This window comes from Talpa occidentalis, unplaced genomic scaffold, assembly GCF_014898055.3.
Source record: "Talpa occidentalis isolate TD23 unplaced genomic scaffold, MPIMG_talOcc4v2.1 talOcc4.13, whole genome shotgun sequence".
NCBI lineage: Eukaryota > Metazoa > Chordata > Mammalia > Eulipotyphla > Talpidae > Talpa > Talpa occidentalis.
In genome coordinates this window covers 60,605,697-60,674,913 of record NW_023601322.1, presented here as the reverse complement: position 1 = coordinate 60,674,913, position 69,217 = coordinate 60,605,697, and the positions used below count along the sequence as shown (strand labels likewise).

The following is a 69,217-nucleotide window of genomic DNA, read 5'->3' as shown; positions in this document are numbered from 1 at the left end:
GTCCATCATGGTTCAGGTTGTTCTCAGCTGCAGAAAAAATGTGCCACATGGCAGGCCTCCTTGGTGTGGCAAGGTAATTTATAATTTTTCCTCTGCTTTTTTTTTTCTCTTAGGAATGTTATCACTAGGCCCATTGTGCAGGATTTTGTCCCCTCTGTCCTTTGTAACTGAGTGAAAATAAATCACGCCCTATGATGTGTTTTTTTTTTTCTCCATGTTATTATTTAGACAAGAGAAAGAAAGAAGGTTTGTGAATAGTCCTCAAGCATGAAAATACAGGGTCACTTCAAGGAGAAAAAAAGTGAGAAAACAGTGTTGTTATCTTCTTAAGCAACTCCAGGATGTGCTGAAAGGTTTCAGAGATTCTGTAATATGAGTTTGTATCTCCTTGGTCATTTCTAGGATATCCAGAAACTTCTATATTCTGATGAAGACGTGATTTTTTTGAGTAGTTGCATTTTGAACATTTTATTGAGATTTAAGCAGCATACCAACTACACTTCTCTCACTATCATTTTAATTGTGATTATGATTTTAAGGTAATAGGCACAAAGGGCTTTGTTATTCTAACCTTAAGATTTAACCAACTCTTTGTAATCATACCACGCACCTAAAGAATGTGCTTTTTTGGGCCTCCCTGGTGGCTCAAGGGGTTAAGCACAGCATTATGAAGGAATCCGCAGCCACTGCAGCACGAGTTCAATCCCCGACCAGGTAGCTACCCACATGGTGCTGCAGACCTCTCCTGGCTCATCCTCTGCTCCCCTCAGCAATGTGTTTCAGTAGATCTGCCTGTTCTGCTCCCCACTCTGTCTCTGGTGAATCCTTTAACCCCCCGCACCTCTGGCCTGTACCCCAGTTCTTGTATGCATAAATAAATCAATCTATTTTTTTTTTTTAAAAAAAGAATGTACTAATTAGTCTTTTTCCTTGTCCCTTATTTAGGTTTTCTAAATTCCTGCTATGAGTGAGACCATTCGGTATTTTTCTTTTTCTTTCTTATTTCGCAGAGCATGATCCCTTCTAGCTTCATCCATGTTGAAAATAAAAATCAAAATCAACAAGCAACTATAAACCAGAGACACAATACGGAGTGGGGGCGGAGGGGCAGGGTGAGGAAGGATTAGGGTCAAAATAAGGGGGGATGCAATTGTATGGGGAATATAACCAAAATGAAAATGCATACATTGTGCAAAAATGAAAAATGATGTAAGAATTATATAAAATAAAATATATTTTTTTAAAAAATGCTTTTTAAGAATGGGGTGGGATGGAGTGGGGTGAGACATGGGATAAGTTCAGAGACCTAGTGAAGGTCGAAGGTAAAGAAGGGAATGCAAAAATCAGAAATGGGGTGAGGAACAAAGAAAACAGGATGGACTGCAGTCCCGGGGTAGGGGTAAAGAGTATGGATGAATGCATTGAACACATTTACATGAGATTCTTTTTTAAAGCTAAAAGTTAAAAATTTTTGGCTACAAACAAGGGGTGAATATAAAATGTTATCTATATCAAAATGGCCACAACAAAATAACTGCATTAAACATCAAGTAAACTAATGATTGAGTTTTTTCTTGAGTTCTATCATGAGGGATGAGAGGCAGAGGAAAACTAGACCCATCTCACTGAGGTGGAACAAAAGAAAGGAAAACTATTTCTGTCCTCTTCCTAGTCCCTACCTCAGGCTTACCCATTTCTCTATAACTGGTATTTCATATTCTGCTTTCGTAATAAGAATTTCCATGGATCGACTGCAGTCAAACTCCATATATTTTCTTTTATTCTTAACCATTTTCACTCATTAGTTTATTTTTATTTTTATTTTATTTTCTTATATCATTGCTCATTTTGGGGCAGTATTTGATCCCCCCCTCAGGTGTAGTCCCTATAGTTCTGCCCCCACCTCAGCACCCGTAATCCATCACCACAGTCCCTTGTGCTCTTCCCTTCCATGTTTTTTTTAAGATTTATTTATCTATGCATACAAGAACTGGGGTACAGGCCAGAGGTGGGGGGGCCATGAGAGGATTCACCAGAGACAGAGTGGGGTGTAGAACAGGCAGACTCACTGAAATACACTGCTGAGGGGAGCAGTGGACGAGTGAGGAGAGGTCTGCTGTGCTGTGTGGGTAGCTCCCTGGTCAGAGATCAAACTCGTGTTGCAGTAGCTGCAAATAGCTACATTGTGCTGACACTTAACCCCTTGCACCACCAGGGAGGCCCCCCTCACCTGTATTGACACCTCTCCTGACCCCTCCCCTGCTGTAGGCCTCAGATCTATGGTCAACTTGCCAGTTTTGAAATTTTCCTGACCCTTTGTTCGGTTTCTCTATATCCCTCATATAAGTGAAACCATCTCATAGTTGTCTTTTTCCTTCTGACTTACTTCGCTTAGCATCACCCCTTCCAGCTCCATCCATGTTGCCACAAACGGCATGAAACTCCTTATGTTTTCATTCAAGGAGACTGCCTGAAGGCTTCTTATCTCTTTCAAGATTTGAGAAGCACCCAAAGAGAGCACTTGTCTATATGGATAGTGAACATTTTTTTATAAAGTGCCAGATAGAAAATATTTAGGCTTTAAGGACATAGTTTCTCTGTCACAATCAACCAATGTTTTGTGAAACAAATGAATGTACATTATGTAAATAAATATATACAACTCTGTACCAATAAAGTTGTTTACCAGGAAATAGGTAGTGGTCTGGGTGTAACAGGTGCACTGTCATTCAGTAATGGGTATGAATCTGTCGCTTGTCCCTCTTTGTGACTCAGTTGTCTTTGCTGTTTTCTATATTCTAAAACACCCCATCACTCATTCTACAATTACGACACCAGAAATTCATAAATGTTGACATTTCTGAATATTTTTATGCATGCTTGAAATGGAGAAAAGCACCTGGCAAGACTCACATTTATATCCCAATCTAATTCTTTGTAATTGTAACTCTTGGTGATTGACAGAGGAAGGCCAGTCTCATATATTACACAGCATTTGGTAAATGAAATGAGTGTATTCTCAAATAACACTTCCTGTGGCCTTGGCCACCAAGGACTGATACCTGCTTCCCTCAGAGAGAAATCATACAGGACATGTTGTTCTTTCCCTGACACCATCCTGGCTCGCAGAGCTCTTTTTCTTTCCAGTGCTGAAATTAAAGTTCTATCTAAATAATAAGTGACTGTAGATCATTCTTCAAGCATGAAGAAAGAACAGAGAAAAGCTGTCAACTGAAGTTCAGTCCCTGGAAAACAACCAGACATTTGTCATCCTAGATGGAATTTCCATTTGATCATCTAATTCCTTCCAGATTATTTGGAAGGGTGATGTGCAGTCTTCTTTCAGGTCATTCTATACACTCTATCCTAAACTGTAACAGTACTTGTAACTACTCTTTTAAACTGATAGGCATCTTGCATTTTACCTTTTTGGTTTTCTTGAACTTTATTTCCTCTTTTTTTTCTCAGTGGACTTTTCCATGGACTTCCAAGAGATCTTCTTGCCTCATCCTTTACAGGTCTCTCTTTTTATAAATTTCCAAATGACCTCTTCAAAAAAAAGATCTTTTTAATTCCCTAGTTTAATTTCTTTGGAAACTACTAAGCAGTCACATTGCAAAAATTAGAAACTAGACAAACCTGAAATGCTGGTATTGTCTTCTCTCTCTTTTATCCTTCAGAGTTAATGACCAAATTGGATCAATGGTCTGGTTCAAACCATCTCTATCCTTTTACAACAGCTTTGTAAGTGATCTTCCGGGGCCTCCCTGGTGGTGAAGGGATTAAGTCTCAGCACTATGTAGCTATCTGATGCCATGGAGCTAACCCACATGGCACAGCAGACCTCTCCTGCCTTGCCTGCTGCTCCCCTCAGCAGTGTATTTCAGTCCATCTGCCTGTTCTGCTCCCCACTCTGTCTCTGGTGAATCCTCTTACCTCCCACCCCCCACACCTCTGGCCTGTACCCCACTTCTTGCATGCATAAATAAATACTAAAAAAATAAATATGTGCTCTTCTGGCTTTAGTCTTTACCCTTCCGTTGCATTCTCCACTGTAAGCAGAGTAATGAGCTAAAATCCAAAGTTGGTGGTATTAGCATAAACCTTTATGTGACTTTTCTAGGCATAAGATGAACCCCAAACTCCTCCTGATATCTAAGGCCTCTGTTCACCCCTCTACCCCTCAACTCCTGCATTGTCCTCTTTCCCTTCTAGCCTTGAGTAATTTTCTTGAACTTGTTCCTGCCTGTCCGTGCCTCTTAATATGGCCTCTCCACCCACGCCTGGCCTTGCCACTTTTCCTTCCATTTTACAAAGTCCATGTCTCCAAACTCTACACTAATTTATTCTCACCATATTACATGTGCAACCTTTTTCTAGAAGTTGTCCATGACCTTTGCCCTAGGAATGTGAGTTACTGTTTCCTTTGTTATGCTCCCAGATCAGCTGGTTTTTACACTGATTTTGCACAAATGGCCGTCACTATTTGTAGTTGCTTAGTTGCAAGTCCACTTCTCTCGCTAGATTGTGACTTATTTTTATTTTTTTAAAGATTTATTTTATTTGTTTATGCATACAAGAGCTGAGGTGCAGGCTAGGAGGGCAGGAGAGTGAAAGGATTCACCAGAGACAAAATGGGGAGCAGAACAGGCAGATCAACTGCAATACACTGCTGAGGGGAACAGCAGGCAAGACAGGAGAGGTCTGCTGCACCATGTGGGTGAGCTCCCTGACCAGGCATCAAACCCATGCTGCCCAGTGGTCGCGGATAGCTTCATAATGCTGTGACTTAACCCCTCGTGCCACTAGCGAAACCCCTAGACTGTGACTTCTGACTTCTTCTTCTTCTTCTTTTTTTTTTTTTTAAAGATTTACTTATTTATACAAGAACTGGGGCATAGGCCAGAAGCATGCGAGGGTGAGAGGATTCACCAGAGACAGAGTGGGTAACAGAACAGGCAGACGACCAAAAACACTGCTGAGGGGAGCAGTGGGCGAGACAGGAGAGGCCTGTCCCACCATGTGGGTATCTCCCTGGCCGGCTGGGAATGGAACCCACGCTGCAGAGGCTGCGGACAGCTCACAGCACTGCGCTCAACCTGCTGCACAACCGGGGAGGCCCTAGACGGTGACTTCTTAAGAGAACTTTAATATTCTTATTTATATTCCCAGAGTCTAGTAAGTCTAACATATTTCCTGGCATGTAATTGTTCATTGAGAGATGCTGAGTAAATCTATACCCTAAAATGAAAGTTTTTAAAAGGAGTCTAGACACCCGCACTCTGGCCAGTGATATAATCTTCAGGGATAGGGAAGGAACATTATTTTTTGAAGAGATTCTGTGTTCCCTTCCTGGCTCAGATTAATTATTGCTGGCACTGATCTTTGGGAACAAGTTAGTTACATGAAAATGTGAACTTATGAAATGTTACCTCCCCACTCCTCCCAGGCAGCTAGACTCATGAGGTATTTCTCAGACACATTAGCAAAAGCTGCTGCTAAAAGAAGGATGCAAAGAGCAGTATGAACCCAGAAAAATAGGCCATGAAATGCAGTGCTATGATTGTAACAGGTTCATCCTAACTTTCACTAATTGCTTTTATCTACTAAATCTGTGCTATGGAGTGGTAAATAAGATCTAAAGTAGGAAAAGTTTATTTTATTTCAGATTGCAGATTGACAGGGCAAGAAGAGAATTAGAGATGATTTACCCATGATGATTTCCCGAGTTTAATATAAGGAATCTTGAAGCCATGATAGGAATATGCTTCTCTGAACTTATTCTGAGTGGGTATAAACCAGAAACACAAGTTCAAGTAATGTAATTTAATCTCACATCCTTTTTTTTTTTTTTTTAGGGTTAAGATTTTTTTAATTTGTTTTAATTGATTATTATTTTTTATGTTTTACATTATTGTTCATTTTTAAACAATATTTGCTCCCCCCACCCCCTCAGGTGTAGTCCCCATAGAGTTTCCTTCACCAATGCATAGGGTTAGGATTTTTAAAAAATAATTAATTAATTAATTAATATATATTTTACAACTTATTTCATTTTTTTTTACAACGTTTGCTTTCTTTTGTCAGGTGTAATCCGCATAGAATTCCCACCACCAGTTCACATGTGCACCATCACCAGAGTCCCTTGTGCTCTTTCCTCCCTCGTTTTGATCCTTTTCCCTTCCCCTCCCCTGCAGAATGTCTCCGAGTTATACTTGTCTGTTGTTTTTGTTTTGTTATTTTTTATTGTTTTTGTTTTTCTCACATACATTACACCAGTCCCTATGGCCTCATGAACCCCAGTCCATGCTTTTCCTGCAAATAATATTATCTGTTTACATATTCAGGCAAAAAGAATAGATTTTGTATCTGTGATCCTCAAAAATTGTTCTTCATCTGCAGAAGTGGTAATTTTTGTTTATTTGTGCAATATATTTCCGTTTCATCTATAGATCATGTAGTAGGAAAAAGTACATGCAGATTTCTTAACATATACAATAGATTTAGCGATGAAAATGAATTCCCAATGGCTTGTTTTAAATGAAAGATATCTCGGGGGCAATAACAAAGTGAAAGGTTACCAGCTGTTCTTATTTCCAGATCCATTTTGCTTCTAGAAATTTAAGTGAAAAAGTTGCCAGAACTTCTATTACTAAGGTCTCCAGAAGTGAGTTATGGACAAGTCATGGCCACAGAGGGGATAAGCTTAGGTTCTGGACTCTGATCATAGAAGAGACTGGTGAATCAAGCAGGAAATGTCATGTCCTTTTCTTTCCCCCGCGGGCGGGGTTCTTACATTCTCAGAAGTGGTGTAGGAAGCTGGGGGAGCCCCTGGTCTCAGTGTCTGCTGAAGGGTTGCTGGTGAAACTGCACTTCCGGAAGCAAAAGACAAAATTCATTTTAATGTCAATATGTTTTACAGACATGATAACACAACATCAACTATGAAAAAATAGTTAAAAGCTATTGGCTAATTTTCTTTGACTCTTACCCTCCCTCCCAGCCTCCTAGCAGAAAAGTATGTGTCTTTTTCTTTTTTTTACCTTAGAGAATGAGTGAGTCAAATTGGACAAAAGCATAAATAATGAGCAAGAAATTCCTCTTAGTGCCTCGAATACTTTGGAAAGGAGCCAAACAGAAGGAATAAAATTTTTAAGAAAAATGAAGGAGACAGAAGTCCTCCACTGACTGCAATTGCTGCTGGGCAGAGTCCAAAAAAGTCAGAAGACTGCCGAGCATCTAGTAGAACAACTGCTACTTCCCCGAGTTTGGGGATTCTCAATCTCAGTCAAAATTGCCCTCTCCTGAAATCATGAAATGCAAGTCAAAACCACAATGAGATATCACCTCACACCTGTGAGGAAGGCTATGATTCAAAAGACAAGAAATACAAAAGTACTGAAGATGTGGAGAGAAGGAATCTTGGTACAAAGTGGTGCAGTCACTTTGGAAAGCAGTATGGAGATTACACAAACAATTAAGACCAGAGATTCTATAAGATCCAGTTATCCCACTTCTGGGTATTTATTCAAAGAATAAGAAAACACTAAATTGAAGAGCTACCTGTACCCCATGTTCAGTGCAGCATTATTGGTAATTGCCAAGAGCTGAAAACAACCTAAGTCCCACTGAGAAGGTGAGAGGAATACTACTCAGCTATAAAAAATAAAACAAATACAGATGCAATCCTGCCATTTTCCAAAACATGAGTCTATCTAATGGGTATAATGCTAAGTTAAATAATTTGGACATAGAAAGACAAACACCATATGATTTCACTCAGATGTGGAAAATAAAGAAACAAAGCTAATGAAAAATAAAAGCTGAAAAACGAAACAAATAAAAATAACAAAAACAAACCAACCAAACTAATGGTTACCAGAAGCAACAGGGGAAGGAAGGTGGGTTAAGCAGGTCAAAGGGCTCAATTGTATGGCTGAAAGATGGAAAGTAGACTTTCAGGGTGATTGAATATAGTATATACAGATAGCGATGCGTAAGTACACACAGCCATTGATTTATAAAACCTCCATGTTACAAACCAGTGTTACTTCAACAGCAGGCAGCACCCAGCACTGCCCAGGGACAAGAGGGCCTGCTCTCCTCTGTGCATAAGGATTCTGAGTCTTTAACATTCATTTATTCTCACTTTAATGATTTTATTTGTCCTCAAATAGACCCATGGCATTGTGTTTGCTGAGAGATCAAAGGCTCCTTCTACCTTAGGTAGATGAATTTCAAGGGATAATTGTTCAAATGCCTATAAATAAAGGTAATAAGGAAGTTTTCCTTGACAAATGAAATAAATATCCTAGAGCCAGTTGACAGCCAATCATCATTAAAAGTGTCAGTTTCTGATGTGGGTGGGACTGTGCCGAGTCTCTGTGTATATATATATATAGGCATGAGTGCATTTGGTGACTACTTTCTCTCTCTCTGGTCTTCTAGCCTGGGAACAGTGTATCCCCACCACCCTCGTTCACTGTCATTATGAAGACCATCACTGTTTTTGCCCTCTTTGCTCTGACAGCCTCTGCCTGGGCTGTCTCTCCACCTGGTGAGTAAGAAGCCTTTGCTACACCTACACCATGTATTTATTCACAGATACCGAGTATAGTGCAATACGGTCGGCCTTCTATGGACTATTTAAGCCAGGAGAAAAAGTAGAGGGTATCTATTTAGATTGGCCCGATTAACAAAGTAGGGTGGGTGAGACCTTCAGGAAGGAAGATGAATGAAAGGATTGTGGGCTATCTGCTCAGCTCCTGATCCAGATCCCTCAGGCCTATCACTTGCCCTTTTAGAAACAAGTTGGAGGGGCCTCCCTAGTGGCACAGGGGTTGAAAATCTCAACACTATGAAGCTATCGGCGGCCACTGCAGCACCAGTTTGATCCCCGGCCAGGGAGCTACCCAAATGGCGCAGCAGACCTCTCCTGACTCACCCGCTGCTCCCCTCAGCAGTGTATTTCATTTAATTCTCCTGTTCTGTTCCCTGCTCTGTCTTTGGTGAAACCTCTCACCCCCTGCCCCTCTGGCCTGTACCCTAGCTCTTATATGCATAAATAAATAAAATAAATTGTTAAAAAAATAGAAGAAGCAAGTTGGAGACTATGACCCAGCCCACCCCTGGCAGCCCACAGGGACTCAGGGACACATGTGGCCACCCCTTTCTTCAACCACCACGTTGAATTCCCTCCTGTTTTCTTTAGTTTTAAATGAGGGTCACTTACATGCCCGTCTTCATCTGAGCTGGCCCTGAATAAAGCAGCGCCCTCTCTTAGAGCCAGGCTGGGCAAGGAGGTTGGGAAATGAGTTCCAGGTGCTGAGGACAGTGACATCTGCTGTGCACTTGTAACTGTGCTGTTTGCTCTCTTTCTCCAACTCTTCTCGCCAATGGCATCGCATTCCACTCTCTTCCGATGATCAAGCCGTTGGGACCGCGGTGAGTGCAACTTTCTCTGAGGTTTTTTTGTAAAAATGGATTGAGAACTCGTGTGAAAGATACTGTAGAAGCGGAGTGGCTCTCATGAGGTGAAACGGTGGCGTTCCTTTCTGCCCTTTGTTTTCTTGTGTTGTTTCTCATTGAGGAGATGTTACATTTTATGTAAAGTGGAGGCACAGAGTCACACCGCTTTCCATGGGATGTCTTCAAAAGCTGCCAAAGAAGCCTCCTCACAAAAGGAGAGCAGCTAATAAACTTTTATCTTGGAGAAGCATTTTAAAATTTCTGTTTGTTTTTCACATTCATGATTCCATCGGACTCTCCTTATGGCCCTAAAGGAGCTTAACATTTCCTTCTCAGATAACTAATTTTCATTTCATCGAGGGCCTGTTTTAGGTTTGAAATATTTGTGTAGCAAACACAGCACCTGGTCCGTAGATGGTCGCCCAGTCATAGTTGCTAAAAGGGCAGGGAGGCGAGCCTTCTCTCCACTCTCTTGTCTTTCTTCACTCTTCTTGATTTGAGAATGACTGCAGAATTGAAATAAGAGAATGAAGGGTGCTGGGTTTTGTTGCATTGCAGGTGGACTGCTCCCGATACACCAGCAATGGTGCGATCGCGTGCACAAGGCAGTGGACACCCCTATGTGGCTCAGACGAGCAAACTTATAGTAATGAATGCATGTTATGCTCCCTAAACAAGTAAGTATAGCACTTATTATAGAGCTACTCCCCTTTTTGGAGGTCACAAATGTATTATTGCAAAGTCCACAGGGCCAACATCTGCTTGGTTTTAACATGGTTTCACAAGTTCTGCCTCTCATCATGCTTGTCTAATACTCTCAAAACAGTGGTTTGTTAAAATAAAAATAATAATGTTTAGCTAGAGATATATATCTCTATGTAATATATATCCCTCAAGCTATATCTCTCAATATATGTACATATTCATTTCTTTGTTATCCAGTCAAATATTCATATTCACTGTGTGAATATTCATGCTCACTATCCCTAGGGCCTTGGTTATTATATGCAAACATTTTGATGCCCATGTCACATTTAAGGAAACTGTTGTCAGGCAGGGATCTTGGTCAAAGTTACATAAATCTCTAATGTTATATTCATTGTGTTGCATCATGGGAGCTTAGAAGACAGCTCTATTTCAACTATTAGCCATGGACACTATGGCAAGACTTTGATCTAGCCTCATGCCCCAGAAGAAATTCATGCTGCTTCCAATGTAGAGTTGGAATTAATTGGACTCCCAGCCACCAAAAGCCTCACAAATAACATATAAACTCATAGAAACAACATCTCAACTTCTAGGAGAAAGAATGGTGATTACCAGACATTTTGGCAGTTTGAACACACTATTTTGTGGTTAGTGGTTAACATCATGGGCTTTGATATCGAGACATCTGGATTAGAACCCGGATGGCCCTTGGTAGGTCTGGACATTAGACACATACCCAGCCCATTCTCACACACACAATAACACAGTGAAGCCTCAACACTATAAACTGTTATTTGAATATCCTGAGTAACTATATTCTGGGTAACACTTGCTATTACACTTGACTGTGGATTTTCAGATGGGCTGGAAATAATGGAAAAGGAGAAGGAAATCATGGGAAGGAAGAAGAATCCCTCGCTGTGACTATTCACTCTGGGCCGGAGACGTAGTTAACATTTGACATGTTTTACCACTGATATTCTTGGCCTATTTTTTAAATAATTCAGTCTCCTTTTATTTTTCATCTTCTTTAATTATGCATTAATTCATCTGTAAAATGATCATCCATCCAAGATGTTAATGGTCAACACTAGCCAAACCATTGAGAATACTAAACAGAATTCCTCATTCTCAAAGCAGGTCAGAGATCACACAACATTATATGACTGTATTTTACTCTGTAGATTATGAAATATCAAGTAACTGCATTACCCATTCGATAAAATCTTCTTTTCCAGAGCTAGAGGATATAGTATCAGAAAGCTTCATGATGGCGAATGTGTAAGTATACACAGAAATTTTATTTAGTCTCATTATAAAATGTTACAATAATTCCACAATTTGTAGAGAAAAACTATTTTCACATATGTATTCTAGAAGTGATCTGTGACTATAGAGAGCCTCCGCCCGGCCTATACAGAAGACTGAAGGATACTTAATTTATTTACCCAGAGGGAGAGTCCCACAAACTTTACTCAGAACCCCTTCCTTAACTGAGGGAGCTCTGGTTTACATGCTATTTTCTAACACTGCAACTAATTAGCAGGTTAAGAAGAGGATTTCCAGGGTAATCAGAAACTCAAGGACAATTACAGTAGAGGGAGTTATATTTCTGAAGCATGAAAATAACTCAAGAACAAACTAGAGACATTCAGGGCTAAAGAGCTATGTGGGTGGAATGTTAATAATTTTAATAGAATTTGAAAGGGGCTATAAGAGAATTGTGAACATGGGGTCACAGTATCATCTAAGGAGGGGCACCCAAACCAGTTTGATAGGTGAGGGAGGGAAATGTCATCATGAAACTGTTATAACAGTAGTTACACTCATAATAACTTTCCTTTTCAATATTTTTTTAATTGATTTACCATTGGTTTACAATAGTATACAAGTTTCAGGATACAGCTTCATACTTCTGTATTTGCATAAGACTCACCTCAGCTACCACCAAAGTTCTAGTGCCACGCCCCCTGGACATTGGCCCCTCTACCCAGTCCTGCCCATCCCCGTTGGTCATCGCCATATTTTTCTGAGTCCCCGGGTTATTTTTGTTGTCTTTTGTCAGTTCATTTGCTTTGTTCATTTATACTTCCCACAAGAAATCCCCATTTAGAAATGTTCACTTTCTGACTTATTTCCATTATGCTGACATTTAGATGAGGAGAAAGGTCACGCACGGTATGAAAGACACACACACAGGGATGCACAGGAGCAGGAACCAATCTAGGAATTCAGTCCTTGGTTTAGCTCAAGAAAGAAGTAGAGCAGATGACAGTGGAAAAGTTAGCCTGGGGTCTGTGTGTCTGTGGGGATGTTCTGTTGATGAGGAGGGAGTCAGTTAATTATTTACATCTGATGTGGTTTTTAAGCGATGACTCTGGCAACAGTGTGGAATGTGACTGAAATCTCAGGTAGGGAGGTTGGGCAATGAATGGGCAGACGATTGCAACTGCATAGGCAAGACATGTTGAGGGCCCGAATGACGTGGCTGACAGGGTGGCAAGGACAAGGCTAATGAAGCACACGATGGAATCTACAGGATGTATCTTCTCTTAGATGTGCAGAGTGAGCTGTGGGGAAGGTGTAGTCATGGGCAGAGCCTCCCTTGCTGCGGCCAGGTTCCCCCATTGTTGGTTCAGATTATATCAACTACACAGGATATAAATATCCCTTTTTATGTCTGGTATTTTGGATTAAATGATCTCTCAAGGCCTTCAGAAAGCTCATTTCCTGTGATTTATTGATTTGAAACATTGTTTTTTTTTCCTGTTTTCCCTATATTTGAACAGCGTCAGATTGAATGCACACAGAGTTCTAGCATATGTACCATGGACTACATGCCTATCTGCGGATCCGATGGAGCAGTATATTCTAACAAGTGCATGTTTTGCAATGCTGTTATGTAAGTATTGAATTCAATATGTTATTTAAAGAAATATCCTCTCGCACAGAGCCAGAAACCAAGTATTCTTCCCAAGTTAAGTAGATAATTAAAAAAAAAAAAGAAAGAAAAAAAAAAGGCCTCCCGGGTGGCCTAGGGTTAAGTCTCAGTGCTATCACTGCTACTACCTGAGTTCGATCTCTGGCCAGGGAGCTGACCCACATGGCGCAGCAGACCTCCCCCGTCTTGCCCATTGCTCCCCTCAGCAGTGTATTTCAGTAGATCTGCCTGTTCTGCTCCCCACTCTGTCTCTGGTGGATCCTCTCACCCTTGCATCTGTAGTCTATGCCCAGTTCTTCTCTGCTAAATGAATAAATAAATCTTAAAAAAAAAAAGATTTAAAAAAATGAATAGTGGAACAAACTAAACTGAAGCTAGAAAAACTAAGCTAGAGACTTGATTAAAATTATATTATTAACTGGAAGATAAAAGATATTTACAGATCTTTTGACTCCTAACCTTGTCTTTTACTAGCACATTGAATCTAGAAGTCCTGAAGTTCCACGGTTAATCGCTCAACTTCTGTGTCACCTACTCATATGGCTGACTTGAGCTGAGAATATCAAACTTTTTAGCTAAGGTCTCCAAAGTCTTCCTTCTAAATAATGTTTGGGTTTTTTTTTGGTAGGGCTAAGAGAGCTGGAGAACTATATTTCCTGAACTATGGACAGTGTGAATCTCCTGATACTCAACAGAAGCAAGTTCCTCTCTCAAGCAAGAGCTAATTTCTTTAGGATGGCTGCAGTGCGAACACATTAAATTGATTCTTCAATAAAAGATTCTCAGCAGAAAACTCTCAGGCTTGTCTCTCTGGATGTGATTCTTCTTTGGAGGACAATGTATATAATCATTTCCCCTAAAATTATTTCCTAAATAAGTAATATGAAAGATTTCCTTTATTTCTGTCGAGGTGGAAAGTGGGACCTTATAAACTGAATGAGGAAGGAAGAATGTATTCACGACATCTGTTTTTAGAAGAACTCAAAATTTTTTTAAGTAAACTTAGGCCAAAGAGTGGCACACCCTAAAGTGATTAATTTCATATCAATTAACAATTCCACAAAGAGGCCTCCTGGTGGCACAAGGGGGTGAGCACAGTACTGTGAGGCTATCTGCAGCCACTACAGCACGAGTTCGATCCCTGGCCAGGGAGCTACCCACATGGCACAGCAGACCTCTCCTGTCTTGCCCACTGCTCCCCTCAGCAGTATATTTCAGTCTGTCCACATGTTCTGCTCCCCACTCTGTCTCTGGTGAATCCTCTCACCCCCCACTCCTCTGACCTGTACCCCAGTTCTTGTATGCATAAATAAATAAATCTTAAAAAAATTCCACAAAGGTATGGACCTCTCCCCCAAAAGAACGCTGTATCAGTGCAGTTTCTGCACTGTCAAAGGTAGTTCTCCTGTGCGCTGTGACTATGCAGGTATCTGTTATCACCAACCTTCTCCCTTTGCAAAACAGCAGCGGCAGTTCTGTCTGCTTCGTCTGTGCAAGCATCTTCTCCTTTCCTTTTTTTATGTAATAAATACATGCCCATTTGAATATAACCAAAAGTCTGCCTCATGGGGAAATTGTCCATGTGCTGCTGAAAGGGGAACTCTGGTGAAACTTTTCTCAGCAATACCCCAAGACCCTGCTCACTGAACCCCACATCATCAAAACAATATCATCAGGAGTAGCAAAATTTGTAGAGCCGGCCTTTTGACTCATACCCTAAAAAACTGAACTTTTCTACACAGAGCAGAAAAATACAAGTTTCAGAGGATTATTCAGAGAAGCTTCACAAATAACTGTGTTACTGGGGACCAGGTGGCCACTTCATCAAGGCTTTACCAGCTATAAAAACTAGGAAGGTAACCCCAAAAGAACAAATAATACATGGCGATGATAGGGGCTAAGAAGGGGGATGAAATGGGCACCGTGCTTAGTTAGGGAATCTACGCATACACGCAGTGTTTGGCCTGTGACCTGTTTGCTCTGAGTTAACTTCCCAGTCCAGGAGGCGTCTGGAAGGGTGATGGCCATTGCTGTCAGAGACTAAGTCATCCCAGAAGGAGTGATGTGCTCTAAATCCAGATGCCAGTGGAGGAGACGGAGCACCAAAAAGTCCCAGAAGTTAATCGCCTAGAGTGAAGGCCTTCTTATTGATAATTAACTGTCTTTCTTTAACTCACTATAAAAAGCCAGTTAGACATGAGGTGTTAGAAGGGTTTCTAAAATACCCTTTGCATTTTGGTTTTTACCACTGTGACAGGCAGCCAAGAATCCAGTATTCCCTGGCAACAGCAACATACAGGGGGTGTGAGGAGTCTGGGGTGGCGGGAGAGTGGTTGCAGGTGGGCCTGGCGAGACTGAAATGCAAACACAGAACAAAATACATACGGAGGTTCTCTTACTCAAATGAATAGCTCCAAGGTCAGATCAGATGTGATGGAGGAGTTGAAGACCTCTTAGGGGGGACTGGGTTGGCAAGTGAAAGCAGGAGGCAGGAGCTGAGAGCTGCAGAGGAAGGTGCTTCCGTCTTCTTTTAGGTCACAGGGTCTCCATCTCACCTCCATCGCCCTGAGATGTAGACCTCTTATGAACATGTAAGCATCAGCGACTGTTTTGCAGGGGGTGGCAGGAAGCTCGTGGTTAGCCTTAGGGATGAACTCAGTTTCAGTGATGATAATTTATTGTAACTTATCACCCACAACCTCCAGGTTTTGTGCCAGATTCTTGGAAGACAGTGAGGCCCGAGACAACTTCTGTGTTCACAGCTATTAGTTTTCTTAGAGTTCAGTGACACAGAGAAATCCAAGCAAATAGGGAGATTGTTGGGAGAGAAGGAAATGTAGAATCTCATTTAGGGTAGTGCCAACAGGAGGAAAAAGAAACAGAACAAAAAAAGAACTTAAGTGTTTGGGAAGACAGGAAGCGATACGAAGACAGGAAGAGAATCCGCTTTTCATTCTTCAGTGTGTGGCCTCGGGAGGTTAAGGGTTCTTATCTAAGACTTAATCAAATACATTAATCATATAATCAATAGACCAGTCCATGGAGAGAGATTTAGTTCTGTTAACTTAATGACAGGCCACACAGTATAGAAGGGGGAAAAAAAATTTATTCTCAGGAGTCTAATGGGTAGAAAAGGGCACCAAGGCCAGTTGCTTCTTCAGCTCCCACTGGTGGGAACTGATATGCGGAGGGTGTGAGATAGGCAGATTTTTTTTTCTTTTTTTAGGAAAGGAGGGTACATAGATGCAAGCACCTGGCAGAAACAAAGCGCTCATTTTTGCTGGAATCGTTTTAGGTCCACATCATTTTCTCAGGTATAAATTCCCAGACAGGGCACGGCACAGGTAATGTGTGCAGGAAAATGGTAAGAATTTAGGAGATAAAAGATTTTATTATAGGGAAACTGGGAAAATCCCTACCCTTTTTTTTAAAAAACATTTTTTAACTTCTTTTGTAAATTGCTTATTTATCCACCCTTCTCTGCTATTCTGAGCTCCTCTGCTATTCTGAGGGCCACCCCAGGGGAGAGCCTTTTAAGCTGCTGGCTGCTGCTGAGGATGGGTGATTGCAGGAATCTCCCAGTAGGATTTCATCTGCTGCCTCTGCCTCTGGTGCCTCTTGCCCATGTTTTGTTCATATTTTCTTTTGTTTCTTTTCACAGTGCCTTTCTCATTCGGGCGGGCCTGAAAGGGTTTCTTCTGAAAACTTTAAAGAAAATAAGCTTTTCTCCTTTCAAGAGGCACACAACTTACCAAATAGCAGATTTGTGTTTTCTTTCTTATAAGTTTATTCTATGGTCTTTGAAACTGTCTTGATGTAAGAAATATATTTCACTCACCACCTGGAAACACGTAGGTGTATGTGTGTGCGTGCACACACACAATCACACATGCACGCGCACACACACGATTTGAGCTGTGTTGTAAGTTTACTTTTCTCTGCTTCATTGTGTTTTATTTTAAACTAGTGGTGGTAACAAAACAAATTCCACAACCTACTCAAGGGTCACAATATGCCATTTGAAAATTTAGGGTGCACGTCCCTGTTCCGGAAATGACGGCTTAGTCTCGGCTAGCGGGTACGGGCCTGTGGGCTGGGGCCAGTGGCTGCTGAGAACCTCGTAGGAAGTGGAGACCCAGAGGGTCCACAAGTTACCGGGCCCTCATCAAGATTAAGTTTGCCAAAGCCCCACCTCCCAGGTACCTGCTAAGATTTGGTGGGCAGAATTTGTCATCCCTGAGTATAGCAGAAGGAAGCACATTGCTCTTGGAAAAGGGCCATAAACCTGAGGGAGTGTTACTGCATTTTCCCAGAGATCTCAGGCGGCACTCAATGAGATGGAGAGAGAGAGAGTTATTTGTCACACCGGTGGGCCCAGTAGAGTAGCTCCCAAAAGTCTGAGACCCAAACAGCAAAAATGGCGGGATTTTATAGTTTGTACACGGAAGCTTGTCACCCCATCCATCACAGACTTTAGGTAGCCGTGGCTACTACTGTGGGTAAGCAGCACACCCTGCAACTTTCTGCTCTAGCAAGCAGCAGAATACAAGCAGCAGACTCCAAGTAGCAGACTTAGATAATTTCCTGCTTCAAGAGGAGGAATCAGATGGAATACTGAGTGAGCTGGTGTGTCAGGGACTCCCCTTAGGGATTTTCTGTTCACTTCTCATCTCTGAGGAAACTCAACTTCTACACTACAGCACGTTACCTTCTCCCCTTCTCACTAATTCTCTTTAATTTTTCCCTTAATTTTCTTATCATAAATATTTAGGTAAGGAAAATCATACACACTTCTACAGCCAGAGGCAGGTTTTTGGGAGAATGAAGGATTAAGGCAGTACGGGCAAGAGTCGGCCTTCTCCATTCCACCGCTTGCTTACTCTAGGAGACAGGCTGTGGGAGAGTTAGTGAGGGGGTGGTTTGGGGAGTAGCTCAGAATAGCAGAGGAGGGTGAATAAATAAGCAATTTACAAAAGAAGAAATGTTTTTTAAAATAGTGTTTCCTTGTTATGGTTGAAGAATTGCTTCTCTCTGAAAGGAAGGCTGGAGTTCAATGAAACAAGGTTGAACACTGATCTTAAAAGGAGTTCTAGGAAACAGCAAAAATAGCAGGGATTCTGCCCCAGGAGAAGAGATGAGAAAACTTATCATTTGGCATGTCAGATGGTTCTATCAAAAGGTTGATCTGAGGTGATGCTGGAACATGCAATGCGTTATTGCATGCTGTGATTACACTGGACAGAGTTAAATAGACAAGAAGGACTTTGTTCAAAGGTGTTGCAATTCGGTGAGAGAGGCCGGGAAAGAAGGAGGAGGGAGATTCTAAGGTCTGGAGTGAGCTGGCGGAACCAGGGCTTTGTGAAACCATCAGCCACTTGTGTTTGTTAATTGGCTTTACCGAAAGGAAAAGATGAGCTTCCCATATCTTTATGACAGGAGGTAGTTATGGAACAAGGCACTTAGGGAAAAAAACAAAAAAAAACCAAAAAAACAAAACAACCACACACACAACAGTTCGATTCCAGGAAGCTGAAGAGACTGCCTGTGCTTCTTCCTTGGTGGTTACAGTTCAAAAGCATAACTCCCAGGTCCTTGGGAACAGATCTTTCTGATCATAAAACTGGAAAGAGGCTTCTAAAGGGATTTATATCTTAAAGAAACAGAAAAAAATGTTAGCTACAAATTTTCTGAAGTAAATGTTCTAAGATCAAGGGCCAGGAGTCAACAGACACACCTGCCTCAAGTTTAGTCAAACCAAGGGGAGCGTGGAAGCCATCATGGTCAGTCCAAGGACCGAGCAGGAGAGGCAAAGACTTGCTCTCACAGTCTTGGGTAGTACTGGCCTTTTGTGTGGTGACTTTTCTGTGAGGGAGAGACAGCTTTTGAAAAGGAAGGCAGCTGAGTACTGTGGTGGAATTACATTTGCTTACAGGATGGGATAGATTATGAAAGTTCTATAGTTTGGGCTGTGGAGTTGAGACTTTCCTTTCTGCAGGAGCACAATGGAGTGTCACACTGAATCTTGTGATTCTAGAGGGGTGTCCACATCCCTGAAAGGTAAAAAAACTGCTTTGGACTAGAGGGTGAAGAGTTTGTTTTGGAAAATGTTGATCTGAGGTGACACTGAAACAGACAATGAGTATTGCATGTTGTGACAGGAAGTTTGTTGCCTCTTCGTGGCAGGAATGCAATGAGGGACACAACAGTCATGGGGCAGGTTTGCAAGGCAAGACTCTGCTACTTGAGCAGAAATTCTTGTGCCATTTATTGAAATCATACAGGCTAGTAAAAGCTGATCATGCGACAATGGTATGAGGAATAAGGTCTAGAGAATAAGATTGGAATGTGGGACAAAGTTTTACAAGGGACAGGGAAAGGGACATCATGACCATGCATCAAGAGACATTTGCATCAGCAAAGTATTTGATGTTATCACAGGCAGAGTTATCTCGGGACCACCATGGAGACAGTCACGTAATCAGGTCAACAGTGGCTTAGGTGTTCCCAGGCCTGCCTCATGATACGGGCTATACTCTGTAGATAGCCAAGGAATGCTCTGCTGTGATTTGTAGATAGCAAATAGGTCACAGTTGCCCATGAGTGACCAGCTAGTAGCCAGCTCATAGGAACCCACAACTGCATAGGAAGGAACAGAAAGAAGAAAGCCCCAAGCTGGAGTTTTTGAATGAATTCATGGGAATGATAGATAATGGATGAGGGAACCATGGATAAGGATTCTCTGAGGGAAATGTGATCCCTTAGTCTTACTCTCCTCTCCCAACAGTAATTCAGCTGAAATTTGAAGGCGTTTGGTAAACCTAAAGATATTTTGAAATTTATTTCTTTTTAATGACATTTTCTTTTTCCTCTGTACTTTAGGATTAAATAATGTTTAATGTATGGATTACTAATTTTAACTATTAGGATTAAATAATATTCATAGGCATTTCTTATTTATCTTATTTTACATCTATTTAAAAGACCCACAGGATGATAATATCAATTCCTTGCATGGTGACATATTTTGCTTCATTTTTACCTATTCAACATATATGATTTTGTGGAATTTACTATTTGATTTCTCATTGCTGTTACAGATGAGAAACCCAAGGGTCATGATTAGTTCCTGAATGTCACAAGATTCGGAAAACTCAAATATTAGAAATTGTGTCCTCAGGCTCCCTTCCATGAGTAATTATTTGTTCAATGATTTTCCCCTGCTATGTGATAAGCTCCATTAAGGCAAGGAAGAGGACAGACTTTTCAAGGCTGTCTTTACCATTCCCCCATGCTACGCCTTGCAAATCAGAGTCCCTGAGAATAGAAGATTTACAGCCAATTTGAAAGAAATGCAAATTATGCATACCCAGGTGGGTAGTATTTTCACCCTCATATTTATCTTTGCATATTTCTGCAATTAAATCTGTTGTTCTGAACCTAAAAGACCCTAAGAGAAAGTCAAAATAAAGTGGTATCAATTGGGGCTAACCTAGGTCAGGCAGTTTTCCAAGCTGTTTAAATTTGTCTCTGCTATCCCTCCAAAAAGTCTCTTAGGAAAGATTTTATTACCCCATTGTGCAAATGGGCAAATTCTTCCCTCTTCTTTCCAAAGAGAAGAAATTACTTTCCAAGTTTACAGAATGTTTTAATGATATTTTCTGGTTTTATGTACAGAATCCTTTCTAAACAATGGAGTGTCTCTACCTCTCTGAACTGTGGGACAAATGATCCACTTAACACAGTGACAGGGTGACAGGGTAGATGACAAGCACAGAGCCTACAAACTGGATGAAAACCACCTCCTTCATAGTCGAGATGACCGTATTCTTTCTGGAATTTTCCAGTAATTTTTTTGAGGACATTTATTAAAATGAAATAAGATGGGGCCTCCCCGGTGGCGCGGTGGTTGAGCGCTGGGTTGCGAAGCTGCCCGCAGCCTCTGCAGCGCTGGTTCAATCCCCGGCTGCTCCCCGGCCACCAGAGGAGGGTCCCACATGGCGCGCAGACCTCTCCTGCCGCCCGCTGCTCCCCTCAGCAGTGTACTTCAGTCCTTCTGCCTGCTCTGCTCCCCGCTCTGGCTCTGGTGAATTCTCTCACCTCCCGCGCTTCTGACTGTACCCAGTGCTTGTATAAACAAACAAACAAACAAACGAACAAATAAATAAATAAAAACATGCCTCTATAAAAATAAATAAATAAATGAAATAAGATGATATAAATCAATCTAGGTACACAAAAATGTCTATCCCAGCATAATGAGCAATCTCACCGAAGTGAGCAATAATGAATGAATATTAATATGATAAATATTAATATGATAAAAATCCGCATATATTGAAATGTGACATAAGGCATCTAAATTCATGTTCTATATGACTATATTTAAAGATCAAGGAAATACAATGTATTTCTAGTGAAAAGCAGAAAACAATGCAGATTATAAAAATGTGATTGAATAGCCTAATAAGACCATATCCATGCGTATAAATATATGTTAAAACTGGAACTATACATATATATATTTAACAATTATCTCTGAGTTTTGAGATTTTGTCTTTTTTTTTATTTCTAGTTTTCAAATTTTCCAAAATGAACACACAATGTATTTCCCTGATCTCAGAGCAATTGCTCCTTACAAGAAGGAAGATAGAGGCAGGGAAGTTCAGATAACAGGAGGGAACTCAGTTGTGATAAGTTATTTTCCCAGTTGTAAAACTTCCAAGGTTCTGGATTGCCGTGGGAACAAGGCTGGAGCCACTGCTAGTGGAATCCAGGGACTCATCCTCCTTTTCTGTCCCAGTCCTTTCCATATTTTGCATCCGGCTGACAGTACTAGTGATTACTATGGATTATGCTTCCCTTTCCCTGCTGTGCTCTATCCTGCTGCTCCATCCTGGAGCAGATGCCTTTCTCAGGCAACCTGCCAAGGACTGCCTGGCCCAGTGACCCGTTCCTACCCACCAAGTTTTCCAGGCGGCTCCCACTGCCTCCTGCTGAGGTTTGACTTTAATTCGACCAGGATGCTGGACCACCCAGGGCTTGCTCAGCCCAGCACAAAATGCCTAGGTGCTTTCTCTCTCCTACCTGGTGATTCTCCTCCTCCCCAGGCCCCAACGCGGGTGACAGGTACAGTGCGGTAAAAAAAAGGAGAGCCAGGCTAAATTTCTCAAAGGAAGGGAAAATTTATTGGGCCCCAGGCGGACCTCACGGACCCAAGCTGGGGGTCAGTGAAGCCCCGCACGGTTGTCAGGGGGAAGCAGGCTTTTATAGGGTGAGGAGAGGTCAGGTGGGAGACTGGGTTGTATGGGGGGGGGGGGGGGGGGTTTGTTTGGCGGGGCGCGGGGGCGGGGGTGGGGGGGAGTTTCTTTGTCTGAATCCTCCAGGCAGGCCTCCGCATTCCTGTTCCCAGGTGGGCTACCTGGTGGGTTTTTGCGTTCCTGCCTCCTGCATGGACCTCTCAGCGGGCTCCTTAAAGGAGAGGCACCAGCTGCACAGGAGCCTGTTGTATTTCTCTTCCTGTTCTCTTCTCTTTGAGGGGTGTCAACTGGGGCATCAAAGGTAGGGAGAGTGGGCACCTGGTGGTGTGCGTAAGCACACGTGGCTCTCCCTTGTTCCTGCTGCGTTCCTGAAGCAACCCACGGAAGATGTTATGAAGAGATGAGGTGTGCTAGCAAAATCAGGGTGTCTTGGAGAGTCTCAGGAGCAGGCAGAGTTGGCAGCCTGGGCAAACCTCCAGCCATCCTGGAAGTGGGTAATCCAGAGACACCTTAATTTCTCAGATAAGGCAGGTCACACCTCGGTTTATCAGCAGAGTTTAGGTAGATTGCTTACTGACAGATGTGCTGTAGAGCAGAGATGATAAAGACCTAGAGGATTTAGGGACTACCAGGTTACCCCAGAGACCACATGAGTCCTTAATGCAGGATGAAGAAGACAAGGACGGTAAAATGTGGCCCTTTGGGGGCCCTGGAAAATGCAGGCACTGCTACAGTATTTATAGTAGGTTGCATTTTGACCACTCACTGATTTCCCCCTCCTTGTTCACATTAGAATAGCTTTGGGATATTGTTTTGTAAATAGCTACAATTTTTTCTTTAAACATTTATTTATTTATTTATTTATTTATTTATTTATTTATTTATTTATTTATTTATTTATACAAGCACTGGGTACAGTCAGAAGCGTGGGAGGGTGAGAGAATTCACCAGAGCCAGAGCAGGGAGCAGAACAGGCAGAAGGACCGAATTACACTGCTGAGGGGAGCAGCGGGCGGCAGGAGAGGTCTGCGTGCCATTTGGGACCCTCGCTGGTGGCTGGGGATCGAACCGGCGCTGCAGAGGCTGCGGGCAGCTTCGTAGCCCAGCGCTCAACAGCTGCGCCACCAGGTAGGCCAGCTACAATTTTTTTAAGACACTTTTTTTTAAAAGATTTATTTATTTATATAAGAACCGGGGTACAGGCCAGATACATGGGAGGGTGAGAGGATTCACCAGAGACAGAGTGGGGAACAGAACAGGCAGACTGATGATATACACTGCTGAGGGGAGCAGTGGGCGAACCAGGAGAGGTCTGCTGTGCCATGTGGATTCTCGCTGGCCAGCGGGGATCGAATCCGCACTGCAGAGGCTGCGGACAACCTCACAGTGAGGCTTTCAACCGCCTGTGCCACCAGGGAGGCCCATAAATCGCTACAATTTTACTAAAAAACAGCTCTGGCATCTCAAGATGGCACAGAATGATGTCTTTCCCTATGCACTTTCTCAGAATGCCCCAAGAGAGCCTGGCATTGAAAGTCAGGAGATTCTCAGCATAGCCAAGAATATATGAAATGTTAGAAATTTTGATTTTAATCTAAGAGATATCTCTGCTTCATGAGCAAATTCAACAACAGGCTTATGTCCTCCGTTGAGAAACTCTGGTCTGGAAATTTCTAATGACTTCATCATTTGTATTCATTTTTTTTTTTAGATTTATTTATTTATTTATACAAGCACTGGGTACAGTCAGAAGCGTGGGAGGGTGAGAGAATTCACCAGAGCCAGAGCGGGGAACAGAACAGGCAGACTGCCGAAGAACACTGATGAGGGGAGCAGTGGGCGGCAGGAGAGGTCTGCGCACCAGACCCTCATCCGGTGGGCGGGGATCGAACAGGCGCTGCAGAAGCTGCGGGCAGCTTCGCAACCCAGTGCTCAACCGCTGCGCCACTGGGAGGCCCCATTTGTATTCTTACAAAGAAAAAATATTGGGTGCCGGGGTCCAGCTCTGACCTGGGCTGGCGGAATGGAGGGGGAGGGGGAGATGAGGTAGATGAGGTAGGGAGGAGACGCTGATACTTGATCAGGGTGCAGACATCTCCCACTGAGGGTCTCAGCGGAGCTTTATTAATACATCAGAAATTGTTATTTGATCATTGCATCATGCAATCATGATTGATTCTATTTTTACATTGTTTTGGAAATTATTAATGATCATTAACAGTGCACAGTCCTTTTTATAAATTTTCCCAGTCTATGATTATTGTGGTCACTTGGTTACATTAACTTGGTTACATTATTTCCCTAGGTGATGTATGTTATTCAGAAAATAGAAACAGGTGCTACACCCAACGTGATTTATGCAGTCAAGCTAGGTAACTAAAACTAGCAGGGATTGTAAAATCAAGGGTGGCCTTCTATTTCCTATATAGAACCAAGGGGTCCCAGTGCCATGGGAACAATATGTGGTGTGTTTCTCCAGGACCATTTCACCTCCCGGGGTGCTTCAGGGCTCAGTTCCATCAGTTCTATCAAGCATGGTTTATTAAAGAACTCAATGTTACTCATGGTAACTGAATTACAAATTGGAGGACATAGAGAATTATTGGGAATCGTTTCATTATCAATCACGTTAGAAGGTACTTTTCTCAAACTACTGAAGTGTGCATTACCGAAACTGGCATTGATGCCAACACTCATTGTGTTATTCTAAAGTTTATAGAAAATTTCCATGGTTTCAATAACTGCCACAAACAAATGAAAGGAAGTAGCAGGAACCAGCTGTGGAGTTTTCTGACTTTTCAGAAACTTTCCTCATGCCCAGACCTTGTCAGACAGCATGAGTAGCATGGCCTGTGCCAATTGGGGTAATTCTTCATGTAAGGAGTTGCCTTTTAAAGATACTTAATGTATCGCCACAGTAAAATAATACAATACGCCAAAAAAAAAAAATAACCTCTGACTTACTTCTATCTTCTGAGTAATCACAGACCTGTGAGTAAGGTCATTTTATTTATGGTTAATCCAGCTTTCTTGAGCCTTTGTTCTTGGTGAAGGTTGGGATAGCCATTCTAAGTGTGCTCTACAGAAGTTACAATGGGCAGACCAGAGGTGGACATTCAGGCCAAAAATGTCTTACTATCCTTATTCTATCTGCATTAGTAATGCATCAGAGGGTACCATCCTGAGGTGATACCCACAGCATCATTCTAAGGACACTCCAGGAGGAAAATGGCCCGCTCTTTCCCAGTATTCTGCTCACTTTTGTTCTTCATTTCTTTGACATTACCTGCAGGTGAGTAATTGGCTGGTTCTTGTAAGCCTGTAAGATTCATTTGTGGGAGCTGACATTTTAATGTGAGAATGTTTTGAGATTCTTTTTCTTACTTTTAAAAATATAATGTTTTACTCTATCTATATAGTATATCTATATCTGTATCTATAGGAAGATAATAGAGTATGGTCTGAAAGGTTTTATGTCATTGGGAAGGGTCAGAGTTTGCCATCTGCTACAGTAAGTGTGGATTTCAAGACTGAACTCATGGGTCTTGGGGCTAGGGGACTTGGGTGATTCATGAAGGAATATGTGAAAGTCTAGTTATGTCCACCTAGACCACCACACATCTCACAACTGCAGAGCTTTTGAAAATTTTTGCCATCTATTTGAGTGGGTCATTCTCTTTTGTGTCTTGTGTAGGGAGTATAAGAAATCTAGTCTCAAGAACTGGAGACCTTGACTTCTCACATTTCTCCTATGAATTCTTGGGTATTTCATACAAGTGTCTTTCTTCTTTAGGCTAAAAGATCTCTTTAAAGTTCTCACTTTTCCTCATTTCTTTCATATGTTGGCTGCCAACTTGGAATGTTTTCAAACCCAGGATAATTACTGTTAACCAAATAAGTATCTGGTACACTGAAGTGGCAACATTTATGAAAAGAGTGATGCATCTGTTATAGTCCTCTGCTTATTATCTTCCAGGATAGGAAAGTTAGTCTACATATTTAGAATACATGTATAAATAAAATTTTTGGATTTATTTAATAAATATATAATAATGTGATTATTATCTATTTTCTTGCAATAAATTGAACTTCTTTTAGTCTACTAGCAGATTAAGCCATGATTTATCAGACATTAGATCATATAACTATCTTTATTTATGTTATAGTTTCAAAACTTCAAGAGTGGTGGCCACCAAAGGGAAAAATTAAGGTAATTTACTAGCTTTCCCAGCACTGAGCTTCTAAACTGAGTTTTTGGTTTCCTTTAAATTGCTATTTTAGAATCTTACTGCAGCAAGGTCACCTGGGAGATCATTCAAGGCCACTCACATGAGTGTGGCAGGTATAGGGGCCCAGAGTAGAGAGGACCCAAACCAAGGGACCCAAACAGGGACCCAAACCAAGAATTCATCATATGGATTCTATCCACGTGTTTGGGAAATGTTTATGGGCACCAACAATTGCCAGGGTCTGGCAGTTCTTAAGAGTCCATAAGTATGTCATGGGTATGGCATGGCTTCTGGTCCCAGTGAGCTCGCAGTTGGGTGACCCCAATGCTCCCCAATGCCCTGAGCTGTGCAGTGGATGTCTATGTGAGCTTTGAGTAGGGAAAGCATCCTCTGAGGAGAAGGTGAGGGAATAGGAAATCTCTGAACAGTGTCTCAAATTACATTTGCAACGTTGACAAGAAGGAAACACCTTTTTCATTGTCATCTCGTTCTCTAAACATGAAATATATTGTGAGGTCAATAAATGCTTGATAAATGAAGAAAAGAGTGAAATAATATTACTTTGATTTCTCTGTGTAGATTTGTATCACTGCACTCCTTGACTTTAGGAATATTTGAACTTTAAGGTTTTTGTCTCATTCATAAATTTTAAGTTTTACTTCTTTAAAAAATTCAAATAAGGGGGGTGGGAATTGTATGGGGAATATAACTAAAATGAAAATGCATACATTGTGCAAAAATGAAAAATGATGTAAGAATTATATAAAATTTAAAAAAAAATTCAACCCTGAGTTGAATGGTGGAAAAAATATCTTGAAGGCAGCTTGGCCTTCAGAGGACCCATAGATCAGAATGTAGAATCTGTCAGATGCTCTGAATCCAGCAAGAGAATTGGCAGAACTTGTCCAATTTTTCTACTCTGGTTAGAGTTCAGTTCTAGAATTTTCCTCTCCAGAAGGCTGTCTACATAAGGAGTCCCCCCTTGCCTGTCAATCCATAAATAAAAATAATCTTACTCATTTGTACTTCTTCCTTTTTGAAAATAAAAAGATTTATTTATATTTATTTATGCATACGTGAACTGGGGTACAGGCCAGAGGTGCAGGGGGTGAGAGGATTCACCAGAAAGAGTGGGGAGCAGAACAGGTAGATCTACTGAAATACATTGCTGAGGGGAGCAGCAGGCAAGACAGGAGAGGTCTGCTGCGCCATGTGGGTCAGCTCCCTGGCCAGCAGTGCTGCAGTGGTTAGTGATAACTTGATAGTGCTGAGACTTTAACCCATGCGCCACCAGGGGGGCCCCGTACTTAACTTTCTTTAAGGAATATTTATTTATCACCTATGCTGTGCCCTAGGATAAAATAGTAAAGCTTAGAAAAAGGGAGGGTGGAGGAAGGAAAGAAATGACTATTATTTTGGTAAATTCTGTAAGTAAAAGAAGTAGGATGGTATGAGAGATACTATCCATTGGGAGCCATGGACTGTGTGACCAGTGACGCCTCTCTGGCACGTAAGAGCTGCAGAGCAAAAGGAATCACCCAGATGAGAGCGGTGAGACTTTATCTGCCTGAGTCACTGGTGGAAGACCTGCTTGACGGGGGCGCAGGCGGGGAGAGGGCACGGCGGATGTTGGTCCCAACGACGTTTAGATTTCCTAATAAAACACACAGGTGACCAACCTGTTTGTGAGCATGATTCTAATCACCTCTTTCTTTTCAACTCAATTTCAGCTGAAATGTCCTTATAAGAGAGTAGATTTAAGTTGGTACAGAAGTACAGTGAACCCCTGCCCAGGGCTCTACCAACCCATCTGTGGCACCAATTTCATGACCTATGACAACCCCTGCATCTTGTGCATTGAGAGCATGTGAGTATCTCTGGGGGGAAAAGGACAACACTGGACAAGCTTAGTCACAGCAATTATCATCTGCCTCGTCTTCCACTTAGTACACCAGCCCTGAAGCCAGGAATTTGCTCCTGTTTGCACAGATAATAATCAACCCCTACTCAGAAGATAATGTAATAATATGAAGCTCACTGGAGTAGAAAGTGAACTCATTGTACTCAGTGGTGACCCTGAGGTCCCTGAGTCCCCTCCTTCCCACATGCCAACGGGCGGACTTTCCTCTGAAGCCCCCAAACATCCAACCGTGAATTCTTTTATTTTAAAACAAATGGTGATTCTGCCTTCTCTCAGATATCCCTGACCTCTTATGTGTACAGCACGATGAATAAGGCTGAGGTGACTGCAAAGTTTGGGTCTCTTAGATAAGAATTCCAGTTAAGATGCTTGAAATTATGTGACAAGATTATCAGTGATTGGACTTGCAGATCTCTCAAATCCTTTGGATTTGATCCTCATATAAGCCAAGGAAGTTCATAAGGAGAAAAGTTCTCCCCATGGCATGAAACTGGAGCCCTCCGTCCCAACAGCCATTCTGTAATTTTGTACCAGGAGTAATGACAGGAGCGTACACACCCCAAATCATCCCCACTAATGAGTAAATGCTCCAAAGTAGGAGCATGTACAGAAAAACATGAGGATAGACAGGCCTCACATTTTGCAAGCTCAAGCCAATTAAATAACTTATTTTCAGAAAAAAAGTAGCACAGGTCATAACAGCCTCAATGGTATCTTAAAATCATGGCAGAGTAATTGGGAAGAAAACCCAGTCACCTGATGTTTGTCTTCAGACAATGCCCTCTATAATCTGGCTGCCACTGTCTTCAGGTGTAAGGGTGGTAGATCATGATTTTTCAGGGTTTTTGTATCTCTGACATTTTATTATTAAAATGTGTATTTTGACACTTCCTTTAGGAAATCTCGTGGAAAAATTAGATTTCAGCATGATGGAAAATGTTAGCTGAGTGGACTTGAGCTAGAGAAGATATCTCGTTTTCTCTCCACCACTGGGATCCTCCTGTTCCAGCCCCCCCTCCTTGACTCCTCCTTGAAGTGTGGTGACAGAAAGCTGCCCCTGCTTAGAGGGTCCCTCTTGACTCATAGTCTTCCATATTATCCTCCCTAATAAAGGAATTTTTTCTGAAAGCCTGATTTAATGTGGGTCACAGATCTGTGCCTCAAGTCTCAGAAAAAGAACTAGTTGAACATTTCAGTCAAGGGTCAAAAGCAAACATTGGATGTAATCATCTCTCTGATTTTGTGAATTGTGGAGGCTTCTTGTAAATGCTCCAGGCCATCTTCCAAGGAAAATGACAGAAATGAATTTTTAAAAGCTACTTGCAGGAACTATGTTCTTACTCACCACATCTGTTGTTCCGCTTCTGCAAACTCCTCATTAATCAGCCTCACGTGTATGCTCAGCCCTGACGGATGCATTTACACACGTCTGGCTTAGACCACCAGGGCCTGCAACGTCCCTGTCCCACCTTTTCTCCAATGAAGGCGGCCCACACAGAGTGTCCATGAATGTCTCATTGGTCGTTCATGTTTTTCTCGAAATTTCTTGACACATTTTTAGCCTATGAAATATATAGGGACAGGGTCTTCAATTCATATAATACATATAGATACACATACAAATATGTGTGTGTGTGTGTATATATATATATATACACACACACACATACTTCCTCCCTAGTAAAAAGAGACGATTAATGTGCTCTCCACCCTCAGCAGAGTATGTTCTGTTAGATCTTTGATCTCAGCCAGCATACTGCTTACATGGTAGACACAGGCTTTGGTAACAAGGAAACAATAACCTTCAGTTTATCACCTTGAGAATATGAAAAGCAAATAACTCTGGGCAAAATGAAATACTATCTCATATTAAAGAGTACATACTACTATTTGAAAACAAAATAATATTAAAGTACAGATTAAAATTAATTTTGATTTTTTTCTTTTTGCATAGAAGATCTGGGGTGTAGGCCAGAGGTGCAGGGAGGCGAGGGGTGGGGGAGAGGGTTAGAGGATTCATCAGAGAGAGAATGAGAGGTCTGCAGGGCCATATATGGGTCAATTCCCTGGCCAGGGATCGAGCTCAGGCCTTAGTGGTGACAGTGCTGATACTTAACCCTTAGGCCACCAGGGAGTCCTCCAAATTAAAATGCGTATCACCATGGTGAATGAAGGCTCTGGCATGTTCACTGCCATTGCTCCAAGTCCTGGGCCCTGAACTCTGGGAAGGATTGCTTTCCAGTAGCATTTATATCATCTACTGCAAGCTCTCTGGACAGTTCAACCAACTTCAGCCATAACGAACTCTTATGAGACCAGTCACAAAACTTATTTGCCCATAAGGTGGCAGTAAAGCACTGCTGATTGAGTCAATAACTTCGACTAGGCCTACAGAGAAGGTTGTGTGATTTGGAGCAAATGGCTAATGCTCTGTGAGCTGTGTATTTCTCATCACTCAACATCATGATAATACTAGCACATACTTGACGTCGAGGAGACAAGAAGCTCCAAAGAAGTTTAAATAAGAATACCCAGGTGAGAAACAGTGGGGGCAAAACCTTAGGTAAGAGCAAGAGGGCCCTTTTTGCCTACCCAGGAATCTGTTTGTGAACCACAGGAGTGAGCTTGAGATGGAGAGGTTTCAGCTTCCTAATGTTATTTTCTAGTTTTCTTCTTCTCAAGAGGGTAAAATCTTCTAACATAGGCTATGCTTAGCTCTTATTCAGGTCTCACTTTGCATGAGAGGGATGGGGCAATGTTTTTCTCAAACTAAATGTTCTGTTACTCCTATAATGTTTCATTTCTTTTGAATAGACTTTACTTTTAACCAAAAAAAGTTAGCAAGATAATCATTTCAAAAAGACAGACTCTCTTAAACTGTCAACCTATGTATTTTTCAAACAAAAATGATGAATGACTTGGAGTATGGATTTTGTAGGCAGCCAAAGAGAATCACTGTTTTTTAAAATAACATGCAAACAATAAGCCAGACCTTTCCCGTGGGTAATTCCTATCCATTTAAATTTCATATTTATGCTTTCATATTATTTTGCTTTGAAATACAAATTCAAAATATAGAAAAGTATTTTGATTAAAACAGTAAAATAAAACTAAACATAACAACCAGGACTTTCTGTCAATAATTTTAGATGAAAATCTTTCCTAAATTCTTCCTTCTCCTTTCAGCCTCTCTTAGTAACTAAGTATGTAGCATGTGATAGAAATGGTATAAAAACAGGATCATACTATGCATGCTACTTCTTACATGAGAGGTTACTGAATACCGGATCAAAGGCAAGAAGAAATCTTATTCTAAATGTGTATAGTAAACAAACGGAAAATGAAATTTTAAAGGTATCATTTCACAGAGTATCAAAAATAGTAGATATGTAAGAAATAAATAACTCTAACAAGATAGATGCATGACTTCTATCCTGAATAGTAGAAGACAGTAAAGAAAGCTTTAAAATAAATAGAAACCCAAAATAAATAGAAATATATGCCAATTCATCAATTAAAATTTTCAACACTGTAAAGAGATATTCATTCTAAATTGTTTTCTAAATTCAGTATAATTTTACTCATAGATGGAAGGTTTTTTTTAAAAAAAGTATGCCAATCAGATTTTCAAACTTGTATAGAAATGTATTAAGAATAAAGAATTGAGAAGATTATCTTGAGGAAGAGCAGAGCTAGAAGACTTACACTACCAGGTAACAAGACTTATTCTCAAGGAAGAATTATAAAGAAAGCATACTGATCAACACCAACAAAGAGTTTACTGGAATGTAATGTGGAGTCCATAAACAGGTTTACACATATATGGTTATTTGACTTACGACCAAAAAAAGTAACCTGATAGGGAAAATCCTAATGTTTCCACAATTTAAACAATAAATGACATGAAAAGAGAGAGATTCAGAACACATAGAAGCCAAAAAAAAAAAATACCTGTATAGTAAAATTATGAGAAGGTGTTCTCTTTATTAAATGGTACTGAGTTTATTACATATATATGTATATATGAATATGTGGAAGAAAATGAATCGTGATTCAACTTCATCTTGAATTGTTATTCTGAAAAAACAGTTCAAAGAATCTTTTGGGAGGAAACATGTCTTCATGAAATTAGAATATACAAATATTGCTTAAGCTGGCCAAAAATAAAAGCACTAGCATAAATTAAAAATAAGATAAACCCCAAAACATTAAAATTAGGTATTACATTCAGTTCATTAAAATACACCACCATTATAAGAGTAAAAGGGAAACCTACTTAGGAGAAACTGTTTCCAATACATATGTCCAACAAGTGGGTCATGTCAGCAATATATGAAGAATTCCTATGGATAAATGAGAAAAACACAACTCTTCCAAGAGAAAAACGTGAAAAATTTAAAATGATGGCATCAAAATAGCTAATAAATATGTGCATTTGCTCCATTACCTCTCCATTCAGTTGTTATTAAAATGTCTGCTTTTTGATCTTATGTTATTATAAGTCCAGTCCTTAGACTTGGGTGAAGCTCAAAAGGAAAATATAATTTGGTTCTTTGAATTGCATTTACTTTCAAAGTATGTTCTTTATGTTTCTTTTGCATGGCATGCCATGCTCTTTGAAATTAAGATCATAACCTGACCTGTCCTTACAGTTTCCCCATTTTAATTTTTTGCAGACAAGGAATTTTGATGTGGTTTTTTGTCTAAATGTAGAAGAAAATTCTATGTTCTGACTCACTCTCCAACCCTGCTTTGGTCATCTATTGCTGATTGGCAAATACTGCAAAAGTTACTGGTTTAAAGCAATAACAATTTGTTATTTACATCATTTACTGGGCTACTTCCTATGGGGTCAGCTGGAATGCTGGTAGGGCTGGAGGTTTCAAAACCGCCTCTCTCACACAGCTTTTAGCGCGGCAACCAGTCTATCTGTTGTTTGGAGTATCAGGTCTCTTCTGCTCAGCTTCTCTGCCACAACTGACACTAATTCAATTTTAAATACTTTTGTGTCTGGAGAGACTGCCCTGAGTTGTGTGTACTTCACCCACACTGTACTTGAAAAATAGAAGTTTCTTTTAGTACATTTCTTCTCACCTGAATTTTGCTGACAACTAAAAGAAATACATGGCAGACAAAGCAGATTAAAAAATATTACCAGGAGTAAATAGGAATATTACATACTGACGAATGGTCAATTATAGATGAATTCTCACCTAATCACAAAGCTGGATGTGTATTTACTTAACAACATTAAAATCTATTAACCAAAGTTGATAGAACTATAAGAGAGAATGGAAAATTCACAAATTTAATGGGAGATGTTAACATTTCTCTCTTATTGATAGAAGTGGACAGAAAAATCATTAAGAATGTGGAGGAGGTGAACAACATAACCACATTGTCCCAAGGGAAATTTACAGAGCATTATATGAACAACAGCCGATTACGTATTTTTTTTAAAATGCACATAAACATTCACCAAGATTGACATGTTGTGGATATAAAACTAGCCTTAAGAAATTTAACATGCTAGAAACCACACAATGTATATCCTCCAAAGAGAAGTTAAACTCATTATTTGGAAACTAAGCAACATACTTCTGAATAACCCGTAAGTTAGTTAGGAAGACTCAAAAAACGTTTAATGGAGTGACATCTGAAAACAACCTATCAAACCCCTGGGTTTAAACTTATACAGTGATGTATATCGATGATTTCTCAATAAAACTGCAGGAAAATATTTTGTGGGTTGTCTCTAAAGTAGTGCTTAGTAGTTAGAAGGAAAAAGACAAAAACTATGTGATTTCACTTAAAAGTGTTAAACTGAGAAGACAAACAGATGAACCAAAAAAATAAATAAACTTTTGAACTACAAGACTAAGTAGTGGCTACCAGCAGGCAATGGGGGAGGGAGAAGGGTGACTGGGGGCAAAAGAGACAAAGAATTGGGCTTTTAGTGGTGAACTTAAGGTCGTGTATATATACATGCTGACTTTTGATGATGCATGACAAAGACTTACATTATAATGCAATATTGCTTTAATTAAAAAAAACAAAAATGTAAGGCTTAGAGATTTATAGTAGTTATTGGCATAAATAAAGAAACATATGCAATCAGTAATCTAAGTTTCCATTTTAAGTAAGAGTAAACAGAAAAGTAAATAAACATGTGGAAGAAAGGAAATATCCAAGATGAGAGCAGAAATTACTGAAATTGAAAAGAGAAAAAAAAAAAAACAGATAAAAATGAATGAATCCAAAAGCCATTTGTTTTTTTTTTTTTTAATTAATAAATTTTATTTTTATATTCCCCATACAATTGCAATCCCCCCATTTGTTTTAAAACAATGACCAAATAAAAAGGTAGGTGGACAAAACTGTTTTATAAGGTTTGGTATGTCAGTAGTGTTAATGTTCACAAAGTGGAGAAGTTTTACTCAGGACTCAAGTCCAATGCATAGAGCCACAATAGGAATTTATTGTGAGGGGGTATCCACATCCACAATAAGGCAATCATACAGTTCAACTGGCAGCAAAACTGGTGGAAGGTAATGAATCTCTTGGCTTGAGAGACTGGCCATGCAGACAGAGTGCACTGACCCTTTTGCAGAGCTTCTAGTATCTGTCCCTCTGTGGGGAAAGAATGGCCACTTAGACATGGTACCTGCAGCTGGAGACTGACTCAGGACTATGGGGAAGGAGTTCATAAGCGCTTCAAATTGAGTGTCTTTATTTACATCACTTTGCAAAAGCATATTTTCAGGAGCCCCTGCTAATATTCATTTAAGTGGAAGCTCTCAGCCAGCCAGGTTTTTACCTGCCATTTGCATGTCTGTTTATCAAGTGTCTTCTTAAACAAGTGGTTGCTTTTTAAAAAAAAGAAAAAAAAAATTTTTTTAAAGATTTATTTATTTATTTATTTATACAAGCACTGGGTACAGTCAGAAGCGCAGGAGGGTGAGAGAATTCACCAGAGCCAGAGCAGGGAGCAGAACAGGCAGACTGACGAAGTACACTGCTAAGGGGAGCAGCGGGGGCGTGGCAGGAGAGGTCTGTGTGCCATGTGGGATGCTCGCTGGTGGCCGGGATCGAAACAGCACTGCAGAGGCTGCGGGCAGCTTCATAGCCCAGTGCTCAACTGCTGCACCACCAGGGAGGCCCAACAAGTTGTTGCTTTTTAATTGATAATTCTATTTTGATTACCCGAAACTTGGATCAGCCATGGATATTAGCATGTCAACACGTTAACATCTTAATCAAATAGGATCATTATAATGTCATATGCATATATAACAAAATTTTAAATAACCAGTATCAGGTAAGATAGAGGAAATTTGCAGACATTTACTGGATAAAAGAATGTGATAAACCCATTCTATAGCGCTTAGATGAAATAGAACAAGTCATTGAAAGTCGCAGATTATCAGACTCATTCAGGAAGAAATGGATAATGTGAATCTGGTTAATAATCTTTTCAACAAGGAAGCTTTCACGCTCAGATAGATCAAAGATAAATTCTACTAAACATTAAAGACATAATACAAATCCACACACTCATATATAAAAGGACATCACTGAAGCCCACATCATGAAGTCTTTTGACTTTTTCTTTTGTGTATTTTACTCTCTTGAGCTGTAATCTCGTAAATTGTCAAGGTGGATCAAGCAATTTCCCTTTTACCAAATGAGGGTGAAGTTGCTTAGATCTTTCTACCAATCCTTAAGTGAAGATTTATTCCCTGGTTATTTCTAACAACAATGAAGTTTGTGTAATATAGGTGTTAGTGTGGCAACTGTATACCACAAAAATAAGGTGGGGAGCAGAAAGAGTTTGGGGAATGATCAGCAGGCTGACACATTAATAATTTATATTTTTAGAATCTTCATAATGTAAAATAGTCAAATGCTTTATATGAGGAAAACTTGACTATATAGTTTCAATAAATAACCTTTAAACTGGTTACAATTTAAATATATGATATAATATTTTTTTTTAAAGATTTATCTTTTATTATTTATACAAGAACCAGGGTACAGGCCAGATGCACGGGAGGGTGAGAGGATTCACCAGAGTCAGAGCGGGGAACAGAATAGGCAGACTGACGAAATACACTGCTGAGGGGAGCAGCGGGCGCGACAGGAGAGGTCTGCCACGACATGTGGGACCCTTGCAGGCTGGCTGAGATTGAACCGGCGCTGCTGAGGCTGCGGACAGCTCCACAGCGTGGCGCTCAACTGCCTGTGCCACCAGGGGAGGCCCAATAATTTTTGACAAGAACACACAGAAACTGGAAATCTCAAATATTTCTGATGGGAGATAAAATTTCTAAAAATTTGAAATCTGGCAAGCATTAAAGCTAAAATTAGCAAAATTAAATTAATATTTATTCTATGGATGATCAATCCCTCTCCGAGTATATATAGTACAACAGGGATACAAAAGATATATATGAGAAGGTTCATAGCAGCTTCATCCATAATTATCAGAAACTGGAAACAACCCAAATGTCTATCATCAAGAAAATGATAAAGGTGTTTTAGTATTTTCATGTAATTAAACAGTACCAAGTAATGGAAAATCCAACTATTGATACATATCATATGAGGGACTCTCCTGGAGATTAGCAGAAATCAGAGAGCCACAGAACAGTACATTTATATTTGCTTGAAGAAAAGGTAAATCAGTGGGAAAGAGAGCCATGCAGTATGTGAGTATATGTTTTTTTATTTTTAATATCTATTTATTTATTTATTTTTGTGGGACCCTCACCAGTGGCCGGGGATGAACCGGCGCTGCAGAGGCTGCGGGCAGCCTCGCACCCCAGCGCTCAACCGCTGTGCAACCAGGGGAGGCCCATTACATGAGTGTTATTTGATACAAACATTTATCAAGTTGTACACTGAAGATTAGTGTCTGCAGATATTTTACCCTGTGAATGTTACCTCTAGTTAAAACGACAAAGATGCAAAAAGGGACTGGAACAACAGTATATTTAACCTACCATTTGTTTGGAGTAATTCCCATAGTAAACCATGTTAAGTAAATTATTGGCAAAGACAGTCCCAGCCTGAGATTAATTTGCAGCCCTAAACAAGTAACAAACCTACCATATGTGTTGCCTCTGTATGCATCACAACTAAAATAAATCTAACTTTTGTAATAAATTGATCCTGCACAGCACATAGTTATTTAGCTTCTACTGTTTCTTCTACTGGTTTTGAAGGATTCTGGCCTGTATTTATCAAGTAAATCTATACCATTAAGTCTATATAGCATTTTAAATAATAAGGAATAACTTCCATAAGGTGGATATATATTCATAATAGACCACGTGCTATACGCCATAAAAGATAAAATGATGTTTTGTTAGAAGTTGAGAGAGATTGATGCCTTTTTGGGCAACTATGGAAAGTATCTTAGAACAGACTTTATTTTAGCTTGGTCAGAAAAGTTAAGTCTGATTTAGGTAAGCAGAGGTAGCAACAATGAGTAAATGTACAGGTAAAGAAAAATGCAGGCTACTAGAATTCTAGTAGTTTGAGTCTCTGATATTTGAAAAAGAACCTGGGAAATGAAATTGAGACAGAAGGCTGTTAAAACACATAAGACCCTTGAATCCTAAAGTAATGCTCCTTAATCTTATAAAGCTTTGTTACCCCATGAGGAAGCACCCCCAGTTATTCTTTCCCTGGAGTAGCTTGCCAGGATCAGAGCTGACAGGCCTGGGAGGGAGTTTGTATAACAGAAATAATGGAATTGTTGAATTTGGAGCTAAGAATTCTTGCAGAGGCAAATCCAACAATGACTTGTTTGAGCAAAATCACCTGACCGGGGCAATACAGCTTCTTTGTGATTTTGAAAGATGTTGGCAAACTTTCCCCTCATGCTGTAGAGTATGTTAGCAAACATTTAAGAGGCTTCTTCTGATGGTTATAATTAAGCTTCAAAGGAAAGAGCCAAAGGCACCCATTTAGTTGGGCTGAAACTATTTCCTTTTTTTTCATTGTGACCAATGTGTAATTCATTCTAACTTGTTTCTGTCACATTTTCCAGAGGGTGAATAAGTGTTCCAATTTAGGGTGGTAGGGAAAGTAAGTATGCCAGCAAGAATGTTTTACTGTTGTCTGACTCAGAGCTAGCTCTTATTTCACTTTGGGCCACTGGACACCCTGTAAGCAGAACATCCCAGGCAATATTTCAGTCTGGCCTATTTTCAGCTTCCTTACCAGGTACCCACTGTTCTAGACTTGTGAAGTATTTGCTGTTCATAAAGTCAGTAGCCTTCAGACATTCTTGTCCGTTCTCATGGATCTTAGCTTGGATTTACCTGTACCTCCTCTTTGGCATCTCCTCCCCTCCATTTCTGGCCAGGACAATTATTTGTCTTTCAAGGCTCACACTTGCGCAAGGATATGTTATTTTCTTATGAGACTATCTCTGTTGATACCATCTTAGTAATATTAATTGGATCACAATTATGCATTCATAATACTTTGAAGAAATTTATGTTTCAGGAAGTCATTACATTATATTTGAATATATAGATCTGCCTTTCTAAACTGATTTCCTTGTGTACTGTATTCAAGACATGTGCAAATTGCTACTAGAAAACCGAGCATGCAAAGCCAAACAAAACAGTAGAAACCATTAAAAATACTCAGTATTCAAAGACTGCATAAAAAGATAGGAGGCAGTTTAAATAAGACACCCAAAACATTGAGAAGTGGGCCTCCCTGGTGGAGCAAGGGGTTAAGTCGCAACCTATGAAGCTATTCACAGCCACTGCAGCATGAGTTCAAGCCCCAGCCAGGGAGATACCCACATGGTTCAGCAGACTTCTCTTGACTCACCCACTGCTCCCCTCAGCAGTGTATTTCAGTCAGTCTGCCTGTTCTGTTCCCCACTGTCTCTGGTGAATCCTCTCACCCCCACACCTCTGGCCTGTACCCAAGTTCTTGTATACATATATAAATAATTAAAAAAAAAACAACACTGAGAGGTAAAAAATGTGAGTAACTATGAAAAGAGGTTGCATTTTTTCATTCAAAAATTATTTTATAACCACGGGCTAGTCCAGAGAAATTGACAACTGGATTTAAAGGAAAAAAAAAGAAACCCTTCCCTTGTCTTCAAGCTCATCGTAATCTCATATTGTAGAAACAAGAATTAATCAGTAAATAATGTAACATAGCAATTCAGTGTCAACCTCTGTGGAACATATTTAGAGAGGTCTGACTAGAGAGAGATAAATGATCACAGATACAGACATTAAATGGTATCTTGAACAATTTTACTGATAAATTCAATGAAATTTCTGAAGGGGGGATTCTATCTCAGGAATCAAAGATTTCTACATATTGGAGTGGTGACTAGCCAAAATTAACAAGATGAAATGCCTTCTATGTAAGTCGAGAAAGAACCACGAAAGGAGAGTAACAGAGATCCATGACTTCATATTTAAAGAATGCTTCTACATCTTCATTTAAGTCACTTATGAATGTACTGACAGAGACAGTTCTATTCCTCATAGTTATGTTAATTCATCCATCAGCACATCTTTCTTCAGTTGTTCTAACAATTATAGTAGTATACTCTAGTATCTCTGTTCTTTTACAATGTCAACTTCACGGAGAGATGCAAGAAATATGATAATGTGAACATTTAGGAAATAACCCAGGGGTGACCAGTAGTCTACATGGATTCTTTAAAAGCAAGTCATGTTAAATGTGTCTCATATTTCATAAGAGTGAGCTTGGTCTCATGCCAGGAAAACATATGAATACTGATTTCAGTACAGTAAACTTGAAGATATGTTTGTGAAATAACTTTGAACCTCTATTGCTCAACACTTTTTCAATGATAATGATGATGATCAAGACATTTACTAGTGTAGGAGAGGAAAGGAAATTTCCCCTGCTCCTCTGGGTTCTTTTTGAATTGGTTGGGCAATCAAATTAACATCAGGCAGATTAACAGGAGAAAAGAACAAATTTAACTGCGTATTCACATGGATTTGGATTCTGAAGGTACTGAGTCAAATTGAGGGTACACATCCTGAGCTAAGAAAGGGGATGGGAGCATGAGGCTTAAAGGATAATGATGGGGTCTCATATCAAAAGAAGAGGGTAACTCATATAACAAAGGTCAGATACAAACTACTTAGATGTTCGCCCTGCCTCAGAGATTGGTTTCTCCCATATCAAGTTTATTTCAAGAAAAAATCCTGATTCTGGTTTGGTAAACCCCCCAATTTTCATTCTTCTATATAGTTTAGGGAGTGGTTAAAATTTTTTGGTGAGCTGTGAGGGCTTGATTGACCTCATCTTAAAATAATCCATGTGCCAAAGTAACACATCTTATGGCGGCCTGTTCTCAACAGTTTGGGAAAGCCAAGCTTCACCAGATTTATAGCTGATTCAAACGTGGAAGGGAGTATTTTGTAATGACATATTCAAACCTAAACAATTGTGAGACTGAGTATAAATGTTTAGCAAACACTAAAGGTGATTTTGAGCCAAGAAAGCAAAAAAAAAAAATAAGTGTAAGACATAAAACCAACCTCCAAAGCTACCTTATTAGGAATTTTAAGACTCAAAAAGGTTATCACTTCTCACATCATACAGTCTGTAGAATGAAAGTCTATGCTTTCCACTCTCCTGTCTATCACAGAACCACTAAATATAGCAGTACCATGTTTCTTTCTTAGGAGAAATTAGGTCATATTTTGACTTTAGGGGAAGACTGAAGAAAATGTTCTTTGAAAGTCACAATTATTTGAAAAGTTCACGATAAAACATTAATGAAATTTGTACATAATTTAATGAACAGAGGTAATCAAATTTTATAGCTACAGTTTTTAACTTTAGAATTGAAAATTTCTTATTTTAATTGTTCTTCATGTCACAGTAATAGTAGAAAATACTAGACTTGCTAATTAAATACATTTCAATGTCAGTCATTTGGCAAACATTCTCTGAGTATCTATTAATCCTAAAAGGTTTGAAAAAACTGTGATTTTTCTCAGTAAGGACTCACATTTTACTAAGCAGGCGTGTCTCTCATTCTCCTTTCTCATTAATTCTCCTTATTCCTTCTTTTCTCCAAAGGTAGCATATGGATCCAGAAGGAAGCTTCGGGACATTTGCAGAACAGTATTTCAGCTACTCTGGCCTCTTGTGGGGCATTTCTTAAGGGTTGGTTCTAGACATTGACCTTGATCCCCCATGAATTGCTCCCAAGATCTCTGTGCTCCCTGTTCTCTCTCTACAGAACCCACCCCTTACTATCTATGGATGTGCCCATACCCTCTGAATTATATGATTATATGACTACTCCCATCTAGCCTGTCTGTCTTGGGTCTATGTATGTCAGCTACTTTTCTGATCTTTCTTTCAGCGTGAGCAACCTTTGAGTTACTGCTATTATATTGTGCTTAAATACCTGGCTATTCCCTTTGTTATTGTCATTTTGTTTCACCCACGGCAAGTCACATGATGCAGCTATACTCTGCCAAGATGCCTGGAATTTTGAACTAAACCTGAACACTATGGAACCCCCTTTCTCATTCTCTTCCCAGTCACCTCCCTTCAGACCTATGAAAACTTCCTCCTCTTTCTTCTGTGATCCAATGGAAGTTCCAAGAAAAACAATTTTTACTTTGAACAAAGACTGATTGTTGCAAGTAAAATAATTCTTGATTTTAATCAAGACTAATTTAAGATTTTTTAAAAATTTATTTATTTATACATGCAAGGGGTACAATCAGAAGCGCAGGAGGGTGAGAGAATTCACCAGAGCCAGAGCAGGGAGCAGAACTGGCAGACTGATGAAACACACTGCTGAGGGGAGCAGCGGGTGGCAGGAGAGGTCTGTCGCACCATGTGGGACCCTCACTGGCGGCCGGGGATTGAACCGGCGCCACAGAGGCTGCGGGCAGCTTCGTAGCCCAGCGCTCAACCACCGTGCCACCAGGGGAGGCCCAAGACTAATTTTAAAGACTAGAATTCTTGATTTTAGTCTCCTGTATGGCTAGCAACATTTTTAAAAAGTCATTTCATAATGTCAAGTAGAGTAGGGACTGGATTAATGTGATGGCAGTTGTATTTTGAAAAGGTGCCTCTAGCTCATGACTCTTGCTAAATAGTGAACGTGCTGAAGGGTTTGGAGATGAGGACACAAAATTTTGAAAAGTGTTTTTCAAAAGCTTAGATTTAACAATATTCGAGAAAGGAAAATGTGTATTTCAACAAATATATGTAAAAATATACAAACACAGGTATTTTTGTATCCGTGGACCCTGAACTAGGTGGTCTAAAATAATGATGCTGCACCTTAATGGGTAAAGTGATATGGAATCAGCAGCAAAATCTATAGAATTAAAATCGCCCTTGAAATGCCTTAAGTGGGTATTAAATAAAATGTAGATGAGTTTGTTCCTATTGCCCGGAGTAGTAATATTTGTGACTTAATATAACAATTTTATATAGTAAATTCTACTTAAAAATATAATCTTACAGTGCATAGGAAACAGAATATAGAGGACACAATCATTCTACCTAAGAATCATTCTATGAAAAACACCTATGGACGAAAAACTTGAAGGCTGGGGAATAGGAGTAGGGAAGGAGAGAATGAGGATAAAGGGCCTTCCCGGTGGTGCAGTGGGTTGAGCACTGCACTCTGGAGCGGTCCACAGCCTCTGCAGCGCAGGTTCGATTCCTAGCCAGCCAGGGAGATTCCCACATGGCACGGCAGACCTCTCCTGTCGCGTCCACTGCTCCCCTCAGCAGTGCTTTAGGTCAGTCTACCTGTTCTGCTTCCCACTCTGTCTCTGGTGAATCTTCTCACCCTCCGGAGTCTCTGGCCTGTACCCCCACTATTGCATAAAAAAAAAATAAAAATTGAAAAAAAAGAAAAAAGAATGGAGGATGGAGAAAGAGTAGCATTTAGGCAAAGGGTGATTTTGACAGGAGCCAGGTATGAGAAGAAATTAGCATAAATGAAACTTCGGGGGAAAAGAAATTTAAACAGAAATTTTAGAAAGGCTGCCAGGGATTTTATGATCCATAAAATTAGTAGGAACACCACCGCCTACCGCTGCTATGTTGTTTTCATTATCCATTAACGCTTTTGAACTATTTTCATTTGGGGATAGGAGATTACAAATTCTGGTCACAGAAGAAGGAAGAAAAGGAAAGAAAAGCCTTGGGAGTGGAGTGGGGGAAGAGGGAGGATGGTGACAGCAGGACATCAGTGCAGCCTACGAGAAGCTTTAAAGTTCCCAAGCACTACTTTTTGTTTTGTTTTTAAAGATTGATTTATTTATTTTTACAAGCACTGGGTACAGTCAGAAGCATGGGAGGGTGAGAGAATTCACCAGAGCCAGAGCGGGGAGCAGAACAGGCAGACTGACGAAGTACACTGCTGAGGGGAGCAGCGGGCATGGCAGGAGAGGTCTGCGCGCCATGTGGGACGCTCACCCGGCGGCCGGGGATCGAATCAGCACTGCAGAGGCTGCGGGCAGCTTCACAACTCGGTGCTCAACCATTGTGCCACCAGGGAGGCCCACCCAAGCACTACTTTTTATATTATCTCATCTACCAAGGCAAAAATAAAGATCATGATAAGTCACCACAATGGCATTCAATAAGTTGCCATTCAATAATTTATAGCTTTCCTTAAGCAATTTCCCAATTATTCTGTTTTTCTAAATATCCCCAGGCTCATCTTCTCAGAAGGCGTTTCAAAAAATTTAAATGTGAATTTTTAAGGTTGTTCTTTAGTGTCTTTGAAACTAAACCTCTACCCTATCTCCTTCTTCTGCAAAGTACACTGTTTCTGTAGCAGCAGTGTGTGTGTGCATGCACGCTACGTCACACCCCCTTAGAATGGAAATACTCTTTAAACTCACCAAGCACCTTCTCCTTTATTCTCTTCCTTTTTTTCTCTCTTTTTAATCTGTGCTCCTCTTCCCCTCTTTCCTTACATTCAGAGAAGCAATGAAATTGATAAGAGAAGCAATGAAAAGAACATGTTGTACATTATCATGCTTCATTTTTTAAATAGGAATATCTTAGTTGACTATTAAATCTAATAAAGTATATTCACCACTTTCAAAGACAGAAAATTCTTCCTGAGAAGAGTAAAGTTAAAATTCCCGAAAACATGTAGCTACCAAAAAGAAAACTCATGTTTTGAAAGAAGGGAATGCCATCTGAAATACATATCGATTTTCCCTACTTTTAAAGGATACCAATTATTTATTTATTTATTTATTTATTTATTTATTTATTTATTATTTATATGTATTTTTAAAAAGATTTTTATTTATTTATTTATTTATACATGCACTGGGTACAGTCAGAAGCGCAGGAGGGTGAGAGAATTCACCAGAGCCAGAGCGGGGAGCAGAGCAGGCAGAAGGACCGAAGTGCACTGCTGAGGGGAGCAGCGGGCGGCAGGAGAGGTCTGCGCGCCATGCGGGACCCTCCTCTGGTGGCCGGGGAGCAGCCGGGGATCGAACCAGTGCTGCAGAGGCTGTGGGCAGCCTCGCAACCCAGCGCTCAACTGCTGCGCCACCGGGGAGGCCCCAGGATACCAATTATTTAGATGCTTAATATCTGAGAGATTTATATATACATTGCAGTAATCATCTGTGCTTAAGTTGGGTTCATTTTGCATATTTTCCCCCATACTTTTCTTCATGATATTTTAAGTAGTGGTTTATGCTTTGGGACACATTTTCTCATTATCACTGTACCACTGCTTTATTTATTTATTTATTTATTTTGGTCCCACAAAGAAATCTATGGTATCCACTATTTGCAATTAAATTGGCTATGACAATTACTAGGGTTCATCAAACTTACATAAGATTCATCTAAGTTACATGGGAAGTTACATGAAGTATATTGCAAGAAGTAAAACATAAAGAGCTTTATAATGACTAATTTGTTTTCCAAAAGGGAAAATATTAAATATTCTTCAATTCCATAACTTTTAAAATCAATTTCTCTTTCACAAGTGAAAGATACACGAACTCTTGGGCCTCCCTGGTGGTGCAGGTGGTTGAGCGCCACACTGTGAAGCTGTACGCAGCCTCTGCAGTGCGGGTTCGATCCCGGCTGGCCGGTGAGAATCCCACATGGCGAAGCAGACCTCTCCTGTCTTGCCTGCTGCTCCACTCAGCAGTGTATTTTGTCAGTCTGCCTGTTCTGTCTCTGTTCTGTCACCCCACTCTCTTTCTGGTGAATGCTCTCACCCTCCTGCACATCTAGCCTCGTATCCTGGTTCTTGTATAAAAATAAATAAATCTTAAAAAAAAAAATACATGAACTCCTGTGTTCATTTTGACTCAAAAGTTAAAATTCAATGGCATCTGATGACAAAAAGATTTTCTAAAGTGACAAGTCGATTCCTACACAGAGTGCTTTTCCTGGGGCAGTTCTGGTGATGATATAGAATACCTGTCTCCTGTAGGTACACCTTGGATGATGTGGACTCTGAATATCTAATTATGCCCAAGTTCTCATTCCCCTGTGGTTACTCATCTGGACCACAGACATGCAGGACCTGTCTGAAAGAGACATAGCCATTGAGTGGACTCACCAGTGAATCATCTCTTTAATGCAGTGAAACCTTAGAGGGAAGAGTAGGGAGGATGTATTGGTTGTTAAGAAAATGTAGGCTACTGGTGGGAAATGAGCAGTCTACTAATAAGATCTAAGGTGCGACTCACATAATTGTCCTAATTTTTAAGGTTGATGGGAAACGTGAAGCACTTCAAGTTGGTGACAAGTCCTAATAAATACCTAAAGTGTACAGGACTTCATATGGTCTTAGATGGTGATTTTATAAAGAAGGTGGAGATTCCAACTCCCTCAATCACGTCTATATATACGTCTGAGTATGTTTTAGAGCTCTGGGAGGTGTCCGGACAGAGAACCATAGCTGGACAAAGCAGCCTTGATCTGAGAGAGCTAACTGGCACTATGAAAATATCAGGTGTCTTTCTGCTGCTCTCTCTGGCTCTTTTCTGCTTTTTCTCAGGTGAGTTATTTTTCTTACCAAAAAATCCAATATTTATACGGAACTGGAACTGACAAGTATACTTGTCACCATTTTTCAAAATTCCAATAATTTCGCTACAAAAGACCATTTCTGAGAGAGGATCATAATGATAGTGATGATGAAACTGATAGTAATAATGACAGAGAACATTTTCATTGGTTGAGCAAATGCTCAAGTTCATCGAGGCATCTACTCATGACTTTTTATGAATTATCTCAGTACTCAACAAGGTGGTTCTATCCATATTCTAAAAGTAAAAAGGAAGAAAAACCTGTGACAAAAAGAAGCTATGACAATTGCCAAAGGACTGGCACTTTGTTAAGTGGAATTTGGAACTTCAATCCAGGTCTTCTGCATGTCATAGATGATGCTTGAGCCATAGAACTAATCTGGAGCATGGTTCGTTTTTTTAAACATTAAGTTGACTGTCTGAAACAAAGGAAAACTTTCTGGTACTCACTATTCTTACAACAATTTGGACTTAATTAACTGACATTGTAACAAGGGGGTAAGAGGAAACTCGGAGAATCCTTCAGAAGTTATTGAACTTAGAGTGTAGAGACACATATGCCGCTGGTGAACCCGACAATTCTTCAAGCAGGGTAGTATCTCCAGCCACCTTAATGAGTGATAGTCAGATAGTCCATCCATTCAGGTTGTCCAAAGGACAACACCTATTACATGTATTATCACAGAACTGTGTGGATGGACTGGACCATGGTATCTCTTTCTTTTCCTTCCTTCCTCCTTTCTATCCTTTCTTCCTTCCTTCCTCTCTCCCACCTTCCTTCCTCTCTCATTATTCTCTATGGTTTTGTAGTAAACAAAGTACAAGCTAGATTCTCTGTACCTAAGACCTGGGCCTATCTCTTCCACTAACAGCCTGTGTCAATGAGAGAAATAGTTCAATTGTCAGATGTTTTCTCATTTGTAGAATTCTAGCAATGCGGCTGTGTCCTGGGTTCTTCTATGTCTGATATATCATTTCCTGTGACAAAAAGTGTTGAATGTTGCTACTATCAGAGATTCTATTATTGATGCCTAACAAGTAAAAACAATTTTTCAGTGAGACTGAGTAGATGGAGAAGTCATTGTTCTTTGGAAACTGGTTCAATTTTTATATTTATGTAAACAACTACATTTAGAAATATGGTAAAACAGGTAAAAGAGTCCTGTGATGTTATGGATTAAGTCTGACTATGAAAGCTAAATAACTTGAACAGGTGGTTCTGTTCGTTGCTGAGATGCCATATAAGCTGGATGTGATTAACATTTACCTGCAAAAATAGTCTGAGAAGTGAATTGATATCCTCTTGCTATTTCTCTTTACAAAGATGAACTAATCTCTTAATTGGATCTGGTTGACTAAGATACTTAACTTACCAAAACATGGGCTTTCATCGACAGAGTGCTTAAAAGCTTTAATTTTGAGACCAAGAGAAATGAATTTCAGTTCGGCTATTCCCACTAGGTAACCGTGAGACCTTCCTGAGTTTCATTTATCTCTTTTATAAAATGGGGATATGACAGAACTGGCTCTATGTGGGTAGTTAAATGAAAAATGGATGGAAATTGCTTAACATAATGGATGGGACATAGTGAGGGTTCAACAAATGTTTATTAATACTGCCACTGCTAACACTGAATAATAAGACTACTAGATTAGGCTCAGGCATGGTGGATATTAATCCCACCATCTTGACATTTCCTACAGGACACCTTGTGCCAGACCTTTGTTCTTCTGTTCAGAGATTTGTATAGTAGAAGAATGGAATCATAGACTTGTGCTGGTCATTAAAATCACTTGAAATGGTTACATTAATATAGATTCCCAGACCCTGTTGAGTCCATTGTAATGAAATTTTCAAGTGATTGTCCTAAGAATCTCTATATTTTTTATAACCAGCACTACTGCAATAAGTTGGTAATTACTACAATTGATGACCATTCACTTCCTTTCGAATTTAAAAGCCTTGTTCTCTCATTTCCATAGGGAGAGAAGGCACTGGAGGTTTTTACAGCTGTCTTCCCATGATTGTCAACCAATGAGTGCCAGCCAGCATAGAAAATGATTGCTCTTATTCCGAATTCTTTCTGGCATTAATATGACCTGGGGATTATATGTGAGAGGTGTTATGGTCATTATGAGTTCCACAGAATGGCTAGAGTGAAAGAATCTGCAGCTCATACCAGGATTGAACAATTCATTATTATTTCTGTATTTCAAATCACTGAGATAATTAGCTACAACCTCAAATCACACAGAGTCATAAAGAGATGGAAGGAGAGAAGGAGAGACAGAGGGGGTGAAACAGACAGAGAGAGTCAGAGAGAAGACTATATTGATGGATTGTTTTTCTTTCAGAATTTGCAGAGATGTAGCGGGAGAAATGAGTCGCAGAAATACCGGATGGTCTCACTCATAGCAGGAATTTAGAAAATCTAAATAAGGGACCAGGAAAAAGACTAATTACAATAAAGTAAAAATCAAAATCAACAAGCAACTATAAAACCAGAGACACACTATGGGGGTGGGGAGGAGAGGAGGGATTAGGGTCAAAACAAGGGGGATGAGAACTGTATGGGGAATATAACCAAGATGAAAATGCATACATTGTGCAAAAATGAAAAATGATGTAAAAAAATATACAATTTTAAAAAAAAAGAGAGAGAACGAGTTTGTCCTTAGCACTCTGTATCTGAGCCAATACTTAACACTGGAGGGTAGAAGAGCAATTTTGGGCTCAAAGAACAAAGAACTAAATTAATCCCTTTCCTGACTGCATGGAAAAAAGACTTCGAGGAGTGACTGCATGTCCTGAACCTTGGAATGTCAAAGTTGGAGGAAATTTTCCAGCCCAACTTTTGCAAAGTGAGACCAGAGACTATCAGTTATTCCCACAGTTCCTGAGTGACTGAGCCGAGACAGTAACATTAGTTTCCAGATCCTCCAAGCTATTTTTTGTCACCCCACCCAAATCCCAAGAAATAGCAGGCCATCAAGGTCCATCTCCTCACATCACTTTCCAAGTTTCTACTGCTCCCTAAAAGCGGGTAGGAAAAATAAAACAACTATGCTGTGACTTGTTGAGATGGCCAAGAACCAAGAGCAAGTATCATTCCAGATTTGGGCATTTCTTAACTTTGCAAATCTCACATTTTGCACCTTCAGAAATTACAGTGTTTGAATGTTGTGCTTTTTTGCAGGTGCCTTCGGTCAAGAAGGACAGGTTAGTGCATATGTCTATCTACTCTTCAGACCTGGGTGGTGCTTGGCTGGTGTTCCCTGGTCAAAGAGAGGTTTGTCCATGGGTAAAAGACCAATAACAATGAACGTAATATCAGGTCTCAGTGGAAGCAACTTGTTTTCCACTACAATATCTCTCTGAGCATGCTCTCGGATTTTGTTCACGCAGAATGAATAGAAACAAAAACAGGATGGATCTGCACTAGCTCTCCAGCTCTATGGCACATTTCACAATGTGAACCTGGGCAAATAAACAGGTTTTCTGAGTTGCAATTTCCATAGCTACAGAAAAGCAATAATGTTACTCCTCTCGTAGACTTAGATTTAGATTACAGAAATTGTGTGGGAGCATTGGCAGATTATAAAAGGATTAGTTATTGATTGGTAATGAACAATTCTAAGGGAGTTAGGACAGAGGCTGTTATTTCTTTTTTAGAAGTAAGACAAGCAAGAGTAGATAAAACTTGCTTAATATTTCATAGCGAGCCTATGCAAACTGTGTCACTCAAAACTAATACAATCAGGATTAAAAACTGAAATGGCCACAAGTTATCTTCACTGTTAGACTGTTTCTTTTTCCCCAAACCAATCCACCAACATTTTCCCCCTTTTCTTGTTTTAGCCATCAAAAGACAGCACGCGTGGGTAGTATTTGTTTTGCCATTCCTGCTTCCATGTCCTGACTGAACATTTTTACTTGACTTGATATTGAACATCTTTATTTGACCTTGGCACTAGTACTCAGTCTTGGTGTGGTCAAGAACCCTTGACATTAAAAGTTTCCAGAAACTACTGCCAACTGATTGGAGTTGGCAAAGAACATGAAAAATATCTCCCCATCCTAGTGTATCTGCTGAATACAATACATAAAACATACAACAGAAATTGGGACGCATCTTACAATAGACAACATCTTACAATTAACTTCCACTGTGTGCATGTGTGCATGGCTAGTTTATGTGTCTAGTGTGTGCACACATGTATGTTTATATTTGTATACATAATTGTACATCTTAACATTCACTCTTATGTTTAAAAACAGATGGTAGCACAGTTTATATCAAATAGCAAAAAAAAAAAAAAAGCAAGGAATGGATTTAGGCCCTAGACCACATATTTCATTAGTTGGTAATATGATAAGAGCATTATCTAGGTCTAAAAGATATGGAATTTAATCCCAGTTTTCTCATTAACATGCAAGTTGCTTCTCTTCTTTGTACCTTAATTTTCTAGATTTTTGATGTTTCCTGGAATTTTAGTGTATTCTAAAGTTCATTTAAAATATACTAGCTACTGAGTCCATTCCTTTATATGGATCTGAGAGTTACTGTTTGCTTTAGGATCACCAGGGATGCTCACTAAATATGTAGAGACCCCAGACACCGTACTGGACTTACTGAATAATAATCACATTGGGAAAAGGAGGGGGGGGTGGGCATGGGGAGAGGGTGTGTCTAGGGGGGTAAGGGTTTGAGTCTGTGTTCTAAGAAGTATCCAGTTTCCAATGCTGGAAAACACTAACTTTGGTATGAGTGCTCAAACATATTAGAAAGGCTATAGATGAATACTAATTTGGATACTTACTGGTTATGTGATTTCAGGAATGTCTCTTTCCTGCTTATACTGCCTTTGTTTCTATGTTTCTAAGATGCACTTTTGGAGTCAATGATCTCTAAAGTACCTTATGGTCTTATGGTCTTAGGTATCAGAATCCATAGGAACCAAGCTTATCTTGCCAAGACTGCTGTCTTTTTTTTTTTTTTTTAATCTCGTAAATACAAAGGGCAGAAAGGTGCCATTTTCCAGTGGCATTTGATTACCATTTCTCTTCTGCATGGCTGGAAGGAGAGTCGCAGAGCCAATTCCAGGCAGAAGAAAACTTTAAGGGCATGCCCCCTCAAGTCTTATCCATCAAGGAATAAGAAAGATTTTTCCCAACAGTCAAGTCTTTTTTTTCATGCCAAGAAGTTTCCCTATGAAGAAGCATCTTATGGGGGATTATAGTTAGCAGCCTAAATTATAGATTTGTAAAAATTTCACATTCTTTCAAAAAGATTATTCAAGTTAAACTAAAAACCTATCCCCGGACTTTTGGAATTCATGGTCCTGTAAAATTTTTTCCTGTAAATGAAAATGACTAATAGGCTGATGACTCTTTAATTTGCCAAGAAGGAAGATTAACTAACATAGTAATAACAATTTAAAAAATAAAATTACTATTTACTATTGCCAACTTTCATTAAAGAAATTGTAATAGAATACCAAAATGCTTGAAAGACATCATGCAAGAATAAAAAGAGTCATTTGAAATGAATAAATCTTGCTTTTAGAATCACTTACTATAGTTTCTTCATTTTAAAAAAAATTTCCTACCAGTCTATGTATTTGCGAACCGTATCCTTAGAGAGTTAGTCAAATGAATGTTCCAGATTAGAATTAACATAGCAAACATCTCAGAAACAATGAGAGGATTTCTGTTGCAATATTGTTTGGGACATAAAAGTTTGTGTTTGTACTATAAGATAAAGACAGGTACATTTTAGTAATGTTAGTAAAACAACACATCATAATAATTGAGGTTGGGATCTTTATTTTTCCTAACTAGGTTGAATTCAGCTTTTAATTAATATACTGACAAAATAGCTACAGTTTGGTGGTGTTAATCAACATGTATGGCTTAATCACAGATAGGAAGACTGAGGATTCAGGAAGAAGACCTACCTGACTCAGCGTACCAGTGATAGTAAAGCTGTACAGACAACATAGTAAAGCCTGACACCATGTTCAGTGAACCTCCATAGCTCCATGGTTCTGCACATCGTTGTGCACTGAATGTTATCGTGCTTTGTGCAGAATAACTTTCTAAGCAAATATACAATACTGGCGACTCTTGTCACTTCTTAAGCAAAGAAATATCATGATGAAAATAGTGGTTTGAAATGAAATAACTTGTCTCCACATATAGGAGGAATTTTGAAACTTGGAGGAAATAGCAGCAGAGAGCAGAGTTTATTGTGCTCGCTTAGGCAAGAAATGTTGAGAGTGGGTATATGGGTGTAGCTAGTAAATTTGAATTGATGAAGAGGACTTGAGATAAAAAGTATATGAAGGGTAACACTTGCAAGGGGAAAGAAAGGACAATATTTTAGGTAGGCAGAGGAATCTGAACAATTGTGCTCTTATGAAAAAGGAAAAATTGAAATGTAAAACTAGTTTGGAAGGAATGACAAAGAATTATATTTTGTACAAAAATGAGTGTTAGGAATCAAAATGTTGACCAAAGGTGTCCTGTGCATTTTTGACAATTAGAAATTATCATTTAAGATGGCCATGAAGACCCAAGAAAAACAGTCTATGATCATCTGGGGAAATATATGTTCTTAGAGAAAATCAAGTGTATCTTAAAAATCACTATAATGAATAATCAGGAGAAAACAGGAAAGATAATAAAAGGAAGAAATAGTTGAATACATCTGATAGAAGTCAGGAAAGAATTTAAGAAAGACTGGATTGATCAAAAGTAGCATTTATCTTTAAAAAAAATCATAAAAGTTTTATAAGTAGCCAATCAGTGTATCCTGAAAGACATCAAATTTTAGAGCATATTTTGTAGAATGGAAAATGTGTGCAAATAAGGGCTGAAGAAGTCAAGTCAAAGAAGTGTCAAGAAAAGTATTAATGACAAAAAAGGATCAGATTCAAACAATCAAACAAATAAGTAGTTTTCCTAGTGAAGGAAAGAGGAGAAAGAAAAAGAGAGGGAGAGGGAGAGAGAGAGAAAGAGTAAGAGAGAATGTGGAGATTATAAATTTTCTTGGCTTTTATTTTTGGAACTAAAATGCTAGACTAAAATAAGGATAATCCTGACTCTTTAATTGATTTAATGATCATTCAAGCTCATTTTCCAGCCAAGTTAAATGCTGTAGTCACCATTAACAAGATGACTGACCTAGGTATTAAAATGGCCACTGTATCCCAGATTTCAGAAGGTTCAGTTCTTTGAAGAGCCACAAGGGGTCAGGCTGACACTAAGCTTTTGCACCCAAATGCCTGCAAGCTGGGCTAAGGAAATAAATGGAGGTGCTTGTTAAATCCAATACCAATCTAAAAAAGTTTTAAAAACTCACTAAAATTAGGGTAAGAAATAATAGGTTCTGAAAGTTCTAGAAGTTGCAATGTAAGTGATACAATTTATAATGCAAATGATACCATTTACATTGTTAGTGCTTATAACAGCAACCTTCCAGATTACACTTCACAGGGTTTTCCTAGGATTTATCATTACCACAATCCTTGAAGACAGGTATTGCCAGGCCCCCTTAAAGACAAAAAAAATTTGAACTCAGAGCACTGAAGTGTTTGTGAGAAATAGTACAGCTAAAAAGTGGGAGAAGAAAAATTTAAACCCAGGTCAGTCTCACTCCATCTACAGGACAGTCCTTAAACATTACAGAGCGTTAGGGGCTTTCAAATAGATGTGAGGGATTTCATTTCTCTCTTGAGGTGTCCTAAATGCCTCGGACAGTAAACTTTAAAGGAGAAAAGCTAATTCTAACCGCCTTGATCTAGTCCTTCTTTAGCTTTTACTGAGAATTTAATTGTTTAGATTCTATTTATTAGGAGTCCAAACTAAAATATATATATATATATATATAAAGAGTATAGAAAACGTTGGCAAAGAAAAGGCTAATGGCTGGTCGTGGGTTTGGTGGAAGGTTGTGGTTTCTTTCTAGTCCCAGCTCTGATAAGCCCCTGCCTCGCTTTTTGCCTCGCGGAAGGTATGTCTGGCTGACAGGCAAAGGTATCCCTAATCCCCCACAAACTCTGGAGCTCTCAGAGAGTGTCCTTTTCTGTCCCCACTCACTGTGCTAAAATATCACGTTTTGAATGAAGAAGGGCCTCTAGATTAAGCAAGGAAGATGAAGGTGGTGGATATTACCTCTCCAAGTCCATTAAAGAACTGAGGACTCTGGGCCTCCCCTGGTGGCTCAGGTGGTTGAGCACAGCGCTGTGAAGCTGTCCACAGCCTCTGCAGTGCGGGGGGTCCCACATGGCCCAGCAGACCACTCCTGTTGTGCCCGCTGCTCCCCTCAGTGGTGTATTTCGTCAGTCTGCCTGTTCTGTTCCCCACTCTATCTCTAGTAAATCCTCTCATCCTCTTGCAAATCTGGCCTATACCCCTGTTCTTGTATAAATAAATAAATCTTAAAAACAAAACAAAACAAAGCCGAGGAATTAAGAGTGTCATTGAAGTGACTTTGCTGAATAAAGTCACTGCTGAATCGTGGCCTTTGAAACAATCTATTCCAATGGCACTTGGCATTTTGGATGAGCCTTTCAGAATGTGAGAAGAGCTGCACTAGGGCAGGCTATGCTACAATGCTAATTTTCTGCACTTCTTACTCAACTACATTCCACATGGACTTTCTATAACTCTTATGTAACTATATTTGGTCCTTATAACAACCCTGGGAATAACACCTAACAACTGCTTTTTACAAATTTTTTAGTTAAGAAAAATGAAGCATAGATAGAGTGCTTTGTCCAAATAATGCAATTAATTAATGGCATTAATTAATTAATCAATGATTTTAATTAATTAATTAATGGCAAATGTCAGAACAAATTCTGTAACATGAATCTTCATCCTACTTTAGAGATCATCCAAAACACCACAGTTGAAACTTATGAAATGTGTCTGTTGAAGTTTGTTCATGTGCCCTTTAATTGATTTGATTTCATTTATTGAAATCCTTTATTCTTCCTAGTCTCATTCTCAGGGGTCAATGAAAAGGAAATGTGGGTTTTGGGGAGGGAGGTGGGATCTAGAAATTCTCAAATTGAAAGCCTTCCCCAAGCGCCACTTCCATATCTGTTTCCTAAAGGAGAAAAGAGGCCATATCACAAGATCAAAGGGCTGGTTGCCCTGGAAAGGTGGCTTAAGGAGACGTCTCTTGCACGTAAGAGACTTTCTTTTTTTCTTCTTCTCTGACCTGACTATGGACATCCGTGTCTCTGGCTGAAATGCCCTTTCCTTAGCTTTCACACCATCTGTGCTTTTCCAGCTGGGGTTTTATCACACCTTGTGTTGAAATTATCTGTGTTCTTTCCTGCTTCCCTGATGCAGATGAGATGGTGAGCTTATTGAAATCGGGTTTATACCTGATTTCTCTCTTTATCACCAGCATCCAGCAAAATGTATTCCATTTTGGCTTCCCCACTCATTGGCTGTTTGTGGAATAAATGGAGATGTCAGCTGATGATTCTGAGGTTTATTGATCTTTCTTGACTCAAACACAATTGCAAATTGAACAATAATGACAGTACTGAGTGTAGCTTATAAGAAAAGAATGTCCTATGGTTTATCATCCCTGAAAGAGTTTCTAACTATTTTTCTACTTGGACACCTAAAGGAAAGATTACTATCCTTTAAATAGTAAGTGAGGATTGCGTTATCTTTAAGAGCAGTAAGGAAAAGTGAGCAAGTAGCCTTAAGTCTAGGCATCTTCAATCCAACCAAACTCTTAATTATCACTGGTAATTACCATGCTATCCAACTTCATTCAATACGGGTGCCAAATTTCAAGTAAAAGTGCATTTTATAGCCTCAGGTGCCTTAACTCTAACATATCGGATAATATTTTAAAACTCAATGGCATGGTTCTTGCTGACCATGTTCCCATGCAAACCTCAGAGCTTTGTCAGTTTGCGATGGTTGGAGAACACCTACGTGTCCTGATTGTAAATGTGCTCAAGGACACGTAATGACAGGTGACCTTGATTTCTCTGGATAAAATGAGGACATGTTTCAGAGCAACTAGAGGAGATCATTGGAAATTGTGGATCAGTAATGAGAAGGTTATGTTTGCTCTCTGGCCCCAATGCTTCCTGGTTGTGCAATGTTAATAAACTACTTAATTTGCCCAAGGGTCAGTATTCACATCTGCACACTGGTCAGTATACTATTGCTCAATATATATCTCAGTGTTATTACAAGACTCAGACGAGTTAATTCAGATGAGCTTTTTTTGAGTGTTATGAAACAATTGATAAACGTCAGATAGTATTATTTCAATAAACATAGATGGGGTCAAATATTGCTCCTCCGTTCACGATTAAATGTGACTTCATTTCACACATCTTATATTTGAGGGAATTCAGTTCTACCTATTGTATATCACCTGCTCTCTGGAATAAAATGGCTCAAGTATACTTGACTCCTTTATATTAAATTGGAAAAGCATGTTAGAACTCCAGACTACTTTTGAGAGACCACTATAACTGAAGAGCTAGGTTAGAGACTCAGGTGCTACCATGCCTTCTATAAAGCCTATGATGATAATTTCCAAACTGGCACAGCATTTGTTTCTCACCAAGGCTGGATGTGACCTTAGACTCCTTCTAAACCAGAGACTGGCAGTCATTATTAAGCCATTACATTAGGCACAGAAGTTCAAATTCTACCAAAAGTCTTTGAGCAGAGTAAGTTAATAGAAAGATATTAGGATTTTGTTTTCAAGAGCTAGTAAACTGAGGTAGTAGTAATCATGGGAAAATTACCATTACATCAGATAATATCTGGGCATTCCTTATAAGGATCAGTCATATATTTATTAAAGCAATCAGAAAGGTATGTGTTAATATAGTTTAACACCAACATGACCAATTTTGTGCTGGAGCAAAAATGTCACAGCCATAACACTTCCTTTCTGGATATTTGTAAGAAGTAAGCATTGTCTTGATATCATTAACCTACCCTGGATATAATCATCACAGAAATAGGATTCCTGTGTCTCAAAGAAAAAGTTTTAATTATGTTTACATTATTCTAGTTAAGCAAAGGAGAGCTATTTTTTATTTCAGGAAGCATTACATATATGTGTATGGTTAGACATATACATATATACATATATATGTATACATATATATGCACACCATCCATATCCATATACATATATATGCATATACATATGTATGAGTATATGTATGGGTATATTATATTACATATAATATATATACATATATAATTTTAAGTCTGCTCTCTAAAACTGTTCTGCGAGACAGTCCTTTAACAATAAACTGATGTCAATGTCAATACACTTTTTTTGATAGGTCAACTGTGGTGAGTTCCGGGACCCAAAGATCTACTGCACTCGGGAATCTGACCCCCACTGTGGCTCTGATGGCCAGACATATGGCAATAAATGCGCCTTCTGTAAGGCAATGGTGTAAGTATCATACTCACCAAAGCTGTCCCTTGCAAACACAAGCCTATAAAATAAGACTGACACTTTCTTTCAGATATTCTAGGAAGTTCTACTCATACCCACACACAAAGACTAAAGAAGTAAACTTTAGGCAAATGGATTAAAATCAAATAGCTCAAAAGTAATTTATATAATAAATTACTTGAAAAACTAATCTTACTTTATTTTCTTATTAAATTTGACTCATCTTAGGGAGATGTCTTTAAAAATTATGTATCTTAAAATTTTAAAATTCATTTTCTTATTTTAAAATTTATTTCAAATCAATATTTTAATAATGTTCATCAATTAGTATTAACTTTGGAGATGAGGGAAATTTTTAGAGATGCAGTGAAGTTTGAAAACTCATCAAATCACAACTAAAAAACTCATGGAAAAATTTATCTATTAAAATATTATTTCATCCAAATTATTTTCACACATTTTATTTTATACTGAATTATATGCTGTTAGGGAACCAAATTTCATTCATTCCTCTCTTTTAGTCTAACGAACAGGGCTTCTAAACACAGAACAGAGGAAAGCATTATCCTTTATTATTCAGACTATTCAAACTTTACAGGTAGATAGTAAATTAGAAAGCTTCTTTCAAGGACTAATATTTAATGAATTCTCACATACATAAGGACAGAACAGTCACTGTAGATTTAACCCACTTAATCAGTAGCTTCCTGATGCTTCAAGAAGTTTCCTGAACTTCTTGATCAGACATAGTTTATAATTTAAAACATTTTAAAAATTGTATGGGGAATATAACCAAAAATGAAAATGCATACATTGTGCAAAGATGAAAAAAGATCTAAGAATTATATAAAATAAAATATTTAAATAAAAAATAAAAATCAATTAATAATTTAGACTGATAGTTCTACAGGCAGGGAAACTATAACTCTTGTTTAACCCAGATAAAAGTTACTTTTCTTCCTTTCCACTGTCTGTTTTCCTGTACTAGAGTTTTATTGTATCTTCTGTTAATTGCTTAATTCTTTCAACATTGCTGTAAAATTCCTAAGTACAAGGATTACACAAATCTTTGTCAGTAATAATAGGGACATCATATGGAGTGAAATTAATAAATATTCACTCAAAATACAATATACATGCCTATATTACAGATAACAGAACTGATAATCAATACTAACCTTTTCCCAGGAAAGCAGTAGAGTAAGATGAAAATTGATTTAATGGACATATCGTACTGAGAAGGCCTGCATGTGTGGTCTGCTACAAAATACAATATATCTAGGTATTTAATTGAATAGTTCTATCTTCTACCATAACAAAACTGTGACATTATATTTTCCTTCCCATTATTTCTCTGATACTTTCACCTTTCCACATGTATATACACTTAATCTTAGAGAATGAAACCATTGAAACTGAAATAGCGGATGCATTTTGACGGATCGGATGCATTACTTTAAGATTCATGATTTCTGCAATTTGGCCAGATGTTATCCTTCAGTACATTGAATTAACCTTTATCAAATCATAGGCATGGATACCTGTAAAATCAAATAGTGACAGGGACTATGACATAGTTCAGCCTTTTTCCAAGCTCTGTGGTATTGCACTGAACATACATTTGTCTTTCTCTTATGTAGGAAAAGTGGTGGAAAGATCAACCTAAAACATCATGGAAAATGCTGAATTCCAGCCAGTGTTTTGTACTGACTTGCTGGCTCACTCATCCTCTTTTATCACCTCTGCTTTTATTCTTCTCAAGTGGATCCCTTAAATTTATGAAGACACATCTCTGCCTGGGTGTTGGGGAGTTCAGTACATATTTCCTTTGATTCGCTTGACAATAAAGTAAATTCTACAGAAATATCAGTTGTGCTTTTATGTGGAGATAAAGAAGGCATACAAACACAATATTTAGTGACTGACCTGGTATCAGCTTTGATTAACAAACAGCTGTTTTTCTGATCTAACTCAACCATGCAGTCAGTGTGGGATCACGGGAAAATCCCTTTCTCCTTCTTATTCTTGAAATTTCCATGTGGAAAATGAAGACTTTTGAGCAACAGGATCAGATAGTATGGTTGCAATTATGGTGCAGTATCAATTCAGTCTTAGATTACATAGTGTCAGTTCCTCCCAATTTCAGAGAAAGTATTTTATATAAAAACAAAACACTTATCCTCTCTGACTATAGTTTTCTCATCTCTAGGGAATGATGAATGTGGATCATATACAATGTAAAGATATACATTTGTTGGTTTTCCAACATAGGGCATAGGGAGAGAAAACAAGTCAGTACATTTTAATAAGTAGTAAATATTAAAGAGAGAGCAAATAGATGCAAAGTCTTTAAAAGCTTATACTTTTATAGAATGCCAATTGATCATATTCACGGATGAGATAACTGGATGAACTATGAGGAATCCTAAGGCCCAGAGAAAGTTCAATTATTTACTGCCCAAGAGAAAGCTTCAGTTAGTAGGACAGTCAAAGCTAACACACAGTTCTTTCGGTGACCAGTTCAGACTTTAGATAGCTGGCTCACGCCTATGAAGACAAGTTGGATATATGAATATCTTATGGAAGACTTGGGAAGTCTCTCCTGAGTATCTTCTTGTAGTAAAGGATGTTTTTACAAATAACATCTCCCGAGGAAACTCACATAGAAGGCATCTCTTGATGCATCAACAAACATTTTCTGGGACATCTCTAGATGCATTTACTAGAGTGACCATCAACAAACATTTACTGGGTGTTTACTCTGTGGCAGACTTTGTTGGAGGTGCTTAGGATACAGTTATGGGTGGGGTTGAAAAGGGTCCTAAATCCCAGTCATTCCAGCAGGAATATTCCAGCAGGAGAAATAGACAAAAATAATAAAATAATGAACAAATAAATGGTACAGTAATTCTTGAGGAGAGGTGGTAGCCAATTGTCATAGCCAATTGTGGCTAGGAGAGTTCTTACTGGGAAGAGTTGGAGATGAGGGGGTTGGTAAAGCAGCACAAAAGGAGAAACTGGAAAACAGTTTTTTAGAACATGCTTGATTGGTTCAAGGATCAGCAAGGAAACAATGATGACTGAAGAGGGGTGAGCATGTGTGTTAATCATTGGGATACAGTCAGGAAAGCTTTCTTTGTTTAAGATTTTTGATGTATAAAGTATCTTGTTAGCTATAAAAATTAAAATCCTATACTTGCTTTACACAGAGATACTATTTTTTTGCACAGAGGTATTACCCTTTGCATATGTAATTGAAGACATCTGCCCAAACTGTGGGATGCAGCTGGTATTTAGGTAAAGAGCAAAGAGATAGGTTAGGTTAAGTGGCAGAAAATATATACTCTTTCCAGTATGGGATTTCTGCTCTTCCATGTTTAAAGAGTACTCTTCTTGTTGGAGAAAAATGGCCACATTTAAAAAAAGGCCATGTAATATATAATTATAAAAATAACAGGGTGGGTCTTGAAGTCATATAAAGTAGAATGTGAATCACAGCTCTGACATAAGGTATGTGATTCTGGGGAGATCACAATTTCTCTGTGTCATGATTTACTCCTCTTTGAAATGGGGATACCAGTATCTATCTCCTAATTTTATTGTGAAGATGAAGAAAATGATGCAGGCAAGGACTTAGTCTCCAATAAGTAACACGTTCAAATCTCAGTTGATTCTATTAACATACTCTTCATCAGTTTCAGCAATATATGATTTTCACTGATCAGGATACTTTGTTCTTTTTCTCTGTATTGACATAGTATTTTAAGCATCTATCTTTTGTTCATCTGCTATTTTTGAAAATTTAAATCAAGTTGTTGTTTTTCCTTGTGCCTTTCTCTTTTCCACAACAACTTTACTTATTTATTTATTTATTTTTTAAATAATAAATTTTATTTTTATATTCCCCATACAATTGCAACCCCCCCATTCTGACCCCAATCCCTCCCCTCCCCCCCCCACCCCCCAAAAGTGTCTCTGGTTCATAGTTTTTTGTTGATTTTGATTTTCACTTTCTTATAGTTATTCATTTTCCTGGTCCCTTATTTAAGTTTTCTAGATTCCTGCTATGAGTGAGACCATCCGGTATTTTTCTTTTTCTTTCTGGCTTATTTTGCTGAGCATGATCCCTTCCAGCGCCATCCATGTTGCTGCAAATTGCATGTGTTTATCTTTTTTGAATGCTGAGTAATATTCCATGGTATATATGTACCACATCTTCTTGATCCAGTCATCTATTTTTGGGCATTTGGGCTGTTTCCAAAGCTTAGCTATTGTAAACAGTGCTGCTATAAACATAGGGGTGCAGGTGCTCTTTGGAATTGATGTTTCTGTGTCCTTTGGGTAAATACCTAGGAAGTGGAATTGCTGGATCCTTGTGTCTTTTTATCTTTATACTAAATTTCCTGCTCATTAGCAAAATTGAACCATTTTCTTTCCTTCGGTTTCTAGAAATAATTTAGTTATTTCCAAAGTAAACATGTAATATGTCATGTGGTGTTTGATACTGACTCACAGTGCATCTTTGAAAGTTCTGCCTCCTGACCTGACCCCTTCATCCTCTCTCTTACTGGAACTGTGACCCTCCAGCCAGGTCAGTTTCATGTCACTGTGGATACAAAAAGTGTCTTTTTACCATTTTGTCCTGTTCTATCTTGACTGTGAAGTCTCTTGTCTCACCTTCAGCAATACTCTCTCCCCCTTGCCTGAATACAAACCCCTCATCTACATTTTAATCTATCATTTATTTCAGGTGCCATACCTGAGCAAATTCTCAGAATACCATCTAGTTCTGAACAATTCTTTGGAAATGAACAGGAAGTGCATACAAAATAAATCATAAGGGACCAGAAATCTGGTATTTTTTTTTTTAAGAAGAGGCTAGACACATAAAACATCAGCAGTCAAAATATGGGAGTCAAGCTCAAAATACAGCAATTTGAGCTGTATACATTTGTCAACCTCAGTGAATCTACACTGAAGATTTATGCATATCATAGCTTGTAGATTTCAGGTCAAAAGAAAAGAATGTAAACATATGGTATAGTCATAACAGTGAGGTGAACAGTGTCAGTTTTAGAGTGAAAAATACTGATATCTGCAATTTACTTTGCACCACATTAAAGATAGTTTAATGGAGAGATATATGGATAGGTATGTAACAAAACAAGTAGGGTAAAATATTAATGGTATGGATTAGAGTTTACAGAATTCCACTATAAAATTATTTTAACATTTCCGTATGCTTGAAAGTTTTTTGAAAGTTTTCATTAATGATTTAAAATGCCAAACTCTGCCAAAAGGAGTAGATGCTACAATTATGTTCCTCATTACTGTAACATCTAGGACAGAACACACAATTTTAAGTATAGTTTGTACTCTTCACTTCAAAGCATACAAAGCAATTTATTTAATCTGAACACCCCTATCTATCATTACACTTTAGACGAGAATGGGAACATTGTCAAAACTAGATCAGGCTGAACTTGTAACCATGAACTATCCTCAGGTATTTCTATTTCATGCCATGGTTGCCAAATCACATCTTTCCCAGCTGTTCCCTTTTACTGTTTTTTGTTTTTTTTTTAAGATTTATTTATTTAATTATACAAGCACTGGGTACAGTCAGAAGCACAGGACGGCGAGAGAATTCAAGCCAGAGCAGGGAGCAGAACAGGCAAAAGGACCGAAGCACACTGCTGAGGGGAGCGGTGGGTGGCAGGAGAGGTCTGCGCGCCATGTGGGACCCTCGCCTGGTATCGAACTGGCGCTGCAGAGGCTGCGGGCAGCTTCGCATTCCAGCGCTCAACCGCTGCGCCACCAGGGAGGCCCCCTTTTTACTGTTTTTTTGAAGCTAAATTAATAGTGAAAAATTGGGTGGTGTGTCAGAGACTAAACTTGAGTGAAAGGGCTTATCTGGAGACTTGCCTGTACTCATGTGAAGGTTTCTCGAAATGGAATACACAATTCATTTCTCTCTCTCTCTCTCTCTCTCTCTCTCTCTCTCTCTCTCTCTCTCTCATTCCCTCTCCAGGCTCTTACAAATATAAATATTGAAATAGTTCACCACTACTAAGTTTAACCAATTTACTGAATATTTCGCATGTTCATTGTGATAAACACACGCACATGATCACATTTAAATTTAGCAACCACTGTGAAGTTGTAGACCCATCTTAGAAAAGAGAAGCCGAGGTACAGAGATAGAAATGATTTATTTGCAACCTTTCAGCCAGTGAATTGTAGAATGTGATTCCACACTACGGTTGCACCAATTCCTCGTTCCTAGCCACCTATTACAGAATTGTAATCACATGAGTGACTTGCATGGAAGAGTTGGAGTAACTAGTCATACATATTTGGAGACATCAGAAATAGAAGTATTCATAATACAAAAAAAGCTTAAGCAAGTATGTAAAGAAGGTGTGTTGTATCTGCAATAATTTCTAATATGTGAACTCTTATGTTAATTTTAAGAAGGGCAATGGCTTTAGCTGACATCCCTCATTCGAAAAGACTACTGGCTCTGAATTAGACACGCAATGAACTGTTCTTTGCCTTTCTCTGACTTGCTTCCACCCCCACTCCTCTACCCTGTCCCCAGTGTTGGCACCTGTTTCCTTTTAGAATTTTGGTTCATTTCAGTAAACAATTTCAGTTAAGGGAAAACAAGCAGGACAGATTTCTCCTGTGTTAGTTTGAAAAGATTTAGATATAATCTAATAAAAACTGGGTATCCTTGCATGACTCAGGTTAGCTCACTAGAGTTACTCTTAACATTTGATAAAAAGTATACTGAAAGAACAAACATCATAACATACAATTCTATAAGTTTTGGCATATTGTGTTGACATAATATTTGCTTTATAGGTAGATACTCCAATGTTGGGTGCATACAGTTTTATAATTGCTATGGTCACTTCATGAATGATTCCCTCTATTTTTATAGAATGATCATGGTCTCATGTTAAAACACAGATGAAAGGAATTGAAGACACAAATTCATGGATAGACACCCCATGTTCAAAGACTGGAAAAAGCAATATGTTAAGAAATCCACACTCTGTAATCTATAAATTCAGTGTAAATTCTATCAAAATTCCATGGGCATTTATCACAGAAATAGAAATAAAAGTCTTAAAATTCATGTGGAACCACAGAAGAACCTGAATAGCCAACATAACCCTGAGAAAGAATAAAGATACAGATATCACATAATCTGAATTCAATGATACTACAAAGTTGTAGAAATCAAAATAGTATGATCCGGGCATAAAAATAGACACCTTATTTATGGAACAGAGAACCCAGAAATAAGACTCACACATAAACAATCAACTCATTTCACAAACGTGCAAAGAATACACAATGGAAAAAATTGTGTTTCTTTAATAGACGGTGTTTGGAAAACTGGTAAGTATTGTTCACAGTGGTCTATTATAATCCTTTTTATTTCTGTAAAATCAGTAGTTATCTTTCCATTTCCATTTCTGATTTTACTAATTTGAGCTCTTTTGTCCCCATAGCAACTTTCTAGCTAACTCTTGACCATTTTTGTTGCTATTTTCAAAAAACCAAGTTTTGGTTTTGCTGATTTCCTCTGTTGTTTTGCTATTATTAATTTAATTTATCTGCTTTACTCATTATTATTTCCTCCCATCTGCTAGTTTTGGGTTTAGAGTGTTCTTATTTGTATAATTCCTAAATTTGTAAAGTTTAGCTGATTTTAACTAATCGATCAATTGATTTTAATTATTTTCTATGTTTATATACCAACATAGACATTGTATTATTGCAATTTTATATGAGTAATTGGTTAGTAACACATTTTATATTATGTTAAAATTTGATTTCATTTTTACCGCAGAGCAAATATTTGCCTTTTTTTCTTTCTTTCTTTTTAATCTTTTTTTTTTTTAAGGAAAGGAAATGGTACCATGAGAGTAGAAGTCTTGTCAGTTTTATGTCATGTATGACATATATTTGGTGCTAATAATTTCACATAGGATTAATTAATCTAATTAACTTTATAATCAAATTTATATCAGGCTTTGCTGAAGATTGATATGTAGATAGCTGAAAATATAATGGAGTTTTAAAAATCAACTATCTATAGAGTCTGTAATACTATATATCAATGATTGTAAAAAATTGGAAATGATGAGAACTGTGATAACCTGAAGACTAAATATCCTGTCTAAACAGAAGCTATAGAGCAACGAAAGGACAGACAGAAAAAGCCCATGGAGCGCCACCTTAGCAAGTCAGCCTTTACCACTAGGGACAAAGCATGTTTGGATAAAAAGAATGATTAGAAAATGCTCAGAGATCTTGATAGACTGTGTATGTGTGCATACACACGTGCACACTTAATTTGGGAAAACACAATTTCACAAATTATGAAAAAATACAATAATGCAACTGAGGTGAAACTTTTATCTAAAAATCTCTAAAGGAATAAGATGTGAAAGGGAAATTGGTAAGTCATGGATGGGCTGCCATTTAGGAATGGTGTGAGGGCCCACAGATGGATGCAGAAAAACAGTGAGAAGCAGAGAAAATTAGCTCTTACTTGTCACTAAAAAGTACTTAAGATCATCACTGAGAAAGGCAATGGTGGGGGAGGGGTAATTCAGTTCAGAACAACAGTGGTTACGTGGTTACCCAAATTATTTTATTTTTCATATGAAGAGTCGTATGTAATAAATGTTGTCCTCAAGTTCTCATGACACAGGAAACTGCTCACTCAGTAAAATCTTAGTCAGTTTGTTGTAATAATCTTGTTAGATTTGCTCTGCTTTAAAAACAGTTTTATAGATGGAAGCAGACATCATTAAATACTTTCTTACTGAGCATTTAAAGAGGCATCGAGCCCTTCCTACAGGCGTCATAACTAATTATACCATAATTTCTGAGACTTACTGAAAACCTTCGTATACTTTTATGTAAGTGAAACCAGCAGAATCTCATGAACACATCACCACGTAGGATTTATTTCCACCTTTCTGAGGACACTGAGTCTTTTGTTCTCCAGAGGCTGGAACCTGGGAAGAAACTTGCTTGGACTTGCAAATAAGATGTTTACCTTCCAGGTTTGCAGGGAAACTTTGTATCCTGCTTCCTACAGGAGAAACCTGGTACTGTGGAAACACACTGAGCAGAAACTGGGTTGCAAAGAAATGTGTAGGTTAGTGGAGGCTAAATAAAAGCTGACCAAAGGGAATACTCACTTTGTTCCATGAATCTACTTCTTTGCTGCTCCAATTCAAATGTCATCTCTCAGTGGGGCGTCTTGGCAATCTCTGTCCTCACCATCACCCCATTCCTGTTAAACATCACTATCTGTGCTCTTTATTGTTCTATTACCAGCAGTCAGTCTATTTTTCTCCAGGTATGTTGAAACCTAAGAGGAAAGTGCATTTGGAGTTAGATATCTTTGGTTTGGATACTATTAGCAATGTGGGTTAAATTATAACTCAGTAGTAACAAATGCACAAGAATTAGACTTCACAGATTTTTAGGAAAAATGAATAAATAATGTGTATAAAGCTTCTGTGCATACTATAAAGTGCGATGACATAATAATAATTTTGAAGGAAAATAATCTTCTAGTTCTTGGGAAACAGCATGGAATGTACTTACTAATCTTACTGGGAATGAACTAGAATGTCTGTTTTTTGTTTCTTTTTGTTTGTTTATTTCTGGTATGTTTCTTTTTATTTTAATTTTTTTATAATTAATTTGTTTAACTGAGGTAATATTGAGGTACCCCCATTAGGTATTAGCACCATAGTGTACCCGCCATCTACTCACCCAGATTCCACCACCATAGATTACTGAGCTTCCTTTCCTCTTTGCTCTTCCCCTCTCCCTGGTTTACTTCTTTTTTAATATTTAGAGCACCTTTAAGTTCAAAGCAAAATGGAGCAGGAAATCCAGAGGGTTCTTATATATAGCCTCGCCTCCCCCACCATCAACATTCCCTACCAGCGGGGTACATTTGTTACACAGGATGAGTCAACATGGGATTCGCTCCTCACATTGTACATTCTCTGGGGTTTTAACAAGATTATCAACCATATCCACCATTATATTATCACACAGAACAATCTCACCCCCCAAAAATCCCTGATACCCAAACTATTCTTTTCCCTTTTATCTTTTTATTGTCTCTAGAGTTTTACCTTTTTCAAAATGTCAGTTAGTTGGAAACTTATAGTATATAGCCTTATCAGATTAACTTCATTCATTTAAAGGTAGTCATTTAAATGTCCTCCATGTCTTTTGGTGACTGGTCTGCACCATTGCCAGCATTTGGTATTGTCGGTGCTTTGGAGGTTACCTATATGAACAGGGAATCAGAGGTAGCTCATTGTTGTTTAATTCACAAGTACTTAAGAATAATCTTTTCAGATGCTATTTGTTGATAATATGTCTTCCTCAGTGTGGTAAAAATTCCGATTTTGCCAAATTTTTAATTTAGTTGTTCATTTTTTTATTGTTGAATTTTAAGGTTTTGGGGTACATTTTTGATAATGGTCCTGTGTCATACATGTCTTTAGCAAATATTTTCTGCTAGTTAGTGGCTTACCTATGCATTCTATGACAGTTTTTTTTAACAGCAAAAGTTTTAAAATTTTAATGAAGTCTAACTGACCAATTTGCTCTTTTATAAATCACTCTGTGGTGTTGTATCTAAAAGGTCAGCACCAAACCAAGGTTATCTACATTTTTCCTACATTATCTCCTAAGAGTTTTCATAGTTTTGAAGTTTACATTTGGCTCTATGATCCATTTGATTTAATTTATGATGACTGTAAAGGTCTGTGTCTGGATTCATTTTTTCCCCGTGGATGTCCACTTAGTCCAGTACCATATATTGAAAATGCTATACTTGCTTCACTGAGCTGCTTTTTCTCCTTTATCAAAGGTCAGTTTAATGTACTTGTGTGTGTGATTGCTAAACTCTCCATTCTGTTCCACTGACCTGTTTATCTGTTCTGCCAATGTCATTCTCACATAATTACTGTAACCATATGTAAGTATTGAACTCTGGTAGTATCCATCCTCTGACCTGGTTCTTCTCTAACACTATTATGTTGAATAACAATGTCTAACATTTTATGTATCATGTTTCCTTAAGTATTT

General features: G+C 38.9%; 1 protein-coding gene across 2 annotated transcripts; it reads left to right on the top strand.

The window, feature by feature from the left end:
- The first annotated feature begins 22,146 nt into the window (after positions 1–22,146).
- On the top strand, positions 22,147–29,648 carry SPINK14 (serine peptidase inhibitor Kazal type 14 (putative)). 2 transcript variants are annotated; one of them, XM_037508211.1, is made up of 5 exons: positions 22,147–22,183; positions 25,534–25,666; positions 26,541–26,584; positions 28,334–28,470; positions 29,422–29,648. In XM_037508211.1, the coding sequence occupies exons 2-5, from the start codon at positions 25,603–25,605 to the stop codon at positions 29,465–29,467; spliced, it is 291 nt and encodes a 96-aa protein (XP_037364108.1). In that variant the 5' UTR covers positions 22,147–22,183; positions 25,534–25,602; the 3' UTR covers positions 29,468–29,648. The 2 variants fall into 2 exon arrangements, with proteins under 2 accessions (XP_037364108.1, XP_054550608.1); XM_054694633.1 differs by having other exon boundaries at positions 22,147–22,243.
- The last annotated feature ends 39,569 nt before the right edge of the window (positions 29,649–69,217 follow it).

Bases quoted from the DNA above. Each gene is read 5' to 3' on its own strand.
- SPINK14 (XM_037508211.1), top strand. From the start codon at position 25,603: ATGGCCCGCTCTTTCCCAGTATTCTGCTCACTTTTGTTCTTCATTTCT. The intron at 25,667-26,540 runs GTGAGTAATTGG...TTTATGTTATAG, and splicing joins TTCTTTGACATTACCTGCAG to TTTCAAAACTTCAAGAGTGG. The intron at 26,585-28,333 runs GTAATTTACTAG...ACTCAATTTCAG, and splicing joins CACCAAAGGGAAAAATTAAG to CTGAAATGTCCTTATAAGAG.